At 37.7% G+C, this 72,089-nt stretch overlaps 1 protein-coding gene and 1 long non-coding RNA gene across 2 annotated transcripts; both read right to left on the bottom strand.

Annotated features, from left to right (window-relative positions):
• Positions 1 to 21,526: 21,526 nt before the first annotated feature.
• LOC307249702 (sodium- and chloride-dependent GABA transporter 2-like) lies at positions 21,527 to 55,562 on the bottom strand (the record flags this gene model as incomplete). The annotated part of the gene is made up of 14 exons (XM_080026552.1): positions 21,527 to 22,328; positions 46,082 to 46,252; positions 50,763 to 50,863; positions 50,963 to 51,065; positions 51,305 to 51,442; positions 51,549 to 51,661; positions 51,754 to 51,878; positions 51,992 to 52,095; positions 53,511 to 53,645; positions 53,765 to 53,897; positions 53,968 to 54,052; positions 54,150 to 54,290; positions 54,934 to 55,068; positions 55,406 to 55,562. 14 exons carry the CDS (start codon positions 55,560 to 55,562, stop codon positions 22,164 to 22,166), a joined length of 1,806 nt encoding a protein of 601 aa, XP_079882678.1. The 3' UTR covers positions 21,527 to 22,163.
• LOC307249929 lies at positions 36,597 to 39,366 on the bottom strand. The gene is made up of 3 exons (XR_013844855.1): positions 39,226 to 39,366; positions 38,312 to 38,440; positions 36,597 to 37,191 (listed from the first exon to the last, which is right to left on the bottom strand). It is a non-coding gene; the product is annotated as an uncharacterized lncRNA (long non-coding RNA).
• Positions 55,563 to 72,089: the final 16,527 nt, after the last annotated feature.

A 72,089-nucleotide genomic window follows, 5' to 3' on the forward strand; every position in this document is an offset into this window, starting at 1 on the left:
TTTCTACATGGAGAGGGTAGGTCTTATGGAGGAATCCTTGTTTTTGGAATGTCATCAGGTGCATTGTTTAGAATTTAGAATTGTTATTGTACTTGAAGGCCATTGTAGCTTCTGTTATTATTCAAAAGGGGAGGGTTTACCCAGGGAGCATTGCATTCTAGAACTTTCTTGATGATGTTATATTACACAGTGCCCCTTTAAGCAGTGAATAGTATCAATTACTGTAGATGTAATCAATAATGATATGTTAATACTAAAATAGTTTTTCAATTAAAATACTAGTAATAATGGCTATCAAAAATATTTAAAAAATAATAATATATATATATATAGTGTATATATATATACAATATACTGTTCTTTTTTAGCGGCTCCGGTTCCAGAATTTTCCATACATTTCCCCATTCAAAACCTCCATTGACATTTTAACAATTCATTGTATCAATTGTTTTAACCACAGAACCAAGACAACCAGCTTAACTCTTAATTATAACAGTTTATTCGGCGCTAAAAACATTGAAAAACATAGAAAAAGGCAAAGGTACACGACGATGTACATCTTTTTTGCTGGGAGTGAAGGAATTACACATCCCACAATCTGTAGCAATTCCCTAACTTTTCCCCCAAAACTATAGTTTAGCACGCTTATTTCCAAACATACACTGCCCTTCTTTCTATATTTATAATTTATGATCTGTTGTTTCTTTCATAAAAATAATATGACCACTAACTACACTTTTAGCAGCGGACAGCCGAGTGAGTGGTGATAGAATAAACGTGGAACGTGGAAGATATAGACGAAATAAAAAAAACTAACAGATGTACTGGAATGCACACAGGTCGGAACTCAGTACTGTATCTGAAGCTCCCATGTCCAGAATACAATTGAACGCACCACTGCAGCGCAGGAAATACGACATAGCTACTCTGATAGTATTACTGGGCAAAGCAGCAAATACAAGATTTTACATCAGTGGGTCATATGCTCAATCACCATTGTTTTAACTCACTATTTGAGAGATAGGAATTTAACAGACAATAAACTGGATGGTAATCTTACAGAGCATAACTTTAAATTCAATTTCAAGTGAATGGAAGTGAGCCTCAATTTACTCTCATTAACGATATGATCTAAAAGAAAGACATAATTCATAAAATGATATCCAGGTTATTATAATTGAAATTACTTATCTGTTGCTCATCATTGATAGAGCAATATCGGCCTTTTTTAAACAAGCTTTGTATTCATAGACACTAGCACTGGTACTTTAACTGTACCAAGCCTGGTTTGTCAGAAGCATTGCCAGGTAAGGGAAATTGGATAATTTATTTAGAAGTTCCACACCAACTCTACTAAAGCGTATTTCGACACGAATCAGATATACCATTTAAAAAATATTACAACAATATATTGCTATATTGGTGTGTACACACAGAAGAAGGAATCTCCATTATTACATGTTCAATGCTTTATTTATAGTGCAGAGAGACAGAGATTGAATTGGGCAGAGAGGAATGACATGCAGAGAACATACCACGGGTCGGATTCTAAACGGGTCTGCTGCCAGGAGGACTGAGCCTCGTGGAGAGACGCTCTAACCAGTACACCACGAGCTCCCCACATGGTTCAGTCTAATGTAGAGGCAGATTGCTCCGATAATTTGGAATTCCCCGCTTTCCTATGCAGGGCTTCCTTTGTCGCAGCGTACTCCTCTGTTGACAATGAGAAAGACATAGTCAGTCATGAGCTATCTCTGACACATGTAGTCACCGGGTCTTACTTTTCAATTGTCAGCGAGGAACTTCATTGGAAAGAAATAACACGGGTTGGATTACCACTTTCCATCCCCACACATCCAACATCTTCTAAGTATCCTTTCAAATGAATTTTTCTTAAATTTGAAAAAATTAGCACATGATTTCAGACAGATAAGCAGTGCTCTTATGTACTAAACTTTGTTGGAACAAGGTTTAACACCTGTAATGTTGGTTCAGATTAAACGGAAAGTCTAAAAGTCCAGACCAGATTTAATGGAGAAAAAGCTAACCTGACTATCCTACTAATGTTATGTTGGATGGGCAATTGTTGTTGTGTTTTTGTCATAAACATAACCCTCACCATTTGTGAAAAAATATAAATTATGTATCAGTTATTTAGACCTCTCATTAAAAGAAAATCAACACAGAGGACACAGGACAGTAGTCATTTGAATGGTCAAGTCAAGTGAACCAGTCAGAAGGTCGATTTTGTGTAGGCTATGGAACCCAAGTCTATTCCAGAGGATGCAGATGGAAGGCTAGCGAACCCCACCTGTGGATTTCCTTCCCAACACCCACACAAATGATTTATTGTACGTAGTTTGAGTTCAAATATTCGCCATTTTTGTCCTCGGTATTAAAAAATCCTGGCTACGGCATTGATCTCAATATGTCAAGTCAATTTAAACAGATTGGCAGGCTCTGTCAATTTCACTAAGTGCATCCTGTTATGTCTAATAATTACTTGGACATGATACTATTACCACTTGAATAACCACTCTGAGGATTCCAACTGTGGTAATCCCTTTACAGGAGCAGCCAGTCTTTGACAAGAAAAGCCTGGTCATTTAATGAGGAAGTCAAAATTCAATTACTTTCTTAAGCCTATACTGATTGAGCCACTTTGATTTACCTTAAGTATATTACCTTCGGTTGTGACCTTTTCCCAATACAATACAATACAATACAATACAATCATTTTGTAATTTCACCAGTAGCAAAAATGTACATGCCATGTACATAACATACATTGTTTGGTGGACTTTCAATCTTTTAATCAAACAATAATTGTGCAAACACTGGCAAACACTGGTGGCGACAAAAATATTTACTTTAAAGGTCCCATGTTATGCAAAATGCACTTTTTTAATGTTTATTAACATAAATATGGGTCCACGGTGTGTCTAGAGACTGACAAAGTATCAACAAAAAAAACTCTCTCCTTTCTCACCCTCCCCCTTTCTGAAAACCTCCCCAATATACGTTCAGAATTTATCTCGCTGTGACGTCATAGCGAGAGAAGCCACATTAATAACCAGGAACTTCCACCTGCAATAGTCTATAATAAGCACACCCCTATTTCTTATTGGTCGACGGCCGCCATATTGATTTTCTCTCTAAGCGACAGGATGTCCATAGAACAGCATGGCATTCTGAGTGTTGCATAAACCAACAGTGTTGGGAATAACGGCATTTAAAATAACGGCGTTAGGTAACGCCGTTCTTTTTTCAGTAACGGGGTAATCTAACTAATTACTTTTTCCGTCGTTAAATGCGGTGCGTTACTATGAATTGATTGAATAAACTGTGTAATCCGAAAGCACCCCTGGCTCCATACTACCAGGCCCGGATTAAGAAGAAAGATTACACTAGGCATACCGCATTTTTTCGGGCCCCCTCCAAACGGATACTTCACGATTTGGTGAAAAACTATGTACATTTGAACTACCACAAGAGTATTATGCTCATTCATTTGTTTAAGAGTTGCGCGTTTGTAATCGGGAGTAAAGAGAAACGTAACCGAGTGTCCGAGCTCACTGCAGGAGCATTTCTGTAAGGTGCGTGCATAGTCCAGTGTGGGAGCAATTTTTCCAACTGAAAAACAGTGCAGTGCAATGCTTTATTCAGCATAAAGTTAAAACGCTCGTGCAAGACTGATCTAACACAAAAGCCTTGCGTGAGCGAAGCAGCGATTCACCTGGTGAAACCTGGCGTGGAACTCTGTGGTGGGTAACGGCGAAATTCACAGTGAGACATCGCCGGTCTGAGACGCAGCACAGAAAAACTCTGGTTTGACGACTAAAATTATAACCGGGGAGCAGAGCCGGCCCAAGCCTTCATGTGGCCCTAAGCCGAATTTGATTAGGGCCCCCCTCTCCAATGTTATCGTGGCCAAATGATTGACTATTGTTAAATGTCATTCACACACCCAGTTCATCCCTAGCAGGGTTTTTCCTGCATTCAAAAAATTTTGGCGCCCGCCAAAGGAATTTTAGCGCCCCCCAAAGGAAAATCCTCAACGCCAAAGTGTTTTTTTTTTTTTATAGGCCTACATATATAGATAAATAAATAAAAATCTACTTAAAACGGCTCCTAATGTGTTTCCATTTCCGCGCCATTCCAGTCATATTACTTGCAATCTCAGTTGTAAAAAAATAAATCAGGTCGGGGATAATCGTTATTAAACTATCATTGTTCCGCTCGCCGGGGCATGCAGGCTTATAAATGCAGCAAACCCTTTCAGCCGTGAGCTCCGCTCGGCCCCTCCCTCACCTGATAGTTTCGCTAACGGCTAGTCCAGAGAGTACGAGGGAGATGTTGCGCATTGCCGGGTGTTTTGAAAAACTTCTAGATGACGAGAATAAAGGTAAAACTAATTGTGTTGTCTGAAAACACTTCAGACTCACAACAAACTAAAATAATGTGCAAGATTTGTCACGCGCGGACACGTGAGTAAAGGCTCAGTTATGCTCCAATTCCGTGCGTAAATAGAGACGTACGTTTACAACGTTATATCCGTCACTGCCCTCATACTTCCATGCGTCCTTTATGTTGGAATCGACATTTAACAAATCAACCATTAGTGGGCAGCATCGCCGCTCAGAGTAAAAAGTTACTCAAATAGGAAGAAGAAGAGTCAAACAGTGAATTGACTGGAATACATGTTTTATAATAGGTCCATGGAAGAAACAGCTTTAGCGATATACTACCGTAGCAATGGAAGAGGCTAAACTAGAGGCTGTATTATAGACAGCGGGGTCTGAGGACATCAATCACGACATGTCAAACAAACTAGTCTCGCACGGACCTCCGGTACTTCTCTATTGCTGCCGTCAGCCTGCCGTCTAGCTGACATTCTTCCCCGTGCGATCCCCGCTCATGCTGCTCTGTTGTAGTTGTCTGTCCCTGTTCCCCGGCCGTGTAACTTCATAGATATATACATGTGTATGTAATTTCGTACCAACTCACACAAACCTCTCCTCAAAAGTTAAGACCTTTTCTAAAGTATTATGTCTTTCGTTTGTGTTTGTAAACAAATGTACAGTAAGTGAAAGTGAACTGTTGGCTGTGCGCCCCTTATATTAAACTATATACTATCTATGTGCGCCCCCCGTGATATTCGGTAGTAATGCTCCGTTCTGTCCGTTTGGTACGCATCCGCAAGCTTGCAGGATACGTGCAGAAATACGCACGTAATGTACGCAGAGTACGGACAGAAGGCTCCGTCCGTATCCGTATGCGTATCTAGCGTAGAGCATAAATGAGCCTTTACATGACATACGCGACCGAGAGACAGAGAGAGAGAAAGAAAAGTGATATACGACCTGATCTGCACCTTTAAACATCCCGACCAATTTGTTTATTCACTTTAAGTCGAGTCATAGTGGTCTATGACCAAGCAGTCAATGAATAAAAACACAGGAAGTTTAAAGCTCCTTAACTCCTGCCACCACAACTGTCAACACTACAATGCAACTGCCTATCCAGCCAGCTCCATGACATAAATAAATCATGCCCTTACATTCAATGCTAGCAAAAGACGTGCCCTATCAACACCATTTACAACTGGTTATTTTTATTTTGACATATTTTTATTAAATTATTAAAAATATGTTTCACTTATTTAGCCTATTTCTATTCTCCCTGTTTTCAGTTCAATTAGGCCTTTGTTTAAAGTCCAAAGTCATGCTGTTTTTAGAAAAAAACCTTGTTAAAAGTAAAATAAATGCATAATGTTCTTAAATCAATGATTAACTGTCTTTAATAATCGTGATAACACAATGTGATTACTCAAAATAATCATGATTATGATTTTTTCATAATCGAGCAGCCCTACCTTCTTCCATGGTTTAGATCAATTAGAAACAATTAAAGTATTAAACAGGTAGGCCTAGTCATTATTAGTATTTTGACTTCATATCTACAGGTTGTTTATTGTGATTTCATAAGCGTCAGTGAGCTCCATGGTAACGCAGTGATTGACAGGCTGACTGAAATGCTCTTGAGCTGGACAGAAACTCCCCTCTCCCAACCCCACACCCCTCTTAAAATACACAAACCGTTTGCCTTTACTGTCGCGACCCCAAAAAAAGTTGGTCGCGTACTGACCCCCCAAAGGCCCATTCTGAGCCAGGAAAAACCCTGCCCTAGTGCCTCCAATGTCCAGCTTAGTGAAAATAGTAGCCAGCCGAGATCCTCTCCTAGGGGGGTCCGGGGGTATGCCCCCCCGGGAGATTTTTTTTACCTTTTTAAAGTAAAATGCATGAATTTGGTGCACTTTGAGAGGGAAATTAAGAGGCTAAATCTGAGGAATTTTGTGTGAACAAATAATTTGGAGATACTGGCTCGAATGAAGTAGAAATAAAAGCTATCGAAGAAAGACATGGATTTTCCATAAAAATATTAATATAGAAAAAATATAATATATAAATAAAATAAAAAATATAATTCAGTGTCCTCTGGGATGGTGCTTTTTTTTCTTTTACGGAACATATTTCTCTTTAATATTATGAATGCATTTAAATGCAGTGAGAGGAACGAAGCAGAAGAACTCTGTTGTCCAGCTATCTTTTTTTCCACAGATGAGGCTGAAATAGGCTATAGACTACAATATACACAGTGCATGGGCAACTGAGGGCAGCCCAATTTCCAATTTTTTAAAATAAACTCAATACCGAGTGATAAGTTAACCTCGGATGAACTGATTAAATTAATAGGCTATTAACTATCCAGACCAAAAAATTGTATTCCTTTTTTTGTATGATAACTTACATTTGCATAATATGATGTTAATATCAAACACATACCGTAAAAAAAAAACCTAAAAAAAATAAAAATAAAAATAAATATTTTTTTTCCCTTCTCACTGGGCCCCCTTGTGGAAATGGGCCCTAGGCACGTGCCTAGAATGCCTATGCCTAGATCCGGCCCTGCATACTACCCCTGCTAGTGAGGAGACCGGTGTGTTTTATTCAGTGTGGAGGACATTATAACAGTTAGCGCTGTCACAACAGTTAGCCGGAGCGCCTGTTTAGTGAAGTTTCTTTTTCTTTCTCTCTCTGTTGTGCGAGTGTGCACGTTGCCGCAGTAATCGCCTCTCCCTGAGTTTGTTTGCATCGCCCTTGTGAGTAAGTGCATGGAGTTTCCCGATCTCTATAAATTATAATTTATCCACGTTATTAAACGGCCGCGATTCGCCGGTTGCAACAGCTGTTTAGCGTGTCATCACGAGCCGAATATTGCTATTGTTCTTTTCCTGGGATCTGTATCCTACTGTGCATGTTAAAGAAGGAAATAAACATAGGATAAATCCTTACTCCTCCTCTCATCGTCTCATGCTTCATAGTCTGACGTTTTTGGCCTTAAGTGGTGTTTTAGCCGACACCCCTGAAGTGAATCCAGTGATATAGCCTAGCAGATCAGCACGGTAGGCCTACATTCAGTTTCCTCTACTACTTTTGTTGATAACAAAATACTTGAAGTGCAGGATAAACCTCTTGCTGTCTGTTGATGTGCAATAAATATTGAAGGTTATGTAGCCTACAAGTAGGCCTACCTGTATGTTCTACTCATGTCAACTGACTTGTGAAAACTGCTCAGAAAAATCAAAAAACTTTGACATAGGCCTATAGCAACTTTTTTTTTTACAGTAGGCCTACGCAAATAGTTACTTTCCCTGGTAACTAGTTACTTCTATTATAAAGTAATTCAGTTACTAACTCAGTTACTTTTTGGAACAAGTAGTGAGTAACTATAACTAATTACTTTTTTAAAGTAACGTTCCCAACACTGTAAACCAACACATAAGCTTTTTGCTCATAAGCCACTAACTTATGTTACCTACTGCAGTCTAATAATGCCGTGTTAATAACTAGACAAAGGATTCGAAGCTACTCGTGTGGAAATCAAACTAAAAGGAATGTTTTCAATGGTATTATTAATTTGCCTCGGAGTGCTTGTTAGCATGTTTAGCATTTAGCCGCTAGCTTCGCAATAGCCTCCAGCTTTTGCTGCATATGGATTATGAACATGTCATTTCGATTAGCTTGTGGCTGTCACTGCATCGGTATGAAGATAGTCTTTCATGTAGACAAGGATCGTTTATGTCAAACTGTTCAAAGTATGGCTGAGCTCCTGTGTTACTAGACATTTTAGTTATTCTCATGAAGTAAACAACCATGGTAACACAGGCACTGCATTGACTGCGGGGACGGCCACGACCAGAGGGCGGGGTTGCTTCCTGAAGCAACTCATTCCCTGCGTTCTGAATTCTACATATTATATCTGACGATAAAAAGGTTGCAGTAGGCATACAATTTGGACATACTTTTACTCATTTATTTCATCATAACATTGCACCTTGATCTTGCCTCTTGCTTTTATATCCGTCGCATCCCCATTTGTTTTCATATGGAGGCTCCGTTGATGTGACGTCACTTCAGGTGCGCACTGGATTATGGGTCAGAATTGCCCAAATAGATAGTATTGGTATTAGAATGCAGGGATTCTTTTTGAAGAGACACACACAAAAATAGGCCATCCTTTGTTTGTTTTTCAGAAAACAAACAAAAAAGCTTGAGGGACTTCTTAGACCATGTAAAATTGACATAAAAGTGTATAATATGGGACCATTGAGATTTGAATGGCATTATTACTAAATTATTTAAATTAGTCTTAAATTCAAATTCAAGTACATGGAAGTGAGCCTCATTTTACTGTCATGAATGATATGATAATTAATAATTACATACTCGATTAATTATATTTGGAAAAGTTTAAAAAATTATTATTCAATGTTGACCATGTTTTTATTTGAATTATGTTTTTAAAACTAATTTGAGATTTGGAACTGTATTACAAATACTTTTGACTAGTTGTCTTAAGTAACATTCTCTAAATGTCCTCATTATAAGTGGAAATTGTAATGAATGTAGGTAAATGGAACATAATGATAATAATAATTCTAATAATAACTGTATCTATGTAAGAACCTTTAGTTTACAAAGTGTTTTGACAGACAAAGCAAATGCAGGATAATCAGAGAAAGGCAGAGACTCAGCAGAACGGCCAGGGACAGGCAAGGTTTAATCAATACAGTTCAAGCAGAGAGAAGACAAGACAGAGTAAATACATCAATTTAAATAAAATCATAGAGCAATACTAAAAATAAAAATAGCTAATTAAATAGGTTAACCCTTATGCCCCATTGGTGGAGATTTGTGTATCTGGGGTTGCATTTTTGAGATATTTTTGGCTGTGATTGTCCCCTAGCCATAACATTTGTGTTTTACAATGAAGTTTGGATATTCTGAGTTTCATCCATATCTACTTCATTTTGACTGGGTGAGATGTTTTTGTTACACTGGGACCGTTAACTACACGATTTGTACCATTGACTTCCATCATAACGACATGTTTTGACCCCCCCCCCCCCCCCCCACCCCCCTAAAATTAAAGTGAAAAATAATTGACTGTAATTTCCCATTTCTCTGTAGTAAACTTGATAAACTAACGTCTATGGTGACCCTTTACAACAAATTGGCATCCTTGTATAATTCATGGCTGCAAACCAATAAAAAAAATTAAAAAATACAATACAATCCTTCCTTGAGTTCACTTCCGGCTTGCTGAGGGTGAAGAGCTATTTTTTGAGAGCAGCGGAGAACTCAGATTCACAGCATTAAAAATCTCTGAAAATCTCTGGAGATGTCCAAAAAAGGAAAAACCACTGATAAGGCAATGGAGGAAGACAAAGTTTTTGCGGAAGAAATGAAAAAACAGTTGTCAGACTTGAAGAAAGGAATGTTGGCAGATTTGAAGAGAGAAATAAAAAGTGAGAGGGAGACGGAGCGAGCACTGCGGAAGGCTGAACTGGCTGGGATTGTTGACGAATTGATTGGGCGTTTTGATGTAAAAATCAAAGAGAAAGTTGCTGCTGGTCTGAAGCCACTGATGATCGAATTGAAGGAACTTCAAGCCGTCAATGTGAAGAAAGATCAGCTCTTGAAAGAGCTTGGAGATAAAATTGATGATCAAGAACAACAAGCAAAAAACAGAGATGTGATAATAACTGGAATGGATATTAAACCAAGGTCGTATGCAGGTGCCGGGAATGGAGAAGAAGAGGGCGATACAGGGAATGTAACGGTGGAAAAACAAGTGGCAATGTTTCTGAGAAGCAAAGCCATTAATCTGGATCTAGAGAACGTGGAGTCCTGTTTTCTTCTCCCGAAGGGAAAATTCGCCAAAAAGCGTGCTGTCATTCTGAAATTTGTGAGTAGAAAGCATAAGATAAATCTGCTCAGTCAAGGCAAGAAGCTTAAAGGTGAACAAATTGGAATGAGTGAAAATTTAACCAAGAGAAAGGCTTATCTGGCCTACCAAGCGAGAGGGTTAAAAAAATGTGGACAGGTCCAACAAACTTGGACGAGAGATGGAAGAATCTTCATCAAAATGAATGGAGCTACACCCGAAGAAGCCAAAATTGTGCAAATCAAAACGGAGGAGGATTTGGATCAATTCCGGAGGGACGAGGATTAAAGAAGGCAAAAAGCATGGACTTTGAACTAAAGGGATTTAAACTGGTTTGTGTCAAAATATAAGGTTTGAAATCGTAAATAAAATGTGCTCTGCTATTGATAACCTAATGGAATGTGTGACGATTGAAATTCAAATGAAAGATAAATGTTAATTATCAGCTGTGTGTTCAGAACAACCGATTCAAAATTGGAAGAGTTTCTCTGACTGAAGAATTTGTAAATACACTGCATGTTATGGGACTGTAGTCGAGGTCAGCAGACACACTGACTGTTTTGAATACTGTTGCAGATGTGTTTAGACTACTAGAGAAGAAATGGACAAGGCCATATCTGCATTGTCACAGGCAGAGAGGAAAATAGAGACCTAAAATTATCTGTGTATTAGAATGAATCTTCTTAAAAAAAAAGAAAAAAAAATTTTCTTACTGTAGTAGCTGTGTATCTGTGTATCTGAATCTTATGGCAGTGGGGGCGGGACCCGATAAGCCTTTGGCTTCTCCTGCTTCCCTTCGGACGATAACACAAAGTAATATGTATGAATATGCAATGAGAAAATGATGTATTATGTGTAATTGTCCGGAAGAATAATAATAAAAAAAAATAAAAAAAATAAAAAAATAAATAAAAAAAAAAACAATGGTTTTGATGTGTTGTAGTTAGTGAACACATCTTTTAGTCAGAATGGTTGAAGTGAAAAAATATTTTCCAGGAGTCAGTCTGTGTGAACTCAAATCACATAAACTGAAATCCTTGTGTCAAAAGATGCCATTTCGTAAACTCATAAAAAGCCATAAAACCAGTATTTTTGATTCCTTGGCAACGGCAAGATAAAATCAGAATTTATGTAATTTTTTCCATTCATTTTGAAGGTATGGCATCACATTTTAGGTTTTAACTAATTTCTAGTTGATTTATTCATTTCATATGGTCTCAAACCGAGGAACAAACATGCCAAATGACACAAACGAGAACATTTTTTAAATTTTCATATTTTCTGTCAAACTTCAGGATTACTAGCCACTGTGACAAAAAATCTAAAGAAAAATTTCAAAGGTGTTCTGATATGGATAGTATGGACTATTGTCTGCATGTCCATGACAAAATAAGATTGTGTGTGTATTAGGTATTAGGTGTATACGATACGTATCACGATACACTGGTCACGATACGATATATCACGATATATTGCGTATCTTGATATATCACGATATATTGCGATATTCCATAAACAAGTTGCCTTGTCAAACATAACAGCACAATATATTGATAATTGCACAGACAAATTAAGTCAAAACTATTTCATTCACAACTTCCTTTACTCTTTTTCTTCCTTTTTTTGGTTATGGCAAATTATCAAACACTGCTGCAGCTGCCATAACATCAAAATAACAAATCCAATTCACTCTTGTACTAACTGTACAGGACACAATGAAAATGAAAACACATCAGTGTGCTTTTGTGACACAGTGAATCTTAATTAAGAATTTTTATAAACAAAACTGATCTAACTTCAATAGTCAGTATCCTAGAGGCTCAGTTCCTGACAGCAGACATGGGTTTGAATCTGACCCGTGGTTGTTTCATTCCCTCTCTGCCCCATTTCATATATGTATATCTGCACTGTCAATAAAGCCTTGAAAAAAAAAAAAAATTATAAAAAAAAAAAAAATCATAAAAAAATTAATTAAAAAAAAATCGATATTTTGATATAAAAATCGATACTGATATCGGGAAACTAAGTATCGCGATATATCGATATTTCGATTTTTTGACAGCCCTAGTGTGTATGTGTGTGGGGGGGTGTGTGTGTTTGCATGTGTCATACGATATTAGGGCTGCAAATATGTACCCCTTGTAATTTCTCTCCTCTCATACACACACACAAGCACACTTTCACACACACACATGCACTTACACATGCACACACACACAGACACATACACACACACTCACACACTAAAAAAAAGCTGTTATTTTGTAGTTTTAGTGAGTGGTTTTCATCATAAAAATTCATATTTTGATGATAAAAGAGGTGATAAAATGGGTAAATTTTACTATTCTCTTTCATTTTACCCAATTGCATTGTGTTCTCTGCAGTAATATGGGAAATCAGAGGCAAAAAAAAATTTCACTTTAATTTAAAGGCGGGTTGCCAAAAAGTTTTCTTATAATGTAAGTCAATGGTAGAAATCTAACTTTTTTTATTCAATTTGACATTATTCAAAAAGTAATAATGCCCCAAATTCCATTTTCTCACCTATTGTTCAGATGGGTGAGCCGGTGATACTAATAATAATCAAAATTAAAAAAAAAAATTGAATATTGAATTTTAGTGTATCTTTCAAAAAAGCGGTTGGTGGTATATGATCGAAATTGGCATCTAAAGGGTTAATTTTTAATTGCGATTAATTAAATCATGACATAGATTGAACAACAACCCCTTGATGAAAAATATGGAAAAAGAAATTGTGAAAAAATATTGATCTTTCATAATTTTAATGCAATTTAAAGGTCAAAATACACAAAATGTACTTAACGGTCCCAGTGTAACTTTTTTATTCAATCTGACATTAAACAAAAAGTAATAATGCACCAAATGTAATTTTCTCACCTATCATTCAGATGGGTGAGCCGGTGATACTAATAATAATAAAAGTTTAATAAAAAAGTTGAATATTGAATTTATGTGTATTTTTCAAAAAAGCGGTTAGTGGTATATGATCAAAAATGGCATCTAAAGGGAAGAAGATACTGATTCTAGCAAGTCTTAAAACTGTGCATGTTATCATCATAGGTTTATTTGTACATACTGAGCACTATGGAGATCATATACGATGAGCTTCAAAAATGTTTATAACAGTTGAATTGTGCAATTGTGAAAAACAAATGGTGTTCTGATCACAGTGGCTGAGAAACACAATGTCTATGGACTGTTCAAATCCTGCACACAGACAGCTAGGCCTGCAGCAGGTGAGGTGCATACTGGTATAGTTGGTTGCTCTTGTTGCTTTCTGTTGCTAATCCATCATTCTCCATTCCGAGAAGATGGTAAAATGATTTGTCAAAAGAATGTAATAAAAGCAGTTCTACACTTATTAACTTCCATTGAGAGAGTATCCATTGCAGTTGGTTTGTCTTTGTGGGGAATATAAGGAAATGTGATTATATTTAAATATGTTCTAACTCACTAGCATTTACAAGTTTTGATTATTTTAAACCTTCAAGCTGTTGGCAATTGATGAGAAATTGATGTGATGTACAAAATCTGATCATACAGGCATTTATGGTAAGTAAAAACAGGAAACCATCTGTCACCCAGCTTTAATAAGTATGCCAACTCCCACAAGTGGGATTTTCAGACCAAGCAGCTTGTGTTCATCTGCTTAGCATCCAAAAATTGTCACTAGCAAGCTGTTAAAGCGGAAGGGTTTGGCCCATTCTAATCTTCAATCCTCACAAATTGGATTCACACCTTGTGCGCAATTCACAGGTGTTGACCAGGCTGTCTGCTAGTCAGGGCGCATGTTAGAGGTGACACCTGTCTTTGTCAATTCACGTCGAGGTAAAGTGATTACACATAGCAGTCACACATTGGCTTGAGAGGTCAAACAACTCAAGCTGTCTCTCTTGCCAGAGACTGGAGGTGAAGAATATTTTATCTTGTTTTTTCTTCTCTAGTTTTTTTTATAATTAGACTTTTTATGTTTAGGGGAGAGTATAAAAGGACAATATTACCACTTTTAAATCACAAATCAATACAATTTAATGTCAACTGATTCCTCTGTGAGCTAAAGCATGTCATTTTTGAAAAAAAATATAGATGGGATGGTACATACAAAGAGAAACCTGAATTGTGTGTGTCATTGTGTTACATAATTAGATTTTTTTGAATTGTGTCTAGTTGACTATCTATATGGGAGTAAAATGAAATAAAAGAAAGGTTTAAGTTAGTGTCCAGTCCTTCTAGACCTCAATTTGTCTCAGAATAACTCTCCAATTACAACATACTAAACTTTGAGAATTTCGTCAGGTACTCGAATATCCGTATGGTTCAAACAGTGCTCCCCCTCCCTTGAACATGTTTGCCCAGCTCTGCTCTGAAACTACCTGTACAACTACAAGGTCCACCACTAGGGGGGAGTGTAGAGCCCCTCAAAAAAAATCAACATTTGGTCAGTCCTCTTTCTCCTACAGAGCAATAAAAGAATGGAACATCATTCCAAATGAGCTGAAAGTGTTGGCAGACTTTCACTTGTTTTCAGGCCAATTTAAGAAATGCATTGTCAATAACCAAACCTGCACGCATTAGTTTAGTCTTTAAAGTCCTCGTTTTAATGATAGTTTTATCTCAGTGTAATTTTGAAACGGTGATTTCATTTGTGCCATATAGTGATGTGATATGTGTATACTGTATATTGTTATTGTATTCTGTGTTGACCTGCACAGGGACTGCAGATGGAAATGAGCAAACTGCTATAATCTGGTACAATGCATGAGATTAATGTTATTTTGTACATGGTCCCTGACAAATAAACTAAACTAATACAGTTTTTCTCAGTTGCTTTGGTGCTTTTCTCAGATCAGAATTAAAATTCTGATAACTATTAGTTCAACCTCCGCAACATTTAGTCATTTGAGCACATCATAGTAGCAATTTCTCCTTCCTCTGAACAAATTGCAAATGCTTTTGGACATGTATCAGTTGCTTTCATACAATTCTCTGCTGTTTTATAACATTGTCATTTGCTTATGTCATGTCAGTCAAAATGAACTATACTTGGATGGATGCTGAATAGTTGTTCCCAATAAAACTAATAGTCTTCATTTCATTGCTTGAGTCATTACATACAAAATTGTTGGACTAGTTATCAAATTCTGTCAAGCAAATTTTATACCTTTTCTTTATCATAGATACTTTCCTCGCTGCATTGCAAGGGATAATATCCGTTGTGATGTAGATGAAAATATGTGGCTAGACAGACAGGAATGTCTGGATGTGCCAGAATGATTTACCTATATATGTTCAGTTACAATATGTCCTGTTATATTGTTCACATTTGTGCACAGCTCTACCAAAAGGGTGTTTTTTTATGTTTGTTCTAAATAAGTGACTGAAGTGTATTTTTCTTTTGCACAATGCTGTAGAATTGCAAAGAGCATATACAGTAAAAATGTGAAACGTACGTATTCAGTGTCTTGTACTCACTTACTCCCCTAACTACAGCAATGTGTAACTTTACTGTAGTTTTCAAATGGCTGTACAAGTAGTGTACAGTGCTGTCTTGAGCATTTTCAGGTAGTGTCACCGAGTTCTGACCTTTTTTTGCATTGGAAAAAACTGAGAAAATAAACCGTCATAATGAAAACATGACAAAGCCATTTTACTATCTTGTTCATAAACGATGGTGTCAAGACTTCTCATTTTGATGACACTGGCAGTTTCATTGACATGAATACTTGCTTTTGAGGAATAGACTATCCATTTTAAGCAAGTGACGTTCTTTTGCAGGTTATCCACTAGGTTTTGCAGTTTGCACTAATTGTTTTGAGAATTGCACTAACTGCTGAGCAAATGTTAATAGTGATGTGAGAAAAGCACCAAAGCGACTAAGAAAAACTGTAAATCAAGCAGTGTCTTCATTCCACCAGAAGATGTCAACTGACCACTAAACATTGACACATCATATTTGATCTATTTTGCGTCATAATTAAAATAATTCTGGCATGCACAAAAACTGTCTGTAAAAAAGCTGACAAGTTTTTTGTTGTTGTTGCAGATATACCGAATAATAATATTAGATAGATAGATAGATAGATAGATAGATAGATAGATAGATAGATAGATAGATAGATAGATAGATAGATAGATAGATAGATAGATAGATAGATAGATAGATAGATAGATAGATAATACATATTTACATGTGTATATATATTCACATATACGTTTATATTTATAAACACACATACATTTTACTAAACATTATTAGTGTGGCCTTAACTTTCTCATAATCTCATTTTCTACATTGTCTTTGTGTGTTATATCTCAATTTACTTAACTCTAGTTTTCTTTCTTTCCTGTGAGTAGTATCAATCAGAAGCAACTGAAGAATGAACGTATGAATGAATAAAATACCGCAAATAAGTTTGTATTATTGTATTACAATCATTCTTATAACCAGGCATTACATCCTGTTATTAGTTAGTTGAAAGGTCATTTGCATATGTGGGGCATCTGGTGCAACAAGGATGTGAGAGCTGAGCTCTAAATGAGATTGATACAGAAGCTTGGAGATACTCATAAGCCTGAGGCCGTTGAGAAGTCTAAAAAAAGCTTAGATCAAAGGGTGCCTGCCTGGTGCCTAAAGTCACATGTAAATAAAGGTTAATTGGAATAAGCTTCCTGCTTCACAGCTATGCAGAAGCTTAACACACTCCTGTTGAGGTTAGGCGTGTTGAAAGTGTAACAGGAAGTGCTGTACCTGTGTTAGTAGATCAGGAAGACCAATTTTAATGACTGATCTAGGACATATTATATCAAATGTATGTCAACCAATGAAAACAAAATAAATATTAACTCACCGACTGTATAATTGTATACGACGTGGAACAACATTTTTAACTATTAATGACTAAGTGGAAAATTCTTAATTTTACTCACTTTTCTTGTTTATACTTATTTAGCTACTTTCTTTGAAAGTAGACACCCTGAAAACAAACTAAGGATAGCAATATAGACCAAAAATAAAGCTTAAAATTATAATTCATTCATACATTGTGTTAGAGACCAGTGCATTTCTTATATCTGGCCCATGTAGAGCTTAAACATTAATCAACAGGGAAATATTTTAGTACACCATTGGTTAGTTGCTTGGTTGCAAAATGATCCTGACAAATGTTCCATCATTATGAGACAGAGATGTACTATGGATTTACGGGAATAGGTCAATCTGTTGCCATTGGATTAACATTGAATAAGGGAATTAATGGTTTATTTCAGATTTACATAATAAGGAGTAAACTGAACAATTGTGTGGAAAATCAACAATATGTTTTACACCAATCCATTCCACACAATTAAATTTGCACAAATAGTGACAGAAAATGAATCTGCTGAACACTTTCTTTCAGGCTGTGCTGTCGCTAACTCCCTAGAGCAGTGGTGTCAAACATACGGCCCGCGGGCCGGATGCGGCCCGCGAGATGATTTAATCCGGCCCGCGACTTGTAGAGCACACATTTATGAGCATTTCAAAAAAAAAAGTAAGTCTCTAGCCCATTCCTGTGAGGAGATATGAATTTTTAAAGAAATAACCAAAATGCTCACTCCAGCCGCTAGGGGGCAGCCTAAATAAAAAAAAAGCACATTTTAGCAACGTGGGAAATGGTAAATGGCAATCTTGCTTCACCGCTATTAATGTTTCCTCCAGTGCTTTATGGCAAAGTAAAAACCAAAAAAATAAAAAATAAATAAAACAATTTTTATTTTTAGTGCTGAACAATTAATGTACTAGCAAGCGCGATGTGTCCGCGGCTCTGCACGTGCGAAACGAGCAGGAGCATGCTAGTGTAGGCCTACAAGATTTATTTCCTAATTTTCCATGCTGCTTTATTTTTATGTTTTAAATTGGGAAAAACGAATTCCAAAACAACCAATAACCTCTGTATTTAAAAATAAATCAAAACAGTAGAAGTTGCACTTTTATTAAATTTTATTTTGTACTGTCTGCATGTTTGCACAAAATGTGTCCCTGTACATATAGTAAACAAAATTGGACAACTGTAACGTCAGTGCCTGTTGTATTTGTGTATTCAAATAAACAGTTGTTTATTTCATTAGTGCGTATTGGCATCTTTGAGCAAAATACCCCCCAAATTTTTGCTGCGGCGCTGCGCGCCGCACCTCCTATTCCCATGGCCAGCAGCAACCTTTACTAAGACATTTCCTGGGGGGTACAGAGATCCCTTGTGATCCGTGATAATGTAGGTTACAAATGTAGACTGAGTGATAAAGCATATTACTGAAAAACAAAGCTAGAGATTTGGAGTTGATGTACGTTATTTTGCCATTATTGTACTGGTCCGGCCCACTTGAGATCAGAGAGGCTGTATGTGGCCCTCGAACCAAAATGAGTTTGACACCCCTGCCCTAGAGTGTCGTCTAATCTCTGCTTTCAGTGTGGCCCAGACACCAAGATATTTGCGTACACTAAAAGATTAACATCTAATCTCTTCTCTCCTTTCCTCTGATTCAAAATTATTTAAGAATAATGATAACTGTCCCACTCAAAAATTGTCATAATTTTCTATAGCGATATACCTCTTTTTGTAACAACTCTATTAAGCTAAATGTTTGACCATGACTAAAAATTAATCAAATAAATAAATATTAATACAATACTATACTTAATAGTTATGTTTAATTTAGTTTATTCACACGTCATCATCATATCATTGATCAGTTATTTCATGATACACTTTATGGCAATACAGAACACGTGAAATAGGGAACCATACGAAAAACTTTGGGGGGGCCCAATAACTTTGAAAGTGTAAGAGAATAAGCAAGACATTAAGCGCAATTCATAGTAGACACAATACTAACAAATACCACAAATAAAGACAATCCCAGTCCAAGTATATTACATAATGAATAATCATTAATTGCATGTTAACAGCAGGATCTCCTAAAAAAAATATGAAAGATGGAGATAAAATGCAAAAGTTTCAAGCTTTGGTCAACCTCGTTCCAGATCTATGGTCCCCTGCACACTTTTTTTGCCACCGGATGTTCTTCCCTAGTGTCATAGGTGTGATGGGTACGACAGATTGGATCAAGCTCACACAATCTGTCATTTTTCCTGTGAACAAACTGAAACATCTAGCAGGCATTATGATAAATATGGCCGAGTTGGTTGGATATTACAATAGTTTAAATGAGGCCCAAATAAGGAATTGTATAAGATAGACCTGCTGAGATAGGGATAAGGTGTCTTTATTTATTTTTGAAAGAGTCCAGCATATTTAGATCATTTGATTGTTTGGTGATCGATATAGCATTTGAAATTTAAACATTCATTTATATGGAACCCCAGGAATGTTGTGGTATTTTCTCTATCAATTCTTTTTTCTTTTTTTTCAATTATTTTTAGACAAAAAATGTAATTTACCATTTGATAGTTATTGGAATGAAACACAATGAAGTTGGTTAAACATTGGGTGAACCCCTGATTACCATCAGACTGTGTTCTGAACTATATGATCCGGGCATTTTGAAATGTTCACTATGTCTGAGTGTTTGCATTTGCAGAGTGTATTGCTGCAGCCTGAAGCACCCTCAGGTGGTCCACGGAATATATGAGTGTGGTTGTTCAATGCTGATGTATCTTGGGATACAGCATTACTGTGAAAAAATATACTTTTTTCTATTTATTTATGCTAACTAAACTTAAGTTTGAAGATGCACATATGATTTTTTTTATCGAAACTTAATTATACAGGAAATTTAACTGAGTTATGGGGTCTCATTTTCCATAGAGTCCTGCTTTTAATGGTTTTAAATAATTTTTGTATATTTTCTTTAATTCTGTTATGTCTCGCATCATTTTAAAGGTTTGATTTACCGTAATATCTTTAGTCTGTTATGCAGGTCTGGTTTTTATATGATTCACTATGATTAGCATTGTATTAATTGACCACTTGTTGTAGTTCTATGATCTATCCCTTTGTTTTTTAACATTGTGGTGGGGCAAAAATAATGTCCTCTTGGAATATGTGTTAATTTGTCTGCCAGTGTTAATCTTGTAGTGGTATCATGTGGTCTGAGGTTTCAAAATATTTGATTTAACCAGAGAACTGCAGCGCCTCCCAGTGGCCAAACCTTGAAATAGGTGATGACCAGTACAGAAGGGATCCAACACTCCATGGTTGCATTCCGAATCGCATACTTTCTACTATATAGTATGTAGAAAAAAGATTTAGGATGTCCCGATTCTTGTGGCCAGATTTAGGATGGTTAGAAGTACCCGGATGTCCTACTTCATGCGGCCAAGATTGTTAGTGTTGAAAAGTGCATCCTATTTGGGCGATTCTGACCCACAATCCAGTGCGCACGTGAAGTGACGTAACATCGACGAAGCCTCCATATGAAAACAAACAGGGATGCGACGGATATAAAAGCAAGAGGCAAGATCAAGGCGCCATGTTATGATGAAATAAGAGAGTAAAGTATGTCCCAATAGTATGCCTACTGCATCCTAACTAGATTCTTTTTATCGTCGGATGTAGTATGTAGAATAGAAAAAAGAAAGAGTATGCGATTCGGAACGCAACCCACGTGTTTCTTTTATTACTTTAGGAGGTACAGCTGCTGTTACAGAGTTAAAAAACAGCAGATGATTTGAATATGTCCAGTCATAATAAACATTTCATAAACGATAAAGAAGCCAAACTACATGTGGTACTTTCACTCCATGAAATAAAAAGTTAATTCAGTGTTTTACAAAAAAACAAACATAAAATGAAGGGAATAATCTGTAAACATATACATACACAAATGTACATGAGGAAAAAAATATACAATTATGAGGATTTCTTAAAACAGAGTGTTTTCAGGAGCTTGGAAGTTATTTATCTCTTATACAAAGGGAAGTTGTTGTTCTATATTATTAGTTTTTATTAAAGGCCTACTTCACCGGTTTGAATATGAATGTGTATTGAATTCTGAGATCCTATGTAGTATAAATGTGCAAAAAAAATTAAAATCGGTTCATCCTAGCCTGAGAAAAGGCAGAAAGAGTGTTTTTTTTAACCCTATATTTCTCTTTCTCGTGACATCACAGAAAGAGAAATATAGGGTTAAAAAAAACTTACTTTGTAAATATTACTGTGATGTCACAGTAAAAGACATCACAGTAATATTTACAAAGTAAGTTTTTTGAAGTAGGCCTTTAAGAGTCTAGCTTCTGCATTCAACAAAGTCTTTTAAAATTGTCTTGACAATATCGGACATTGGACTTTCCCTATGCTAAAACCTGATACTGGTGCAAAGTTGAAGGTGATGCATCTTTATACAATAAGAGCCGCTCCAGAAATGAGCTGTAATTAATTGGTGGTAATACAGGCATAATTACCATTTAGTTACAAGGGATTTTCAATTCTGGGAAAGTCATTAACAGTGAAGCTAGACTACCACTTTTCTCTGAAGTTGTAAAATAATTTTCATTTCTGGGGCACAGTGTGTTTGAAAGTGCTTTGAGTTTAATTTAAGCAAAAGGCAGGTGAAATTACTCAATAGCAATGCACTTAATTACTTATTCTTTGTTAATTGAAATATGCACGTAGCAGCTTTTTTGTGTTATAACGTACCTTAAATGACAACTGTAATCAAAAAGGACCCACAATACAATTATTGTATGTATTGTGGTTTTTGTAAGTGTTTCACTTTTTTTCACAGTATTGCTAACAGGTGCTTAAACACTTTAAAGTACAGTATTTGGAAGAGTATATGTCAGTGTTTGCCATGTATGTTTTTTTCTGGGAGGGGTAGTTTTGACTGACAAGTGAAGCTGCTGTAGATCTTGTAGTTTAAATAATTGATGATCTCTGAGCTCTGTGTCCTTTTTCTTCAGGACTTCCAATTATGCGCAGTGTGTACAAGCCCTTGAAAGTCTGAAACGCTTCTTTATTTCCTGTTTTCTTTAATGTTGAAGAAGGTAGGTCCTTTGCTGGAGTGCACAACACTTTCAGTCTCTGTGTGGAGAAAAAGGAGGACAGTATGCCATTAATGTCGCTAGTAAACTTGTAAAGTCTAGTAAAGTCACTAACTGCTGTTTAACAGGCCACTGAAGAGCACGAAAAACCAAATGCCCAAAGACTTACGTTGCTGCTGTAAGTAAGTGAGTCGTGACAGAGCCATCTAGCAGCTATACGAACTGTTGGAGCCAATATGCTACTTCTTTGTTTGTTTGTATTTGGTGATATGTAGTTTTGTGTGTGACCACTGGGTGGAGCTTTGGGCTCAACTGAAAGCATATAGGTAATCACCGGGCACGGCCAGGTGTGTGTATTTTGGGTAAAGCAAACCGTTTTGTACCGTGTCAGCGTGTCACTATAACCTATTTGTTTGATCTGTACCAATTGATGGTATTAATGAGCTATACCTTACATGAATGGAAATGGAATAGTTTCTACGGTGAGAATGCACTTGTTGAAATAAATGGGTCACAAACAGCACTCAAACGAGAAGGAGGTATCAGACATTTATTATTGGCACCACAGAGCATGCGTACGACTGAGTTCTCCCACACCGCACCAAACAAGGCTAATGTAGAGCCGGTTATGACACACTAACACTAGCAAAAATCTGATCTGTATATACCCTGGGGTGGGGTTGGGGTTGGAGGGTTATCTGATGTACAGCAACAGCCCGAGAATGCTTTTGGACAATTCTGTGACAAAACTCTGTCATAGTTTTCGCACGAGATAACCAAAATATAACAACAGTGCCAAATAGTCAACAGTAACAGGGGGCCTCGAAACCAAATGCATGCTTTATGATCGATACCGTATCCTAGTCAGTGGCGAACTTAGCCATTTTGGGGCTCCAGGCGAACAGTCATTTGGGGTCCTTGCATCTAATGTACCTTATATCGCACACACTGAGATACTCCATACAAGGGATGAACAGAAGTCACTAGCTTTTTTTAATTTTGGATGAGACTACTCAGGTACGTGTCAGAGGCTTTCTTAGCTTGGATTGGTCTAAGAGGATCCCACATCACAGGGTCAAACTGAGCCATTAACTGACCCTGACCCATGACATGTCCATTGCCTAGTCCTAGTTCATTAAGTGTGTCAGAGGGGCCATGCAGAGGAAGCTTTCTCTCTGACAGGAAGTTGATGATTGCCACTAACCTGGATAAAATTCTAGAGACCAATATGACTTTGCTTTCAATTAAATGTGTTGTTTTATTTTTTAAATACACAGTGAATTACAAAATAGCCTGTGTCCACCGAGTCTAGGCCTATTTGAAATAAAATCTTCAAATATTAAAAAAATAAAAATTAGGTTATAACCCTGCCTTCTTTAAGCATGGATAGTAGTGACTAAGTGTGCAGGGGAGAGAGAAATATACACGGTAACGCTTTATATTAAGGTTCTTGTTATAAGCCTTAGTAAATAGGTAATAAGGACCTTATTAGATGCTTATTAACATTAATTTGTGTTAATAAGACTATATATAAGTGTTAATATTAACATAATAAACATGTTGACAGTGTGATTATAAGACTTTTATAAGCACTTATAAGACACTTCTTAACTATTAATTGATCGCTTAATATCATTAATAAAAGTCTAATGAGTTTCTGATAGCTGTTAATAAAAGCGTTACAAACCTATTTATTGAGTCTTACTAACTTGCCTATTATGTCATTGTTAAACCTTTACTAAGCATTGTTTGTTGCTTTATGAAGGTAAACACATCTTTATTAATCAATTAATAACAGTTAACTATGCTCTATGAACAATGCTTATTAAGGTTAATAAGTCCTTTATTAAACACTTAATAACAGTTAATAAGTACTATATCTTGTTAAGGAGGATACAGTGAGGATTAAAACTGCAAGCAGTGATGAACGGGCCCTCGCCCACACATGCTGCACGCCGGAAGCGCGGAATTGTCCGCGACGCGCTCGATACGGACGCCATGACGACCTCAGGCCTGGGCTCTCAGCAGGCGGGCGAAGTTTGGAGCGCATGGGACGGCGCAGAGCGAAATTACAGCGACTTCCTGTTTCGTGGCAACGATGTCGAGAAACTGCGAAGGCCACGGATCCGATAGAACCGGCTTCCCGTGTTATCACTGTCTCCAGACCTCCCTGAGCTGCTCTGAGGTTGATTTGATCGAGTGTGTAGGACGTGGAGTTAAATATCCAATATGCAATATTTACTTGACCCAGCAGTTGGCGCTCTCACTTTATATGAATATTAGCGTGCGGGCTTCCTCAGGCCTTGGGTCTCATTGGCCATAAGAAATTTGGAGAAGATGAGACAGAGCATGGTGGAGTTAGGGCAACTTCCTGTTTTTTGGGCGAATATTGCTAAAAAGAACACTTCCTGTTGATTTTGGGGCGGGGCGTCAAGAGGCTTTTTTGTTCGTACTGGGATTGTACATTGCTGTATTAAATTGTGTGGTTCTAAGTACAACATAGCCTGAGTTATGATCAATCAAAGGGTTCATGACGTGCGTTTGTGATATTTTTTGGCGAATCAGGCGCCAGTGCTGCAAGACGGTTATTCCGGAAAAATCGAGCTTTCGGGTATATCATCTTCCATGTCGGAGGACATACCCTATCATGTTTTTTTTGCACAAAAAGTTGTTTTGAGTTCACTTTGCTCTGCAATCCTGCAGAGTAATGTGGAGTTCTGACTTTTGGCGCCGTGTTGGCGAATATCGGCTGCCATCTCGTCATCGTTATTCGGAATCAAACAAAACAATGGTAACGCTTTATATTAAGGTTCTTGTTATAAGCCTTAGTAAATAGGTAATAAGGACCTTATTAGATGCTTATTAACATTAATTTGTGTTAATAAGACTATATATAAGTGTTAATAATAACATAATAAACATGTTGACAGTGTGATTATAAGACTTTTATAAGCACTTATAAGACACTTCTTAACTATTAATTGATCGCTTAATATCATTAATAAAAGTCTTATGAGTTTCTGATAGCTGTTAATAAAAGCGTTACAAACCTATTTATTGTCTTACTAACTTGCCTATTATGTCATTGTTAAACCTTTACTAAGCATTGTTTGTTGCTTTATGAAGGTAAACACATCTTTATTAATCAATTAATAGCAGTTAACTATGCTCTATGAACAATGCTTATTAAGGTTAATAAGTCCTTTATGAAACACTTTTTAACAGTTAATAAGTACTATATCTTGTCAAGGAGGATACAATGAGAATTAGAAAAACGACATGCAAATACAATGTTAGAGCGGTGAAGGTATTTGATTTGCTTTAATGTTTTTCTTGTTGAAGTACCTTCAAAAATAAGTTTTCTGAGTTTGGTTTGCAGCGCCATATCTTAGTAGGCTAAAGTCACTGATTTTCATCCCTCTTTCCAAAATGTTGTCTTTTGGCATGTAGCATAATGAGTGCATAATATATTTGTTTTTGCTCTGAAGTGATTATTTCACCTCTATGTGTGCGCACACATGTTGAGTGAGTGTTAAAATTAGATGCCCAGAGAACGTAGTATATTTTTCACAATCTATGATGAATATGACTCGTATGATCGGTTTGCTCAAATCAGATCCTTAAAGGACTTTTATTTTGAAGGTAGTTGTAAAACCGGAAGTTCCGTGTATGCAAGTCGCTGATGGCTTGACGCCAGCTTGACGGCCATGCTTGACAAAGTGTTACACGAAAGTAAGGAGAACATGTCGGAGTCGTCAGCACGGTCAGCACCCCAAACCAGGTCTCTGAAAAATAAGAGGGTGAGGTCCGAACTGGAGGATGACTCTTCTGGTAAGTTTAAGAATGTAATGTTATAGTAACGTTAGCTGGTTCTAGCTTGCTAGTTGTTTGCCTAGCTTACATTACTTTCTTTCAGAAGCTTTGGTGAGCTTCCTTTTTGAGCTAACGTTTAGCTTACACTATCATAAAAACTGCAACCAAACTATCTATTAACAGTTGTGTCATGCTAGCTTGTCAGGAAGGGGCTAAGTAATGCTAAATGGTTATTTCTGTGCTGACCCAGATGCTGCCCAAATTGTCCCAACTGCCAAACTGGGTCTACAGAAATATAAACATGAGCTGGCCAGGTTTAAATTAGAATGCCAGGATGTAAAAATAAAAGACCTGACAACGGAGAGAGATTTATTTCTTGAAGGGACAACTATCTGAATGAAAGAAAATATTTACTTTTTTCGAACAATTTTCACCATTACAGACTATATTTACTTTGATACTGCACCCCTTTTTGCAGATTCCATGTCCAAATGACTTAAATGCTTAGTGTAACCTGTCTGCTATCTGTCTAATTGTGATCAATGTTTCTTTGTGTTGTCTTTATACAGTAACAAGAAAGACCAGCCTGACTCAACCTTCCCCTGAGGCTAAGGAAAAGCCCGACTCAGAGTCAAGTCCGTTGTCTTCCGACTCCTCTGACCCCTCCTCAGACGATGGGAAGAGGAAGAGGAAGTATAGCAGAAGTCAGCATTGTACTGTGCCAGAGGGGGCCAGCAGAAGAAGGGTTTTTTTTTTTTTTTACCACATACTGTATATAAAATGATCTATTTTTGAATTGTATTACTTGATTTTATTTCAATACATTTTAAACATTTAAACCTGACCAATTTTCTTACTATTTTGTTGACACAATCGGGGAACGGTGGGACTTGAAAATATTCCCACCTTCAAAGTGGGGAATGACAAAACAAGTTTGAGAACCACTGGGTTAGCATCTATTAGTTGTATGTGGTTTTCTGCTTGTCCTATCTGCAACAGTATAATGCTGACTTCTGATACAGCAACATCTCGCCCAAATTCTTATAGTGAGGATTGCCATCTCCATAAGGTTACAGATTCAATATGCAGAAGCAACTCATACAACCCCACGTCGTTTTATATTGTTTTACCTACAACAGAGTTTTTTTTTTATTATTTATTTTATTATTATTCTTCCGGACAATTACACATAATACATAATTTTCTCATTGCATATTCATACATATTACTTTGTGTTATCGTCCGAAGGGAAGCAGGAGAAGCCAAAGGCTTATCGGGTCCCGCCCCCACTGCCATAAGATTCAGATACACAGATACACAGCTACTTTGATGAAAGTTTTTTTTTGCTCTACTCGTTTAATTGTTTTGTTGTTCTTATTCATTTAATATTTTAAATTAATAGTCTTAATCATTGGACACTTGAATTGATGTCAGGCATCATTTTTATTTTACAAAGGTATTTATTGTTTTACATTTAGTAAAATGTTGTTCATGAAAGTTCTGGGAAACAAACAAACATGTTTACAATTGCACAGGTGTTAAGTGTTTTTTTTTCTTTAAAAGTAAGTTTTTGTGCTTCACCTCTCTAACATTGTATTTACATGTAGTTTTTTTAATTCACATTGTATCCACCTTGACAAGATATAGTACTTATTAACTGTTAAAAAGTGTATATTAAAGGATTTATTAACCTTAATAAGCATTGTTCTCGCTTTAGATCAGGTACCTTCAAAATGCATTATTACCTGTTTAATAAAGGACTTATTAACCTTAATAAGCATTGTTCTCGCTTTAGATCAGGTACCTTCAAAATGCATTATTACCTGTTTAATAAAGGACTTATTAACCTTAATAAGCATTGTTCTCGCTTTAGATCAGGTACCTTCAAAATGCATTATTACCTGTTTAATAAAGGACTTATTGGACTTAATAAGCATTGTTCTTAGAGCATAGAAATGTATTATTACCTGTTTAATAAAGGACTTATTAACCTTAATAAGCATCGTTCTTAGAACATAGTTAACTGCTAATAAACAAATAATAAAGGTGTGTTCACCTTCATAAAGCAACAAACAATCCTTAGTAAAGGTTTAACTATGACATAATAGGTAAGTTAGTAAGACTCAATAGATGGATTTTAATGCTTTTATTAACAGCTATCAGAAACTCATAGGGCTTTTATTAATGCTATTAAGCAATCAATAAATAGTTAAGAAGATTCTTATAAGTGCTTATAAAAGTCTTATAATCACACAGTAAACATGTTTATTGTGTTATTATTAACACTTAAATATAGTCTTATTAACACAAACTGATGTTAATAAGCATCTTATAATGTTAATAAGCATCTCATAAGGTCCTTATTACCTATTAACTAAGGCTTATAACAAGAACCTTAATATAAAGCGTTACCAAAACAATTTTTGGTGTATATTCCATGATAGGCGAGTGTCCCTACACTGGTCGTTTTTCTGAATATGTTCCTGCTAGGAGTTATTAATTTTTGAACATTTTGATGATTTGAGAGCCAGAAATTCACATATTCCACTTTAAAAAAATTCCTGTTGATTTTGGGGCGGGGCTTCAAGAGGCTTTTTTGTGGGGCCTGCAAAGATACATTTGGGTTATTAATTTGGTGCAGCTAGGTATAACACAGCCTGAGTTATGATGAATTAAAGCTTCATGAGGTGCGTATTTACGCGAACTTTGACCCCAAAAAGATCCCTGGTTCTCTGATAAGTTCTTTATCTTTCCGCAATTTAACATCGGGCAAGGCTCTTTTGTATTTGAGAAGTGGTTTGACGTCCCTGGCGTGAAAACTCTAGGACGAGTTCGTCGAAATGCGAAATTATGGTTTTGGCGGTGTTAGGCACTAAATCCAACATGGCCGACTTCCTGTTGATTTTGGCCAATGACATACAATTGCATTTATGTGCGCCTTGGGCCATTACATGTTGTCCGAAGATTTCAGGCTTTTAGCCCAATTTTTGAGCATGCATTTCTTGAAAAACAGTTTTTGGCCATAAGGGGCGCCGTTTTTGAGATCAAATCCTGAACCACTGATACATTGAAATTTTTTGCAGGTCTGATGGGTACGCAAACTTTTTCAACTAATGCATGACGGGAAGGGGGTCAAAAGTGACAAAGTTGCGGCGGATAACCGGTTTCAATAGGGCTTTCGCACATTCTGTGCTCGGGCCCTAATTAGAAAAACGACATGTAAATACAATGTTAGAGCGGTGAAGGTATTTGATTAGCTTTAATGTTTTTCTTGTTGAAGTACCTTCAAAAATTAGTTTTCTGAGTTTGGTTTGCAGCGCCATATCTTAGTTGGCTAAAGTCACTGATTTTCATCCCTCTTTCCAAAATGTTGTCTTTTGGCATCTAGCATAATGAGTACATAATATATTTGTTTTTGCTCTGAAGTGATTCTTTCACCTCTATGTGTGCGCACACATGTTGAGTGAGTGTTAAAATGAGATGCCCCGAGAACGTAGTATATTTTTCACAATCTATGATGAATATGACTCGTATGATCGGTTTTGTGCCTCAAATCAGATCCTTAAAGGGCTTTTATTTTGAAGGTAGTTGTAAAACCGGAAGTTCCGTGTATGCAAGTCGCTGATGGCTTGACGCCAGCTTGACGGCCATGCTTGACAAAGTGTTTCACGAAAGTAAGGAGAACATGTCGGAGTCGTCAGCACGGTCAGCACCCCAAACCAGGTCTCTGAAAAATAAGAGGGTGAGGTCCGAACTGGAGGATGACTCTTCTGGTAAGTTTAAGAATGTAATGCTATAGTAACGTTAGCTGGTTCTAGCTTGCTAGTTGTTTGCCTAGCTTACATTACTTTCTTTCAGAAGCTTTGGTGAGCTTCTTTTTTGAGCTAACGTTTAGCTTACACTATCATAAAAACTGCAACCAAACGTATCTATTAACAGTTGTGTCATGCTAGCTTGTCAGGAAGGGGCAAAGTAATGCTGAATGGTTATTTCTGTGCTGACCCAGATGCTGCCCAAATTGTCCTAACTGCCAAACTGGGTCTACAGAAATATAAACATGAGCTGGCAAGGTATAAATTAGAATGCCAGGATGTAAAAATAATAGACCTGACAACGGAGAGAGATTTCTTGAAGGGACAACTATCTGAATGAAAGAAAATATTTACTTTTTTCCAACAATTGTCACCATTACAGACTAAATTTACTTTGATACTGCACCCCTTTTTGCAGATTCCATGTCCAAATCACTTAAATGCTTAGTATAACCTGTCTGCTATCTGTCTAATTGTGATCAATGTTTCTTTGTGTTGTCTTTATACAGTAACAAGAAAGACCAGCCTGACTCAACCTTCCCCTGGGGCTCAAGTCCGTTGTCGTCTGACTCCTCTGACTCCTCCTCAGACGATGGGAAGAGGAAGAGGAAGTATAGCAGAAGTCAGCATTATACTGTTGCAGAGGGGGCCAGCAGAAGAAGGCTTTTTTTTTTAATGATCTATTTTTGAATTGTATTACTTGATTTTATTTCAATACATTTTAAACTTAAGACTGACCAATTTTCTTACTATCTTGTTGACACAATCGGGGAACGGTGGGACTTGAAAATATTCCCACCTCCAAAGTGGGGAATGACAAAACAAGTTTGAGAACCACTGGGTTAGCATCTATATAGTTCTATGTGGTTTTCTGCTTGTCCTATCTGCAACAGTATAATGCTGACTTTTGATACAGCAACGTCTCGCCCAAATTCCTCTAGTGAGGATTGCCATCTCCATAAGGTTACAGATTCAATATGCAGAAGCAACTCATACAACCCCACGTCGTTTTATATTGTTTTACCTACAACAGAGTTTTTTTTTTATTATTGTTTGATGGAAGTTTTTTTTGCTCTACTCGTTTAATTGTTTTGTTGTTCTTATTCATTTAATATTTTAAATTAATAGTCTTCATCATTGGACACTTGAATTGATGTCAGGCAGCATTTTTATTTTACTAAGGTATTTATTTTTTTACATTTAGTAAAATGTTGTTCATGAAAGTTCTGGGAAACAAACATGTTTACAATTGCACAGTTGTTAAGTGTTTTTTTTTCTTTAAAAGTAAGTGCTTCTGTGCTTCACCTCTGTAACATTGTATTTACATGTAGTTTTTTTTAATTCACATTGTATCCACCTTGACAAGATATAGTACTTATTAACTGTTAAAAAGTGTATGTTAAAGGATTTATTAACCTTAATAAGCATTGTTCTCGCTTTAGATCCAGTACCTTCAAAATGCATTATTACCTGTTTAATAAAGGACTTATTAACCTTAATAAACATTGTTCTCGCTTTAGATCAGGTACCTTCAAAATGCATTATTACCTGTTTAATAAAGGACTTATTGGCCTTAATAAGCATTGTTCTCGCTTTAGATCCAGTACCTTCAAAATGCATTATTACCCGTTTAATAAAGGTCTTATTGGCCTTAATAAGCATTGTTCTCGCTTTAGATCAGGTACCTTCTTTCTTTCAAAGGTTTTTTTATTAAATGTTCGTAACACAGAAATTGTAGCACAATTAGTACAAATTTTTTCCCCCTTTTTTTTTCCCGAACATACCCCACCCACATCCCACCCTCACACCCAACAACACGAAATATACACTTCGAGAAACAGAAATAAACAATCAATATGAAAAAAAAAAAAAAACACATAAAGAAATCAAATTAAATCAAATAAAAAGGGGGGGGAGCTACTCTTCTATAGTTATTGTTTTTTTTAAATAATTTAGGAAGGGGCGCCAAATTCGGTCAAATTTATTCTCGGATCCCTGGGTAGTGTAACGTATTTTCTCTAAATTCATACATGCCATAATGTCTCGAATCCAATGTGAGTGGGAAGGAGGAGCAGGATCTTTCCACTTGAGTAGGATAGCCCTGCGAGCAAGTAGTGAGGTGAAGGCCAGTACTCTCAGCTTCACTTTAGGTAAGCCCGGATTTGGTGCAATGCCAAAAATTGCAGTGAAAGGGTTCGGCTTAATTTGATGCTGAAGTACTTCAGAAATTGTTTGAAAAACTGATGTCCAGAACTCAGTCAAGGTGGGACACAACCAGTACATGTGAAAGAGTGATGCCGGTGCGCTCTTACAGCTATCACAGGTCGGGTCTACATCGGGGAACATACGGGCTAATTTAGTTTTAGATATGTGGATACGATGTACTACTTTAAATTGCACAAGAGCATGTCGGGCGCACATGGAGGTAGAGTGTATCCGATCCAGAACTGAATCCCACATGTGATCTGTGAAGGCAGAACCTAGGTCTTGCTCCCACAGGGTTCTTATAGCTGCTAATGAGGGGCTATGCAACTTCGAAATAAGGTTGAAAAACACAGAAATTGAGCCTTTTAATGTGGGGTTTACAGAAAGAAACAAATCGACATGATTGGCTGGCGGTTTATAAGGGAATTGGGGAATTAACTTCTGCGTAAAATGCCTGATTTGCAGAAATCGGAAAAAATGTGTCTTTTCGATACCAAAGTTTTTTGTCAATTGAGAAAAACTAGCAAATAGATCATTAATAAATAAATCACCGATGCATTTTAAGCCTTTTTTATGCCAGATCTTGAATGCACCATCCACCGTCGAGGGAGTAAACAAGTGATTAGCTGCAATTGGGCTGAAAAGTGAAAAATTCTGCATTCCAAAATTCTTCCTAAATTGGGTCCAGATTCGAAGGGAGTGCTTAATCACGGGACTACTGTTGGGAATAGCCGAAGAGAGTGGAAGTGCGGCACTTAAGAGGGCAGATAGAGACAATGGGCTAACAGCGCTCGACTCCATTGTTACCCAGACTGGGGCTGAGTCGTCAAGGTGAAAATGCACCCAGTACACTAAAGAACGGATATTAGCAGCCCAGTAATAGTATTGGAAATTAGGGAGGGCCATTCCACTTGTTTGTTTGGGTCTTTGAAGAAAAGCTTTCCGTAACCGAGGGTGTTTACCATTCCAAATATAATTTATCATTAAAGAGTCAAGGGCCTGAAAAAAGGATTTGGGGAGAAAGATGGGGAGACATTGGAATAGATATAGGAACTTTGGGAGTAATGTCATTTTAATTGAGTTTATTCTACCTATGAGAGAGAAGGCCAGAGGAGACCACTTCGATAATATTTGCTTCGCCTGATCCAATAATTTGAGGAAGTTCGATTTAAATAGGTTTTTAAAATTTCTGGTAAAACATACCCCAAGGTAACTCAGATGATCTGTCACCACTTTGAGTGGGAGAGCTGTATAATCAAGTTTAAGAGCTTCTTTATTAATCGGAAAGAGTTTGCTCTTACTCAAGTTAAGTTTATAGCCAGAAAACTGACTAAAGACCTCCAACACAGAAAGTGCCTCCGGTAAAGAGGAGGCTGGCTTGGCGACAAACAAAAGTAAGTCATCGGCGTATAATGATACCTTATGTTCACTTCCTCCTCTCCATATCCCCTGAATCTGTTTGTTACCGCGAATGGCAATCGCAAGTGGTTCGATTGCAATAGCAAAAAGGAGCGGGCTCAAAGGACAACCCTGCCGGGTCCCACGGTGCAGATCAAAACTACTTGAGTAACGGCTGTTTGTTAATACTGAGGCAGAAGGGCATGCATATAATAATTTAACCCAAGAAGTGAAAACAGGACCCAAACCGAATTTTTCAAGGGTGAAAAACAAATAATTCCATTCTACTCTATCAAATGCTTTTTCAGCATCCATAGAAGCGAGGCATTCTGATTCAATATTTCTGGGGGAATATAAAATGTTCATTAGCCGGCGGATATTATAAAATGATTGGCGTCCCTTTATAAACCCAGTTTGGTCGGGGGATATGATAGAGGGGAGAGCATCCTCCAATCTGTGGGCGAGAATCTTTTTTTAAAGTATCTTCACATCCGTATTTAATAGTGAAATTGGTCGGTATGATGCACAATCTAGAGGATCTTTATCCTTTTTTAACAATAGGGAAATACAGGCCTGATAGAACGAAGGCGGGAGTTTACCTGAGTCAAATGAGTCTGAGAATACTGAACATAAAAAAGGCGACAATTCGGCTGAAAATTTCTTAAAAAAGTCAGATGGAAGTCCGTCTGGACCAGGAGATTTGCCTGATTGCATAGATGTTATTGCTGCAATAATTTCCTTCTGAGTAATAGGTGCCTCAAGGCTATGTCTCCGGTCTTGAGAGAGGGAAGGCATGTTTAGGTTACTGAAAAAGGTTTCCATCACCGTTACGTCTACTGTACAATCAGAACTATACAAATTTGAATAGAATGTTTTGAACTTTTCGTTTATCAATTTCTGATCTGATGTTGTACACCCACTGTCTGTCCGTATTCCAGGGATGAGTTGCTTCGCTCTAAATCCGCGCAGTTGATTGGCCAGGAGTTTACCAATCTTGTCACCATGCTCGTAAAAAGTACTTCTGCTCCTAAGCAACTGGTCAGCAACTTGACGAGAGGAAAGAAGGTTGAATTCTGTCTGAAGTTTTAAACGTTCTTTGTAAAGTTCAGGTGAAGGTGAATTAGCACATTGTCTGTCTATGTTCAGAATCTGATCAGCTATTTCAGTTTGTTTCTGTTTTGTACACTTATTTTTGTATGCTGCAAAAGATATAATTTCACCTCTCAAATAGGCTTTCAGGGCTTCCCAAATTGTTGCATTGGACACATCTGGTGTTTTATTTATACTCAAAAAAGTTTTAATATGTGTAGAGATGTGTGAAAGAAAACTCTCATCTGTGAGCAACAATGGATCCAGTCTCCACTGCCTTCTTGTATACTCAACGTCAGAGAAAGCCAGTTGAAGGAGCAGAGGAGCATGATCTGAGATCACAATACTTTCATAACTGCCTGACTTTAGGTCTGGCATCAATGAGTTATCGACAAAAAAATAATCAATTCGGGTGTAAGTGTGGTGGACATGTGAAAAGAATGAGTATTCTCTTCCTGTGGGGTATAAAAACCTGTATGGATCAGAGAGGCTATAATCAGCAAGAAATGATTTGATATAACCTGCAGATCTGCTAAGAGTGGCAGGTTTGGGGGAAGAGCGGTCTAAGACTGGATCTAGATAACAATTAAAATCCCCACCAAGAATAAGAGAATGGGAATTGAGATCAGGGAGTTGAGAAAAAAATCTCTTAAAGAATTCTACATCATCAACGTTAGGCGCGTAGACGTTGGCCAAGATGACTGATTTATTGTAAAGTTTGCCTGAAACAATAATAAAACGTACATTTTTATCTGATATAATGTTTGAGGACTCAAAAGGAATATTACTATCAATAAGGATAGCTGTGCCCCTGGCCTTAGCCCTGAAATTAGAATGAAAAAATTGTCCACGCCAGCATTTACTTAGTCGCCCATGGTCAGAGTCATGTAAATGGGTTTCTTGAAGGAAAACTATTCCAGCCCTGAGCCGTTTTAGGTGGGTTAAGACCTTACCCCTTTTCACTTGGTGATTTAGCCCCTTGACATTCCAACTAATTAAATTAACCCTCTGAGCCCTGAGGGCATTTTCTCGATTTTACATGCTTTTATAAATTACCATTTTAGAGGGCAAGTAGATAACATAATACCCAGCTGATTCATATTAAAATGTTCAGAACACTCTCAGCTCTCAGTTAGGAAGGTTCAATTTTGCCCTAGTCCAATGTAAAAAAAAAATATTTTGACATAAATGTTGAAATTTGAAGTCCGATTTTTGAAAAATTTCGAAATTTGTGTGAAATAATACCTTTATTCATCTGATTGAGTTATTTTGGCTCTTGAAATTGCTTCTCCAAAACATTAGCTTCTAAAATGTACAAGAATGTTTCCATAAAAAGGTTGGGAAGAGCAAAAAACATGACTAAAATGATCTTTTTGTCCAAACGTTTTTTGGTTTTTTGGTTCTCGATTTTACATGCTTTTATAAATTACCATTTTAGAGGGCAAGTAGATAACGTAATACCCAGGTGATTCATATCAAAATGTTCAGAACACTCTCAGCTCTCAGTGAGGAAGGTTCAATTTTGCCCTAGTCCAATGAAAAAAAAAAATATTTTGACATAAATGTTGAAATTTGAAGTCCGATTTTTGAAAAATTTCGAAATTTGTGTGAAATAATACCTTTATTCATCTGATTAAATTATTTTGGCTCTTGAAATTGCTTCTCCAGAACATTAGCTTCTAAAATGTACTGGAATTTTTCCATAAAAAGGTTGGGAAGAGCAAAAAACATGACTAAAATGATCTTTTTGTCCAAACGTTTTTTTGGTTGAGATCTAAGGGCATTTTCTCGATTTTACATGCTTTTATAAATTACCATTTTAGAGGGCAAGTAGATAACATAATACCCAGCTGATTCATATTAAAATGTTCAGAACACTCTCAGCTCTCAGTTAGGAAGGTTCAATTTTGCCCTAGTCCAATGTAAAAAAAAAAATATTTTGACATAAATGTTGAAATTTGAAGTCCGATTTTTGAAAAATTTCGAAATTTGTGTGAAATAATACCTTTATTCATCTGATTGAGTTATTTTGGCTCTTGAAATTGCTTCTCCAAAACATTAGCTTCTAAAATGTACAAGAATGTTTCCATAAAAAGGTTGGGAAGAGCAAAAAACATGACTAAAATGATCTTTTTGTCCAAACGTTTTTTTGGTTGAGATCTAAGGGCATTTTCTCGATTTTACATGCTTTTATAAATTACCATTTTAGAGGGCAAGTAGATAACATAATACCCAGCTGATTCATATTAAAATGTTCAGAACACTCTCAGCTCTCAGTTAGGAAGGTTCAATTTTGCCCTAGTCCAATGTGAACAAAAATATTTTGACACAAATGCTGCAATTTGAAGTCAGATTTTTGAAAAATGTGGAAACTTATGTGAAATAATACCTTTATTCACCAGGACAAATTGTTTTGGCTCTTGAAATTGCTTCTCCAAAACATTAGCTTAGCGAAGGAATACAATAATTGACTAATGTTAACATGCTAATACTAAAATAAAATATGAATAGTGTGGATGCAGGAGAACTTCAGATGCTGCCAGAGGAAGGACCTGATCCACACCGTCTCGTCTCCACCAGGGAAAACTGGAAGAGAACAGACAGACAACAAATGAGCCAAGAAAAGTGAACAGGCATGAAAACAAAAAGACTATCCTGCTGAGCGAAAGCATTATCCCCATTTACAAAGCATTAGCTTCTATAATGCACTGTCATTTTCCCAAAAAAAGTTGGGAAGTGCAAAAAACATGACTAAAATCAAATTTCCCAAAATACAAATAGTCTCTTACTCTACTTTGACCACATATGAGGAATTAAGCAAAATGAGACTGAATAATGACTTGATACTAGTGTTGTTTTTGTCAACGAAATGTATGACAAAATATCGTCGTCAACGAACATTTATCACGTGACAGAAACGAGACGAGACGCAACGTAAATGGTGGTCATGTGACGAAGACTATAATCAAATATATAATGCTTTATTGTTGACTAATAAAAACGGGACTAAATGTGGTTTACAAAAACAAAAACTGACATTACAGCATCGTAAGAGAGGCCGTGTCCGGAGGGGATGTCACTTTTCCCTGTGTAAATGTTAAAATCTATGGTGTAGCCATTGCTTGAGTCCGCCAAAACGAACAATTTGAAACCCCACTTAGTAGGTTTGGCCTTCATGTATTGAGTAATTCCAGTTTTAGCCTTTGAGGCAACCATCCTTTCATCCACAGCTAGGTTTTTGTATGGATGAAAATAGGTCTTTGCTGCGGTTTTGATCAAATTGAGGAGAGGTTTGACCCTGAAGAGTTTGTCGAATTGTGGCGTTCCCTTCTTCCTATCATTGTTTACATCTTCATCTGGATCACTTATGTGTAAGTTCCAGGAGATGACACCAAATCTGTCCCTACTCATGACTGTTGCGGCAAATGGACAGGTTAAACTGTGGTTCTGCCTCCAGTAATCAGCAATGTGGTGTAGTCTAACCAGGGCCATGTAAAAGAGGAGTCCAATGTACTTGTAAAACTCCTCAACTGTCAAATCAGTCCATTTAAACTTTTTACCCATGGCAATTTTTTTGGCAGCCTGTTTATTTGTGTTGCTACAGAGTGTGTGTACAGTGTGTGCAGTGAAAAACAATTTGAAGAGCTCAATTGGTGTGTAGAAGTGCGTGCCTAGCTGTGGGCCAGGGGTGCGTGCAGGTTGAAACCTGGAGACAGGAGGAGCGGTGTCCTGGTCTTCCTCAGTCTTCCAAGCCCGCTGCTGCGTAGGGGGTGCTGGTGGAGTTAGGACACGGGACCTCTTTGCGGGTGGTTCTCCTCTTCTCCTGGACCTGGTGCTGCCACAGATTCACAGAAATCAGTCTCATTATCTCATAACAAAAATATTTAAACTTCACAACTTGTATTTGCAAACAACAGTGTAATAAAAGTCGATGCAAAAACATTTCCATTCTGTACTATTTGTAAATTGTAAAGGGAAATACTTTTACACAGAATACACATCTATTACTATTATTTTCAAACAAAAGTAAACAAAAGTAGTGCTATCAATAGAGAAATCAGTCCCTGTAATGTCAAGAATGCAAAATTCAAGCTATCTTACATTTACACACAGAGCTTCATTTGCAATTTCTAAAATAAATTATTATACCCGTTTATAAACAGCTGTATAGCCTACTACAGTTTGTTTGTTTCTCTCTCTCTCTCGTAACTTCTGTCTCCTCCCCTCAGCCAGACTAAATGATGGCTTCCCATCTCCCACAACAGACAGCGCTGTGTGTGTGTGTCAAAATATTGACACACACACACACACACACACACACACACACACACACACACACACACACACACACACACACACACACACCCCGGGTGTCCATTTATGCGAGACAGCTAGCAAACAAAATTGAGACACACGGGGAAGATTGCTTACTTTTACTTGTTTTCAAACTATTACTTGTTTTCAAACAACAGAAGGCTGGCGACAAGAGTATACAGCTCTGTCACGTCAGTTCCAAAAAAAAAATCGGTCACGTCACGGACGCAACATTCAAGCTAGTTTACATGTTCACACTTAGCTTCCATTACAAAAACAGACGTTTTGTCAAATAAATGCTCTTACCCGTCTTCAAATGGATCCATGTCACCTTCATATTCCTCTTCGTCAAAGCCCTCAATGTCAGAATTGGCGTCTTCCTCTGAATCTCTCAGCTGTCGAACATCCGCGCCATGGTGAAATCGAAATTAGGAGCATGATAGGAGTCCTTTGTTCAGTGATTGTGTATGTTTGACCTTAGTGGGAGGTCCTTAGTGATTACACTAAGTTGATTGGATGGTTTTTCACAAAATATGACAGCAAGCAGCTCTACCAATCACGCAAGGGAAAGGGCCGATGACGTTTTCGCAAAATGTTGATTGACAAGCGGCTCAGCCAGTAGCGCAAGGGAAAGGGTTGATACATTTTCGCGCCTCTCAGCAACATATCTCTGGCTGTGAGTCACGTAGAATCACGCGAGAATATGTCCCGGAAAGGGGAGAATCTCAGCTTTCCGGTGATATTTAAACCACATTGCTGCGATTTAATAATGTTAAATAATGTATTAAAACATAACGAAATCACCGACAGAACGCCATAGAACGCAGTACTGCGGGCTCCGATTGCCCTTCATCTAGCTCAGTTGTAGTGAGAATAAAAAGAGTTGCTCCGATAAGAAAAAGAGTAGCAAAATATACAGAGGAGAAGAAAACACACAAAAAACAGCTAAACCCCCAGTTAACACCAACCCATCCCTCCCAGAACCCACCCCATGTATTGCTCTGAACAGCAAACCCCAAAAGACCCTTACTAGTCTCACAACGTACAATTAACTTCTAATATCAATTAGGTAACCCTGCAGCTTAAACATACTCATGAACTGAACAGAACACACAATGAGCAATGTACAGGTTCAGCTTGCCACACTTGTTATGGCTCCAAGGACTTTTTCCATTTAGGAGCAGTAATCATTCAAAACTTATCCTCTTAAGATTCCAACAACACAGGATCAGAAAGATAAATAAAAATAAGCCTGGCATGAGACAGAAACCCCTCAGCACGAGTCACAACAAGGCCCTTGAGGTTAAATGTAGGCTATGTGAATTTAACAGGCATAGGCCTCATGACAGTTAGGCTGTATTTCAGTCAAACGTGTTTGTGCAATATGAGGCATTGAGTCAAATGATCAAACACAGTCAGTGAGCCAGGCATTATGATACTTATCCCCTATCCCCTGTCGGCTGAGGCTATTCTCTGAGCATATCGGTGTGCTTCATTTGGGTCGGTGAAGACGGTGTCAGTGCCATCGTATGTGACACGGAGCTTGGCCGGGTATAGGAGCCCAAAACGAACTCCTTGTACATCTCTTAGGATCGCCCTCGTCTTGGAGAAAAGAGCTCTCTGTTTGACGACCTCGGCGGGGAAATCCTGGAAGATCCTTATCTGCTGTCCCTGGTATGATAGGTTCCTATCCTTCGCCACTTTACGCAGTATTTCCTCCAGTACATGGCAGTGGTGCACCCGCAGGATCAGGTGGCGTGGTGGTCCGTGGTCGTCCGGTCGGGTCCTAAGCGCCCTGTGCGCTCGGTCAAGTGTGGGCTTTTCGTCCAGAGCGAGAGTATCTTTGAGTAGCTGCGCAGTGAAATCACGCACACTTTGTCCATGTTCCGCTCCCTCCTTTACCCCGGCTATTCTCAAATTTTGACGTTTTGAGCGTCCCTCTAAGTCCAGACACTTTTCCGACAGTTTTGACACCAAGCTAGAAAGGCGTTCCACTTCGGCGTTTAAGCTGTCTGTAGCGTCGGAGCTAGTAGTAGCCGCTAGCTCTAGCTCTTGTATCGTCTTGCTGTTAGAGAGGGAGGTAGCTTGAATGGCTCCTAGCTTACCGTTGAAATCCGACTCCAGTCGTAATATTTCCCCTCTCAGGGTCGTGGTTACGTCTTCAATGCGAGAGTCTATTTTAGCACATATATCCTGCTTCATTGTGGAGAGTTCTCGGCGGAAGGTTTTAATAGCTTGCAGAACCGGCGTTTGGTCCGTTTGTTCCTCGTCTGCCGGGCTCTCCGGCTCAGGGGAGCTTGGGGCTTCTGCGCGGCCTTCATCTCCGTCTTTCTTTGATTTCTTTTTGTTTGGCATAGTGAACTCTTTCCCGTTAACGATTGTATCGTTAATTTTTCGGTCTCTCGGGTATATTACTGTAGTAGTTATAAGCGAATTCTGTTCAGTTTTTGGTATTATTTGTTCGGAAGAGTGCAGAGCAACCTAAAAGTGCGTCCTATCCCTCCATAGCGCTACCGGAAGTCTAGATCAGGTACCTTCAAAATGCATTATTACCTGTTTAATAAAGGACATATTAACCTTAATAAGAATTGTTCTTAGAGCATAGAAATGCATTATTACCTGTTTAATAAAGGACTTATTAACCTTAATAAGCATCGTTCTTAGAACATAGTTAACTGCTAATAAACAAATAATAAAGGTGTGTTCACCTTCATAAAGCAACAAACAATCCTTAGTAAAGGTTTAACTATGACATAATAGGTAAGTTAGTAAGACTCAATACATGGGTTTGTAACGCTTTTATTAACAGCTATCAGAAACTCATGAGACTTTCATTAATGCTATTAAGCAATCAATAAATAGTTAAGAAGTTTCTCATAAGTGCTTATAAAAGTCTTATAATCACACAGTAAACATGTTTATTGTGTTATTATTAACACTTAAATATAGTCTTATTAACACAAACTGATGTTAATAAGCATCTTATAAGGTCCTTATTACCTATTAACTAAGGCTTATAACAAGAACCTTAATATAAAGCGTTACCATATACACAGATAGAGGGAGGAAGAGATAGCTTTATTTTGCTTTTTTACTTAAATTGATCATTGATGGCTTTAGACTGACTCCTGCTGTCGCAAGCCTATCAGCTGTTGTTCTGAACAGCTGTTACACACGGAGGTGAAAACGAAATTGAAACTTAACTATCGCCTGGCTGGGCTGACATAAAGTGGAGCAGCCAAATATAGCCTAAACTAATAGGCCTAAATATTGTTACAAAAATACAGGCAATGTGTTGTGTGATTTTTGTCAGTAGCCTACAGTAGACCTAGAGGCTGGCCCCGATCGCCACTATCTGTTCTGTAATACACGATCGCCGATCACGTGAACACACAGGCGTCTTTTTTTTTTAGCATATATGTACGGTGGCCCTGAGAGGTCACAGCACGCAACATCAGAAAACACATGCAAGAACACAAAACACCAGGGGCCTATCCGAAAACTTTTTTTTGCATAGGAAATTTCCTTTCCTATCGAGATGACCCGGAAGTGCTCGGCAGATAGGTGATCCGAATAACCAAAATGCTTAGGAAAGGCATAGGAAAGGAGCCTCGATTCATCCTTTAACCCTCCTTTAGCATAGGTTACTCCTGGCTAACCTATGCTAAAGGAAAGGAGATAGTGGTATCCCATAATCCTTTACGGCGGCAAGATTTAAAGCAACAGGCCACCGCCGGAGTTTACCGACTCTACACGAATACGAACGAGAGGTAAAACAGAAGAGAGGAGAGGAGAAGAGAGGAAGATTTAACTCGGCTAAAACAAAATACTCCCCCCCCCCCCCACACACACACACACACAGGCTAAAGATAATAAAGAACTCATAAAAGACCAACATCATAATAGTTATTTTCGTAGCACATAATTTACACCATAAGAAAATAAAATACCAACTTCACATTTAATGAAGTTACTGGGGGCAGTTCATTTCAACATCAACACAAGTGTAGCCTCTTTTTATTCCACATGTGAATTGGGATATATGGGAGTGATTCTCACTCTGTTGGCGACAACCTGATTAAAATCAATATGAAAAGAACGCATGGATCAAACGAGCGCTTGTTGTAGTCCATTTTCGGAGAATAGTGAAGTTTCACGCTAGTGACTCACGTCAGCAATACTCGCCGTCGCGCAATGACGTCGGTTAGGAAAAGTGGAGTCGAATTAATTTGAAACAGGACTGTCCTTTCCTATGTTCGATAGGAAGCACCTTTCATCTCTCCTTAACCCCGATGACGTTTAGGGGTTAAGGTATAGGAAAGGAGGCTTATAGGTTAGGAGATTGGACTTTTCGGATAGGCCCCAGCAAATTAGGCCACAACACAACGGAAATAGGCCACAACACGACGGAAGTGTTTCCAGAGGACACTTAAAAGTGATGCACACGTCCTGGCAGGCTTGTTGTTTACGCATATTTTGACTATGATTTTGACTCACAGTGCTATTAAGGTTATCTTTCCGTCTACACTAGCCTACTCTGTGTAGACGGAAAGATAACCGGCAATCTAAAAGTGTGATTAAAGCCGTTTACTGGACTGTGGAGGAGAAGACTGAGACACCATCTGTCCGAAATGTAAGTAGCCATATTTTTTAAATAATCATGGCCCATTGTTAGTTGAATGTCTGTGATGTCCTTTATCATATCCCTCCTATAATAACCAACACTGACTGAAATTAGATAATGCTGTGGGGTTTAGTAGTTAGCGTTAGCGTCCGCTAGCTTAACCGTTAGCTTTAGGCTAACCGTTTGAGCTGTGGAGTCTTTGGCAATGACTGTTGTCGCCTGCGGCTCGTTTTTGTAAACTCACATTAGACCTGCAATGAAGGTCCCTGTGTTAAAAACAAATGGTGAAACTGACTGGTGTGTTGGAAACTGTAAAGAGTATTTGTTTTAATAGCTTCAGGCTGCTACCTGCTAGCAGTCTGACTAAGCAGTCTGACTGTATCTCCAGTGTAATGTGTATACAGACAAGAATACTCTAAGTTGCCTCTGCTGGTGTTTGTTTCCTGTCCAAACATCACATTATCACTCAGAACTAGTTTCTTATTGAGCCAGGGCTATACTGAATTTATTAGTAGCCTATCTTATTTTATAATGGAAGAAAAAACTAATCTCTGTCTGTAGCTTTGCCATAACTACAGATGTATGATGTACACGATGTTACATTGGATGTGCCATGTTTTACAGATGTGAGTGACCTGAGGGAGCCTGTGTTTGATGAAGTGTCCGTTGACCCACCCGGACCTTCACACAGCTATCTGTTCCATCAAACACAGGCTCCCTCAGGTCACTCACATCTGTAAAACATGGCACATCCAATGTAACATCGTGTACATCATACATCTGTAGTTATGGCAAAGCTACAGACAGAGATTAGTTTTTTCTTCCATTATAAAATAAGATAGGCTACTAATAAATTCAGTATAGCCCTGGCTCAATAAGAAACTAGTTCTGAGTGATAATGTGATGTTTGGACAGGAAACAAACACCAGCAGAGGCAACTTAGAGTATTCTTGTCTGTATACACATTACACTGGAGATACAGTCAGACTGCTTAGTCAGACTGCTAGCAGGTAGCAGCCTGAAGCTATTAAAACAAATACTCTTTACAGTTTCCAACACACCAGTCAGTTTCACCATTTGTTTTTAACACAGGGACCTTCATTGCAGGTCTAATGTGAGTTTACAAAAACGAGCCGCAGGCGACAACAGTCATTGCCAAAGACTCCACAGCTCAAACGGTTAGCCTAAAGCTAACGGTTAAGCTAGCGGACGCTAACGCTAACTACTAAACCCCACAGCATTATCTAATTTCAGTCAGTGTTGGTTATTATAGGAGGGATATGATAAAGGACATCACAGACATTCAACTAACAATGGGCCATGATTATTTAAAAAATATGGCTACTTACATTTCGGACAGATGGTGTCTCAGTCTTCTCCTCCACAGTCCAGTAAACGGCTTTAATCACACTTTTAGATTGCCGGTTATCTTTCCGTCTACACAGAGTAGGCTAGTGTAGACGGAAAGATAACCTTAATAGCACTGTGAGTCAAAATCATAGTCAAAATATGCGTAAACAACAAGCCTGCCAGGACGTGTGCATCACTTTTAAGTGTCCTCTGGAAACACTTCCGTCGTGTTGTGGCCTATTTCCGTTGTGTTGTGGCCTAATTTGCTGGTGTTTTGTGTTCTTGCATGTGTTTTCTGATGTTGCGTGCTGTGACCTCTCAGGGCCACCGTATATATGCATCTAATCCGCGGTTCACGTGGGTCCCAAACCGTGAGGGTTGGTCCGAATGGACCACGGATCAACCGTGATCCGTTGCACCATTAATTATCTCCATCAGTTTGTTGACACACATTCACGTCATTAGCATAGCTGCTGGCTGAGCCAGAGACACTTGTTGGATTGACAGTAGGAGCTGGAACGTTACCGGTTAATGATGTAGACAGCTGTTCTTCCGTCTAAGGTCCCGCTGCCACCGCGCTGGGTGCTGTAAAAAAGCTTAATAGCTTCGGCAGCTTTGATATTAAGTCCTGACTTTGGTCCTTCTTCTGTTTGTTTTGTGACCCGCTCTCGTATGTTCGCTTCATTTTGGTATAGGTAGGTTAGGTTTATCTCGTCTCTCTCTTCTCCCGCTATTTACTTTTTTGGATTTACGCGTGAACGTGCAGCGTCATGAGCGTAATGTGTAATGGAATAGTCCATGTAGTGCAGACTGAAGGGGGGTGCACGGTTGGCAGAAAGGCCGTCAAAACGCGAGTAATTAGACATCCCGATGACACTATTGTGAAGAGATTTTTTATAAAATACAATAGATATGGGGCAAAATATAAAGAGGGCATTTTGGGGGCCCCAAAGGGGCTTATGGGGCTCCAGGCAATTGCCTGGTTTGCCTCAATGGACGGCCCGCCCCTGATCCTAGTTAGTCTTTATAAAATCCAGTGTTTCCCCTGTCAGCTCCATCCCCGTGTAACAGATACCCTGAATTAATTCCTGAATAAATTTATACATTCATGGTTATTATTTTGATCATTGATCATTCTCAATCTATTGTCTGTCTACTTTTTGTAGCAGTAACAACATGTGACTGTACCTGTCTCAATGTTCCCGGAGTGACAGTCACAGTATACACCATCCACAGAGGAACCATGAGTGTTGAAGAGAGAGTAAAGAATCCTCCAATGGTGTAGCCCCACCAGGGGTATTCGTAAGTGTTGTTGAATTTGAGCGGGCTATATTTGACAATGGAGAAGATAAGTGTGCACTAAAGTATAAGAGAAGCAAAAAAACAGAACAAAACAAAACAGATCATTAATTTGTACAACAAACTCACAATTGCCTACTTTGTATTACTTTCATTTCCAGGAGAAAAAGAACACAATAGAAATTGAGACTCAGCACTCTGTTCAAGCGGAATACTAGAGTAAAACCTTAGTTGTACTTCAACTATCCAGTCATATTCAATCAAGTCTGCACAACACCCTCCTGTTGTCAGTCTTTCTGATATCGTAAAGCCAACACTGTTTGCTACTGCAGCTCCATTATCTGCCCCAACCTTTTCTATTTTCAGTGTTGAAGATTTTGGTATTGTTGACTTTGCTAACATCTGGGGCCTATTGCATAAAACTAAGATAAGGGATTAACCTAGGATAGTTCAGTTATCCTGGCTTGCGTTAGCCATGATCCGGTTGCATAAAAGCGGAGGGACATAAGTTACCATGGAGATTTATCCTTTACGTTTAGCCTGAGGGGTATACTACAAAGCGAGATTAAGGTCTGAGCGAGGTCTGTTGAGTCTAAAGCCAGAGTTTTCAGTGTCACGAAAGGTGTCTCTCTTTTTACCTGGCTAGATCACCGTGGTAACAGAGGCTGCACGGCTAACCTGCTCAGACCAGTTTTTGTTCCAGAGTTTGAGCTTAAATTCGGCTCTTAGAGTGCTGCCCTTTAAGGAAACTACACCTTTTGAAATCCCAGACCTGACTATATTGTCTGAGCGATACCTCTCACTAAGTAAACTAGTTAAATCAGTAAACTTATTGATCAGTAAGTTAATAGTCTCGCAAAGCCAGACCAAACTACAGCAAGTAGTATGGTCTGGAAGCACTCCGTTTAGAGCCGTCTATTCGGGGGGAAACTGGGCTGGCCTGTTTTTATTTCTTTAAACCAATCACAATCATCTACGGCGGGGCTAACCCCGGGAAGCAGCCAATGGAGGCGTAGCGTTGTTTGCCGACGCCAGCGCTTAATAGACGCTGGCTGAAGTGGTCAAGCCAGACTAGTAAGTTAATGAACGAAACGAAGCCGTGACATAAGGCTTACAGCAGAGTGAAATGTAACATCGCGCTGCGGCTTTTTGACACATACATAGTTATTGATGCAGAAAATGTAAAATAGCTTAGACCTACTGTATGCAGCGCCACTATGCTCTCACCTCAAATGATTTTACCTGGTGATCTACACACACTGGCTCTTAATAAAGCGTTCTATAAAATCACAGGTTGCAACATTATTTCACTGAGGGCTTCTTTCTTTATCAGTAGCGATTACAGTTGGGACGTGACAGCTGTCACAGTTCGGACATCGCTGCAGACTCGCAGGTTAAGCTTCTCACAGTAGATTCATAAAGACTACAGGTTTTGTATCCAGGCTATTTATTTTAATGGTATTTATAAGATGCAAATAAAGGGCTATTAGCCTAAATCAAAATTGTATAAATTTTGATGTGGCCCAAAACTAAAGTGATTTTCCACATAGGATATGCTATTCATTAGGGGACAGTGTCAGACTTAAATCAGATTCTTAAGTGTAGGATTATCAACTAGGCTAAATGGTGTACTGTTTAAATCCGAGTTCAACCTTTAATTGCTTTATAATGTCACGTTACGCACTGCGAGAACGATCTGTAAAATAAATTAATCAATTCAGTAATCAATTTTCTGAGAACATTCCACTCTCTCCTTATTTGCAGTAAGAGTTTTTTCGGCTCTCTATTTTCTGCTGTTCTGTGATCATTCAGACTGACACTCTTCCTCTTGAGTGAAGTCAGCGACGCACTTTTTTCTTTTTCTTTTTTATACTGAGCTGCTCGCAATCAGTCCGTTTGTGTAAAGTTAGCGGCACAAGATCAGTCCAGTCTGTGCGGAAGCAGAGTCAAATGACGGGTCAAACGCCCCCTTTCATGGGGACGCGCACAGAGCCTGAAGCTGAAACCCTCGTTCAACATAAGAGGTTGATAACTTCCTTCGTGATACCAGTTAGCTCTGAGCGAGGGTATGTGTCATGTTGAACCACATCTAAAAAAGAGGGCCGGGTGTTGTGCCGAATTCCCACTCCCCCGCAGGATCCCACTCCCCTCTAGGAGGCTTAAACGCACCAGGCTTCTCATGGTGCGTTTAAGGACAGCTCAGAAAAATGTGTTACGATATAACAAATGGGTCTCTCTTGTAAATGAGACCCTGGGTCTCAATGAGATTTTACCTGTATAAATAAAGGTTAATAAAAAATAAATAAATAAAAAAATTAATTAAGTGGTTGTAGAAAGTGCGGGGGACAGAGGGCACAAATCGTATAGACTCTCAAGTGCAGCACAACATAACTTATATTTTGATGAAACATGAATTAAATAGCCTACGAACAGTTTCCTCAAAGCCTAAGACGAAGGAACTTGGCTTGTAAAAATCGCCTCGGTTCGTCAAACTACAACTAGCAATACGCTAGGAAGGCAGTGGGGAGTGGGATCCTGCGGGGGAGTGAGAATTCGGCACAACACCGGGCTCTGGTGAGTTTGCCTCTCTGGTCGGGACCAGGCTAAACGTAAAGGATAAACTTATTCTGTTGCCTGATTGGCTCAGTCAGCTGTCACTCCAATCTGAAATCAAGGTGTTTAACAGTTATTCCATGATCTTCTGTGTACTGCTTTATTTTCATTAACCTGTTTTAAGGTACCACATAAAAGACTGCATTGTCATTTAGTTAAATAGTTCTTCTTTTTTATTTATTTATCCTGAACCATTTATAATTAACTTAATTATAATTAGATTAAGATGCAATGATATAAATTATAATAATTTATGTGTTAGTCTGTTCATATTGCAGGCTATATTTATACAATTGATTATCGATGGCAGATGACGTTGCATATGTGGGTCAAATAAATTCACTTTGTACTTATAACTATATCGAGGTGCATCTAAAACAAAATTCAATTAAAAATTCCTTTTTTCTGTATTGAATTCAAAAAGTGAAACTTAAATATATTCTATAAATTCATTACACATTAAGTGAAATTAATATAGAATAAACATAATTTTCAGAAGGTCGACATTTCTGTATTATAAATCCTTTTTCTGATTGGTTGTATGTAATATTCTAATATTTTGAGATACTGGATTTTTCATACCATGATCAATCAATCATCCAAAAAAAGGCCTGACATTTCACTTTATGTAATGAATCTATTAAAGTTTCACTTTTTGAATGGACTTTCCATGATATTTAATGTTTTAGAAACTGTCAACTAGTTTATCATAAAACAATGCAGGGACATCAAGATCAGTCGGCAGAGAATACATCTGCTGTATGAAATGAACTGCCCCCTGATTTACGGTTTAATCTAGCAAGGCATTGTGGGAAAATGGGCCGTCTTTTCCATTTTTACATCAGTAAATCTGTCTTCGATCTCTGGGTCTACTTCTGAAAGCTGTGGGCTGGCACTTAACAGAATTACTTACACCTGGCTTGATAAAGCGGGCCCTTTTGATCCTGGATTGGCGTTTATGCAACTGACTGATCCAAAGTGCCCAGGCTAGACTTTGTCAAGGCTGGCTTTATCAATCATCCTGGATATCTTTATTCCACTTTTATGCAATAGGCCCCTGATGTCCATGTATGTCAACATTGTATGTTGACATCGCTCTTTGAGCTTTATGTGATGTATTTTATTTGTTTTTTAGATTAATCCAACAGTACATCAGTTTGCATTACAGTAGTGGTAAAAAAAAATCACTACACTGGTTACCTGTTGTTTCTGGAATTTATTTAAAATGTGTATTTATATTGTATTGTAATTATGTTTGTATTTATAGTTATTTGTTCTGAAGATTTATTATTGCCCCACTCACGCTCTGAAATTTTCAGGAGAATCTTTTCTGGTGATCCCAAGGGTGACAGAGCCTTTGTGGTCAGAGCTCCTGGAAATTGGAATGGCCTTCCTGAGATTGGGGCTGTACATTATTTTGAACTTTTTAAATCATTCATAAAAAACTAATTTTTTAAAAAACTGCTTTTCAGTAAATTTCATGTATTTATTTTATTCTTACTCTATTTGTATGTGCATGTACTGTGTGCCACTTGTGTTTTTTAATTGCTTTAAAAAGCACTTTGTAACTGTTTTTGAAAGGTGCTCTATAAATAAAGTTTATTATCATTATTATATTACATTTAGAACTTTTGTTTTAAAGTAAATGTGCTGATGACCACTACTGATTAAAAATATCCCAAAATGTTAGTTCTTTGGATCTTTGTATAATGAAATTATTCTGTAGGAGAAACAAAACTGGTGATGAACTCATAACTTCACAGATTCCTCGAACAATTCATACAAAATGGTATTGAATAGCCTTGAGCTGCAAAACAGCACCCCATCAATGCTACTGGTTTCCATCTGGTTGAGACATGGACAGAAGTCTCTGGCAGCTGTCAGATACACTTGCTTGTGAGTCCAACATGAACACATTTACAATGCAGGCAGTCAGGCCTACATTTCCAATACTTACAGTACAGATAGCTGGTGTGAAGTACTTCCAACAGTATTTCATAAAAGGCCAAGGTTGATATCCGATCATGTCCTTTATGTTATCATATTGACGATCTGCACCTACAGAACATACACAGTTTAAGTTACATCACATCCAACACAGCTGTCCTTTAAATTAATGCTGTAAGACAGTATAAGGCATTTAAAAGTTTTCCTTACCATATACCCATCCAATACACACAGACTGAATAACAGCAAAAAGCAGAAGTGTCATACCACTGCATGCGTAGTAGTCAAACAGCTGGAAAATATAAAGACCTCCCTGCAAAAAATAAGAAACTGGGTCAAAAAAGCTAAACCATAATGCAAAGAAGGCACATTTATTCTACAAAAATGTAACTGTTCGTGTAAATATGACCTTTATTGCTTCTGCTTAAAAGAAGATACATTTGACTTGAAATACTTTTCAAATTTTTCTTTAGGTCATTTGTACTCATGTATGCATTAGTTACAGCTGAAAAGAATCAGATATATCAGTGTAAGAAAGTTTTTACCACTCACCTCTGTGACCATCAGAAGACCAATAAGAAAACTTCCAACAGAAATGGCGAGAAGAAGGAGTTTACGATGACAATTGTTTTTAAAGAAGGCAGGATACATGTCTGAGATGTTCGTGACCAATGACTCTTGATATACAAACTACAGTATGAAAGTAATATTTGCATTAATACAAAATATGTTCATAATGATGTATGAATCTAATTATATTTCTGACATTACACATATACTTGATATATAGTCCCACCTCACTGTCTAATCCTAAAAAGATGATCATAATGAAGAAGAAAATAGCCCAGAGCTGGGGAAGTGGCATTAAAGCCACCGCACGAGGATAAGCAATGAATGCCAACCCTGGACCTGCAAAGGTACATAGAAAAATGTATCATATTCTCAAACAATTGAAACACTATCAACCTGTGTTTCTGTTGGGGATTTTTACAATGACATACCTGATTCAGCCACTATCGATACATCCACACCTTGTTCCTTTGCCATAAAACCAAGGACAGAAAAGATGGCGAAGCCAGCTACAAAGCTTGTTACACTGTTTAACAGGCACAGGTAAATGCAGTCTCTGTTGGTAGAATATAGGCAGAATTATTAAACCTGTGATGCAATCCAAACTACACTAAATAGTTTGAACAAAACTGAATAGTGCAGTGAGAGTAGATTAAAATAATAACACACCTGTAACAGTTGTTGCTGTACTTGTTGTAACTTCCTAAAGATGTAAGAACACCTGTACAAACTCCATATGAGTAGAAGATTTGGCTGCCAGCATCCATCCATACCTGAGTGATATGGATAAGTGTATGTTAAGTTTATAAGTTTGCAAAAGTTCCAGTGTACCTAAGAGTTATGTGAATATACCACTAAATGCTACAAAAGAGGACACACTTTTAATTAAGTTATATGGCAAGTCACAAAATGGTTATTGCCAAAGTATTTAATTTGTTTGCACAAATTTCAACAACTCAAGTGGCATTGACAATTTTAACCATGTTTGTCAGGGCTATGAATTCTCCAAGGATGGCAATCATTTTTCATTGGTTCATCATAAGTTACATCACTACCCATTCGCCCATATGGAACATATGATACCACCTTGATTTTACTAAGCAAATACGTAGGAGACCTCCATCGGTGAAAAACTGCAGGGATTTATATGTTTCAGTTGTCAAAAAGTAATTTAACCCTTACTGATGCAGTGACTAACTTATTTCTTAAACAACCATGTCAGAACACATACAGTATGCTGTAGTTTTGGGAAATATGTTACTCTGTTTCAGAAGGGTGAAATTATTGGCCTGCATCAATAAAACTACTTAATAGTAACTACTCCCGGCTATGTTTAATAGTGAATGAACGAGCATTTCCACCTGTACAATGCAAAGAGAACATAAGAGATATGGACAATACAGCTGTGCAGCCTTAAGATAACCACTTATCAGTTAGACAAATCAGAACAAAAGGCTTCAATTTGCCAGGGAGCATAAAGACTGGACTCTGGAGCAATGGAAAAAGGTTGTGTAATCTGTTGAGTCCAGATTGACCCTGTTCCAGAGGGATGGGTGCATCAGGGTAAGAGAGGTGGATGAAGTGAGGCTCCCATCATGCCTAGTGCCTACTGTACAAGCCTGTGGGTGCTCTGTACAGTATGATCTAGGGTTGCTTCAGTAGGTCAGGTCTAGGTTCCGCAACCTTATCATGTGCCTAACAAAGCTAATACAATTGTGCCACAGCGAATGGGTACCGTAATCAAAGCTAAAGATGGTCCAACGAAAAATTTGAGTTAGTGACGTTTTGGGGGGCGGGGCAGTGTAATGGAATGTAAATTGTTTTATAAATGTTATCTAGTCATAGTAGACGTGTAACTTTTCATATTGCGCAATCATCCACAAGACAACATTTGAGTTGTTAATCCAATATGGTGTACAACGAAATACCTGGAAAAATAATGACTTACCATCAGCCTTAGCTGTAATTTTTTGTTTAGTGGTAATTAGAAAGTGTTAGCATGTTAACATGCTGAACTAAGATAATGAACATTGCAAACATTATCCCTGCTAAAGATCAACATTTTTGCATTGACACTGGGAGCCTGTTAGTATAGGATGGAGCCTAGCTGTGGGCTAGATTGAGTATTGTTTGTGATTATATATTCAAGCACTCGAAGCACTTGGTTGAGTTTAAGGAAAAATCATGCCTCTGGATCAGTGAGGCGAGATAGGTCTGGGTAGAGGTAGAACATTATTCCTTCTTTGGCCCCCGGTAATGTAAGACCACGAACCAGCAACACCACCAGCATTAGATACGGAAATGTGGCAGTGAAATAGACCACCTAAGAAAGAACCAACAAAACATGTTTGCCAAATTTAAAAAAATAACATCCAGTATATTAGGAACAGGATATACATGAACTAAGTCATTAAATAAATGTACATTATGATTGAACTGTACCTTTCCTGTGGACTTTACTCCATTCCAGACACAGAAGTAACACAATATCCATGCCAAAATTAAACAAAGGGCCAGGTCCCAACGAATATTGCCAATTTCGTCAATTCCAGTGGAAAGGCCCAAGACTCTCCTCCTGTAACAAAGTCTATTAGGGCACAGAACAAAAAGTGCTGCCCTTATATAATGCTTTAATTCATACTTACTCCCAAAATTCTATAACTGAAGACGAGGTATTTCCATACAGATGCTGAGAGGAAATTTGATTGTTGCCATGTTCAAAACATCCATCTCCCATGAAAGAATAAAAGAGGTTGTGAAATTTGATAAACAAAGCTAACACATTGCACCGTTTCATGTGTTATCGCTGGAAAAAAAGTATTGGTACCTGTGTTCCAGCTGTTGTTACAGCTTGCCCAGGGAAGCTCAGACCTGAAAGAGGAAAACAGGTAGAGAAACGCCCAAGCCAGTATGATGATGTAATACACCCCAGTGTACAAAACAACCACTTGGCTCCCGTAACCTAAGCCTGTAACAAGATAGAGATGTCACATTGTATTAGCATGAAACAACACCATTAATGTTAGGATACCAAAGCAGATTTTCAAAATCACACTTATTCGAGAAATGTTTATTTCATGTTTATACATTAATTACATTGAAGCAGCGCTTAGACATATTTTTGGCCATTTAGATGCAAATCTTCTCAACACACACACACACACACACACACACACACACACACACACTTGACAAATGATGGTGAGTAGTTGAAAGTAATTTTGTACATTTCTTCAGGTAAAGTAGTTCTGGGGCTCTTGTACCTTATTTAGTTTTTTCCAGGGAAATATTGCACATTTTGTTCAGTTGGTCGCCAACTCTTTTGGTTCGTGAACTTTTACAAATAAATACATTTGTAGTTGTGACTTCTTTTCATGTTTCAGATGTGTATGCCTTGTTGGCAGTTTCACCAAAGAGGCATTTTAAATAACTATTCAAGACCCAAATAGGTTAAAAAATTCAAATATACACACAACTATTTAGCACTATAAGTGACAACAGATCTTTTATTGCCTGCTAGACAAGCGTCATATATGGCTACTGCAAACACTCTTACAATCTAGATAACCCTTTTTGTAGCTGATAAATAAAAACAGGCAATAAACACTTACCTTCAAAAAGAGGACAGATTTTTTTCCAACATGTTATTCCACCCTGGCTGGTGTACTGGCCCAAAGATATCTCCAGGAAGAACAGTGGGATGCCACAGGTAAACAAAAACAATACATAAGGTATGAAGAAGACCCCTAAAAAAAGAAAAGGAAATATCTACTTACCCTAATAAATTGATAAAATTGCATTAAATGTTCCCTCACAATTATTAATGATTTGTAAAGCTGAATGCAGCAAGACAGAAATAAGAGCTACATTTAAATTCTGCTTGTCTTTTAAAGTTTGTAATTATTTTCACATCAATAAATCATAGTTACTTTCTAATAATACTGACAGAGTTCACAGGTGTTTGTCATTATTGGCATTAGCCCAATGTTGCCCTTAAGACGAGTTGAATTATAAGCCGTGGCCAGGCAGACTGCAACTACAACTTTTTCACATGATATATACCTGGCCACGACAAAGATTTACCTCCTCCATTTTTGTAGCAAAGGTATGGAAACCTCCAGACGTTTCCCAGGCCAACGATGTGTCCGGCCACAGCCAGGATGAACTCAATCTTACTGCCCCATTGATCCCTCTCCTGCGGTTTGGGCTGGGTCTTTCCTGCTCTGGTCCCAAGGTCCATGATCACCTGTGATCCTTGTTTTGAAGTATTGTGTCATATATAGTACTGTCTGCTGGGATATGTGTTGGATTCCATTCAGTATTCTCAGAAAGTCAAATAAAAGGTTTCTCTCCAATATTATCAGGTTTCACTTAATATGTATTATTTCCTGGATGGTATACCCTATGCTCCATAATAGATACTTGCCCTAAACAGGGCCAAACTAACCTTCAAAATAAGATATCTTCAGCATACGATATTATAGCATTAAGAAACAAGACTATAGTTTGCAGTCATGCTAGTGATATAATACTAGAATTCTATTGAAAAATGTGGTAAAGGAAAAACTCTGGTTGTAACTGCAAAAATAACTGAATTAAAGATTTACATTACCTTATTTGGAACAATTGAAGTGCTTACTCCTCCGCAAATAGTTTTCTGAAGGAAAATAGCAGACCCTCTCCAAGATTCAGTTCGGTGAAAAGGGTATCAGAGGAGTGGCCACTCAGACTAACATAACCAGTCTTTTCTTTAGAAACCGTAGAAACCACTAAAACAGGGAACACACACACATTGTGCTCATTCATTCAGATACAAAACATAAGGTATTAAGAAAACAATTTAAAAGGAAATATTGTTTTTGAAGTTCCTATGATTTGTTTACTCAAACAATGATTTGTAAAAACAATGTATTTTAGACGACAAAAATATCCATTTATTTCAACACCCTCTCTTCACTTTCGTATCACATTGCATTACAAAAGAACAAAGGTATCTAAAGAGTGGATATGATTTCTCACCTTTTGTCCATTTCAGTGTTCTCCTAGACAATTAATGCCAGAAAGGAGCCATGCATTGTATTTGGTTTATAGTGGACCTTTGGTGTATTTGGATAATATTACATAGGTATGTCTAAATACTGCTAAATAAAAGACTGTTACAGATTGATTTGTTTGTTGAAAGAACTTAATGGAAATTTTAAATTTTTTGAACATGTAAAACATTTTAACATTTGTCCTCTGGGAAGGCCTGAGGCTGCCCACACAAATGTCTGGGCCCCTGAAAACCTTCAGTTAACGGCCCCCCCTTACTCATGCTTTACTTGTATCAATGCATGTGCATGCGCTCATCCCTAAATAAACACATAATGTATATTTATTTGTAGAGAGACTAACTATCTTATCAATCAGGTACATGCAGCGACAGTTTGGGGAGCAGGGGCTCATTATTATTATTATTATTATTATTGTTGTTGTTGTTGTTGTTGTTGTTGGTGGTGGTGGTGGTGTTGTTGTTGTTGTTGTTGTTGTTGTTGTTAATAATAATAATAATAATAATAATAATAATAATAATAATAATAATAATAATAATAAATAGTAGCACATTTCTGACTAAGCCTAGCCTACCTACCAATGTTATACATTTTGGGGGACAGAGGGAATAGTTTTGATGAGAATGTAGAACTGGGTCTGTCTTTTTGTTTTCAAATCTTATCTACACCGTGATCAATTTAAATATCTCCTTTTTTGTGTCCTATTTGATAGAAGAAATGTGTCAACACCTGCAACAGAATTCTGGGAGTAAGTGTTACTCCCACCTACTTTTCTTCATAGATGATTTCACATTTTTATAGAATGCTAAATACTAAAGTTTCCGTGGCAACGTGTTTTTTTGTCAACAACAACAAAAAAACTATTTCAATTTCAATAGCTTCATTAGCATGCATGTCACGTGTTCAATATTGTCAAAGCATAGAGGATAATAATATAATTCAACAATAAAATAAAATAAAAATGTTGTCTTTCTCTGTCTATAATTATTGCACCCCGTAGATACAATTTGACACATATTAGGAACATTGGTTCATTAGTCCAAGTAATTCAAGAACATGGGTCAACTGTGAGCTGCATATCCATGTTGCTTGGTTCATAACGGTTCTGAGGAGTTTCCTATGTCGGCCACTTGTTTGCATTTTACTGTAATAGCAATACCTCTAGTTCCACAGTCAATCAAAATATCAGCACACATATTGAAACTGTAACATTTAGGCTTTTAACCTGCTAGCAAGTTAGCTCTAGCTATGCTAGCATGAAGGTCTATTGGTTGTTTCATAGATTTTGTCCAAACTGGATCTTTTCTCCGTTTAGTCCTACCTGATGGATTTGTTCACATACATTCATGCTTAGCAGACACTGAATCCTAACGACTTTGGTGATCCTGTGACTTTTCATTTAGCACAACACTGAGGTTCAAATTTGTAATAAAATTACTTCGGTACTTGGATGGATAAAATTTGGTACAGACAACAGCTTAAATCCCTTTTGTCTTATGACTAAAGACTTGCAAAATGGATGATAATATCATCAACAAAGTCCTTACTTGGGTTAATTGTTAGCATGCTTTGGCACCAAAGGCATAAAACTGGGCGTAGAAGTGTTTCCATCCGGCTTTTGCAAAGTCATGGTCAATATTTCTTAATAGATAACATGCAGCACATTTAGTACAAGATGTAGTTTAGGCAATGAAAACAACTGTCATTTCGATGCCATTGGAACAACTAGTTGTGTCTCTACGGGAGGATTTTCTTTCCCCCAGACCATTTCATGAAGTTTTCTTTAGTTCATTGATACTGTTTGAGAAACTGACTCTTTTTGAGACTACACTTTCTTGCCAGCTACATCTGCCAAAAAATTACTGATCACATCTTTCGTCCATGGCATATGCTGATTAATTTGGTTGCACACTGCACAGGGCTGATTTGTCGGTTTGGAATCACTCATGTTAAGTAGCATGATTGTAGCTAAGTTTTGAAGTTGTATTGCTGTATTAAACCAATAAAATGTATTTCAACAGGGCCAAACTAATTTGCTTGTTTTCAACATGAATACAGTGCAATATGGTAACAAAGCCATGTGATGATAATCAGTGAGTCTTCACTATCATAATAACCTTCTTTATGAGAAATCCTGAATAAAAGTTCCCACTTTGGGAATGTGATGTGTTTCGTTACAGGAGACGAGTGCTTGGTGTATTTAAAGGGATTGATGAGATTGGTAGCCTAAGGTGGGAGCTGGACTTGTGTCTGTTACTGGTGTGGATCTGTTGGTTCATGGACTCACTTTACCAGGAGCTATGTAAGGCATAGCTTTCTATCTGTATCCTGACCCAACAAGGTTGGTGGACCCTCAAGTAAGAGATTAAGTTATTCAACATAATTACCAAAACAAGCTGTCAGCTTAATCCCCTGCCTCAAGAGGTCCAAATACTGTAAAACACTTCAGTTCCACAATATACAGTATACTAATGTAAGAGTTGAGCTCAAAGTTAACTGATATTTTGGCTTCTGCTTAGGTTTGGATGGATGCAGTGGCACAAGTAATTTTTTCTTTTGGGATTTGTCAAGGGAGTTTGACAGCTCTTGGCAGTTACAATCAGTACAACAATAATTGTTACAAGTAATTATATCTCCCTTTTGTTTAAATGCATCACTAAAACATACCATATGCAGATTAGCTAAAATAGATAAGTTTTGTCAATTATTTGTGGTCTTGTGTTCTCAAACACACTATTATTTCTTGTTTTTTTCATTATTGATTAATATGATGATTCTTTTTTGAGACTTTTTCCCCAAAAGAAAAACAAAAAAATAACAAATAAGAAATTGTGAAATATGGCCATAATTATTTCTCTAGGCAATATTTTTTCAATTGTTTGACTTGACTTGTGACTTGAGAACCCCAAATGTATTATCTCAAGTGATAAAAAGGGCTCTTTTGTGATTTGTATATATATATATATATATATATATATATATATATATATATATATATATATATATATATATATATATATATATATATTTAAATAGTAGCACATTTCTGACTTACTTACCAATTTATTGTAATACCCTAACATACCACAATTTAAAATGTGCTTAATTTACATCTTATTTTTGATTATTCTTATTTCAATGATGTTTCTCGGATTGTAGACTTTTTTGATTATGACACATGGAATGATTTCACTGAGTAGGCTCATGTGTAGTAGACTGCCACTAGTTGTGGCCGCAGCACAGTTGGTGTTAACATCAACTGTGGCTGCACAAACAAAGAAATGTGAGTATCAAAAGTATTTTTGAAATGTATTAATCCATTAAGGGAACTGAAAATCTTGCATTTTACATTATATATTACATGCTCATAAAACACTTATTTTTGATACATTTTATAACAATGAGGAACAGGTGTTTTAAGCACCACTGCATATTATAGTAAACAGTTAACAATGTGAACATCTGTATGAAACGATAATTTTCATATTGTGTGAAGCATAATAAGTAATGTGATAATGTATAGGCTGTACTAGAATACTGATCATAGCCTTCGTACTACAGTAGTTGTATAACCAAACATAAGTCAAGTGCAGCACAAATCTTTACACACTAGAGGGAGCCAACCATATGAAAAAGAAACTTCTTTGAAATTGAAGCTCATAAACAGATATGTAGGTTATTTTATTATTCTCATCTATATATGTTTTGGTTAATTGATACAATGTTTCAGTAAAATGATAGATGACTACACACACATCTGACATCACATCCACACAAATATTTAAATTTGACAGGTAAAGTTTAATTGAGAAAGTATTAAGTAGTGCATTATAGGCTAATTAAAAAGCCATTCAGTTTTTTAATTTCAGTTTGAGAAATATAACTCAAACTATCATGGAACATTTTAAAACACAACTTTTCTGACAGCTTGCTGGTGCAACAAGTTGATATGCCTACACAGCATTAGCTTTCAGAACAACCCATGGTTGCAGGAACGTGTTAACGGTTAAACGAGGAGAAGGGATTTGAATCACAGTTTCAGCTGTTGAAACACACTGAAAAAAACGATTCTGAGATTAAGTCAATGTTACACAATTTTCACCTGTAATATTAACAATGAAAATATATGTTTGTATCTCTACAAAAACAAATCTAGTCCTGGACTTAATCTGCATTTGTTAGTATTATAAGACATCGTGCATTTCCTCCACAACAAGATAAATGTACGTAATCCCAACCAATGTTTTTATGTAAACCCATACAACGAGCATTTATCTTGTTGTGTTTACACCATTTACACTCTTTGAACTGTGAAGTGGTCAAGAGCTCTTGTTCGGACATTTTGTCAGTTGGCTGAAAGTGGACTCCACTGAAGTTTAAGGTAAGAATAAAGTTTGCAGAGAAATGTTAATATGTATATCATATGTATTTCTAGTATTGTTTTGGCTGGTCAGATTAATTTTTTTAAAGTGGGATAAATGACAACTATTTGGGTAAAAAGTCCATTATTGCCTGCATTTTAAGCCAGTTTAGCCTTTGCCACTATTGTTTAGCCTTTAGCTTTATTTTAGTAATGTTATCTGAAGGTATGGAGTTGGTTTAGCCTGCTGTGATATCCTTTATAGGTCAATGGTGATATTTTAGTGGTGCAAATTTAGCCCGTGGCTCAATATTTTTTCTGCCTCGTTAGTTTAGCTCCGCTAGCTTTACACCGTTATCTTAGATGCGCTTTACATTTTATGATTGCAGTTTGCATTTCTGCTTGAATTGGCTCATCGTTTTTTTGGTTGCTTATGCGTTTACAATACACCAAACCCACATACACACGATGAATGGTGTTTTATGTGAATGCTAACATTATCTGGTTATGTGTTATGTAGCTAACGTTAGCTAGCTGCTGATGGCCCATCCCTTTTGTTTCGAGTAGTGGCTTTGCATTTCATTACCAATGTAAACTGTCATAAATAATTTACACTACTACGCTGGGTCATGATTTCTAAAAAAAAAATGAAATTCCATAAGAGCTCTTTCTCAATGAACCTGAATATTGGCATCTCCTTCACAGAAAAAAAATACATTTCCACTAAATTGATTCTAGAAAAGGCACAGGTCGGTGGATTTTTCTTCACCAGAATGCAGGAAATTAAGTGTTAAGTTCCAAATTTTCTGGTGGGTGCCCCCATACTCCCCACCTATAATTTGTACACCCACATGTTGAAACAAAACGTAGACTATATGCCCTGTACGCAGGTTGTTTTACAATATATTCATTGGTATGTTGTTTTTACTTTTTGGATTAAAAAGAAGACATGTCGGTAAACTACCCCTGTGTTCCGAATCGCATACTTTCTACTATATAGTATGTAGAAAAAAGATTTAGGATGTCCCAATTCTTGTGGACAGATTTAGGATGGTTAGAAGTATACGGATGTCCTACTTCATCCGGCCAAGACTGTTAGTGTTGAAAACAGCATCCTATTTGGGCGATTCTGACCCACAATCCGGTGCGCACGTGAAGTGACGTCACATCGACGAAGCCTCCATATGAAAACAAACAGGGATGCGACGGATATAAAAACAAGAGGCCAGATCAGGACGCAATGTTATGATGAAATAAAAGAGTAAAAGTATGTCCCAATAGTATGCCTACTGCAACATAACTAGTCTTATTTTTATCGTTGGATGTAGTATGTAGAATAGAAAAAAAAAAGAGTATGAGATTCGGAACGCAGGGTACATGTCTGGCCCTTAGTGTGATTATCATATCGTAGAGTGGCCCTTTGTGAAAATGAGTTTGACACCCTTGGTCTAATTGATATTTCGGTAACACTTTACAACAAGGGTACATTAATTAATGGTTAGTTAATGCTTAATAAGGGTTAACTAACCATTAGTTAACTGTTAACTAATGTGTGTAGTAAGCATTTACTAATGGTGTTCATGTTAAATAAGGTATTAATAAATACATTATTTAATATTTATAAATATCCTATATTAACCTTAGTTAATACATTACTTAAGCATGAACCAAAAGTTGATTAATATAATAATAAGCATTAATTAATTGTTAACAAAAGTCATCTTTGTAACATTACTTAAGCATAATTAACCATTTATTAATGCTCTTTGTGACCCTTATTGTAAAGTGGGAACAATTTATCCATTAAGTGACACCTAATAAATGCACACCAGTGCTGAATAAGCATTACAGAAGTATAATTAACCTTAATAGGCATTACTTAAGTGTAATTAACCATTTATTAATGGACTTTGTGATCCTTATTGTAAAGTGGGAACCATTTATCACTTGTTACACTTAATAAATGCAAAATAGTGCTGAATAAGGATTACCTAAGTACAATCTATCAATCAACAATGCTCTTTGTGACCCGTGTACATTCTCTATAATAACAATATTAAACATAATGAAAATACTAAAATATTCCCAACTGGAAATCAATTCATGACAACAATCTGTTATCAACTCAATTCAGTCACAATTTAAAAAAGAAAGAAAATATTATTTTATTTCGAATCTTTAGATTTATTTGGAAACACGGCTCTCACATTTGACATGAATACCGTCAAAGAACTCCAAAATAGTTTCTTCAACAAATTATATCCAGTTTAATGATTTTCTCTGAAATGAACACACAGGAGGAAATGGATTACTAACAGCAATGGTGAAACAAGACACACTGATTCAGCAGTTATGTTTAACAGGTAAATGTAAAATATATTTATTTTCTACTCTCTTCCATGAAGTGTTGCAACATAGACGAAAATAAAATACATATGGACTGAAGATAAAACAAAATAATGATCACTCTATCTATGTCTATTGTGACTAAACACTAGTTTAACCTGGCCCTATCACTGTTGTTTCAATGAGCGCATATGTATTTCATTTAACCTTTATTTATACTTGAAAGATCAGTTGAGGGGTGACCCTCATTTATTATCTCTCGCTCTCTTTAGTTCCAATTCTTGGGTTTGATGGCCACTCCAGGCCTGCGGTGCTCGTCTCCAAATGAAGCAGCTGGAATCCAAGAATCTTGTCTAATCACCCAGTTGATGTATGGGAAAAAAATAAAAATAATCAGTAAACAGTTCAAATGCATTTTTGTTTCCTTTATCTAAATCATTATAGCATAGCATTACGGTTACACATTCTGTATTATTATTATCATTATTATTATTATTATTATTATTATTATTATTATTATTAGTATTATTATTATTATTACAACATAATGCCCTGCATTGCTTAGCTGAAATATCTTTGGTACCTTAATCAAATAAAATTCTCACTGAACTTTTAACAAATTGACACAATTTTTTCATTCAAAAAAACATGTGGCCCTAATCTCTATGACCTACACAACACATGCTCAGCTTTAGCCCATTTTAGCCTGGAATAGCAACGTGCACTTTGAATATAGAAAATGCTAACATGTATTCGCATATGGTTTGGTGTCTATAAACACAGACTTTATTTAGCCACCGCTACAATTAATGCTAAAACTTACCTGTGAAGCTAGCCAGCACAAGCCTCATGCTTACAGTGCTCATATAGTTAGCAAGCTAGCTGAAATGCTAATGCTAACGTTGTTATGCTAGCGGGAGGCTGCGTCGCTAATATATTTCACATTATTAATTTCTTACATACACACCACTATATCATCTCACGAAACCCTTGGTTAACTCACCAATAAATTTGTTGGGCTAATGGCAGCATACATTTAACCACCACGGGTCTTTTGTTAGAATAATGGGTCGGTCAAGCTGGCAAGTACTCTTAGCATATAGCTGCTGCTTTACTGTCCAGACCATAGATAGTATAATGAAGTCCAGACTCCAGACACATCATGTCCGTCTTTCTTGCTGGCCTGGCTGATCGCTGGGCGAGTTCAAGTGCTTGAAAAACGTGGGTAATCATAATGGCCGCGTTTCCCAGATTCGTTAAGAGCCTCTTTGGGCTAAGTACTTCTTTGGAGCGCTCTTAAGAACGCTGTGAAAGAAGAATGCGTTTCCCAGATTCGTTCTTAGCGAAAGTAGCTCTTTCACTAAGACGAAACTGTAAGACGGAGCTGACCCACTCTTTCGAAATAATAAAACAATGCTCAATGCGGACCACTGGCGCAATAAACATAGACTAATAGTAGAGAATTTTTTTTTTTAATGAATTAGACGTTTACGTTTTCCACACACATGTGAGTTTATAGTACTACTACACATACAAAAAAAACATCAACAACCCTGTGGCATTTCACAGATATCAAAGAAACATAATTAATTGAACTCAGCTGAACCTCATTCAGAGCGGCTCCACCTGCTAAAGGTGTTGCCAAAGTCCGCGCGTGTGAGAAACCATGGCTGCAATACAACACCTTCTCGCTGCGAACCAACAGCCTCGCCGTGCGCGAAGCCAGACGGTTTACATAAATGCATACGTGCGTCGGCACTTCTCCCCACTGGACGTGCTCTCAGACCGGGCCGTCCAGGCAAAGTACGGAGATCCAACGGCTGATCACTCTGGTGTCTCCACACATCCAGAGCAACCCATTGCAATTTTGCCTTCAGCCCGGTCCAACAACCCGCAGCCCCTACCTCTTCACCACCAGTCACCAAGCACTAAACCATAAACCCACAACCACCACACATCACCCATATCAACTCTCAGGCCTGAAGGCTGAAATAAATAAACAGAACCAGCAGATGTAGGCTACATGTAACGTCCTGCACACTATGATTATTGCTGCAGTGTCCGGGTGCTTTACCTGAAAGTCTGGCATTGGAATGCTGTTGAAAGGGCGCACAATACGCACACGTCATTAACCTACGCTTAGATACATTACAAATTGCCTGGGACTTTTTGTTGCTAGGTTTGACACCCTCATTTCAATGCAAAATGATCCACACAATACATGGTTGAAAAGAAACCAAAATTGTTTATTGAAACCATATGGGGGAGGGGTTACTCCGCGCTGTCTTTACTGGGCGTCTCCATCACCTGCAACAAAGGGAGATTGATTAGTGAAACCTTCTCTTCCTTTTTGTTTGGTTCTGGAATTCCTGCCACTTCTTCCTCACAGCACGCCAGTCACGCAGGCCACATGGGCTGGAGGGGGACATCTTTTCGGCTATGGCCTGCCTGTTCTTTTTGCTCCTTGTTCCCCCGAATAAAACTCCCCGGTGCTGCCAGACCTCGTCCACTAAGACGCCCATCTCCTCCGCGGTAAACGACGGTGCCCGCTTGTTTCTTTTGCTGCCGCTTTCTTCCATTCTCACATCACATGTGTGTGCCTATATCCACGGGGTATATATGCGCTAATGGGCTTGATTACTACTTTGATACACTTGTTGCCACACACACCCGCAAAGAACGATCGAATCTGGGAAACGCGGCCATTAACTGTAAGGACTAGCTGTGGAGATCGCTATACAGGTAAAGCACAGACTGTAAACCGAGGCATTTTAAATTTAATCTGTGTTCTTTGTCTTTGGCTAGACAGGACTCAAAACGCTAAACGTTGAACCTGTTTCATAACACTTTCATATGATATGACTATGTCGTAGGCCACATAATTAATAAAACAATAAAACTCTATAGTTTTGCGTCCAAAGACGCAGTTTTTCCGTTGTATAGCCAATACACGGGGCTTCTCTATGAGAGGAGTTATTGTCGGCCCGTTTGAACACCTCGATAATAGCCTACATTGTCAACTGAAATAATGTATGGATCTGGCCATACAGAACTTAATGTGATTTGTTTTTACAGAGTAAAATATTTATTTAAAATCTAAACCTGTTTTCATTCTGACAAAACATTAAGCTTAACTTAAGACGAGAAGATCTTCAAATTAAAGAATGTAACATAATACAGCTTCACATTTTTTTATTATTTTCCACATTGTCAGAGTTGTACTGTAATAAGGAAGGTTTTTGTCAGGTAAAAAGGTTAGCACAATATAATGAAAATAGGTGTCTATGTAAACTTGGTTAAGGACACTAAATCAAAATAGGAAGCATCATTTGCTCTGTGAAAAATGTATGAAGTTTGGAATTAGCTTTCCAGGCCCCTCACTGTAAAGAAAGTAAAGCCAATAACATTTTAACAAATAGTTATTGGAAAAATGTTGAAGGTTAAACTTTCATTTTAGATTGCAAGTACATTTAAGTCAGTTTGATGAGTTAGTAACACTTGTTGTGCTTAACTCAGGAGACACCCGTGAACACTTTGTGCCCCTGCGATGCCTAAATTCGAGAAAGGTTGCCAAAAGTAATTCATTAACTACCAGTATAATAATTTTTCCAGCAATAGTACCTTGTACAGTACCTATCTCTTACACACTTGTAGCAAGCCTCTCTGGAAGACAAACACAGGCATTAGCTCTGAACTGAAGACTGAAAGTTCTTTGTAATGGAAACAGCAGAAAGAAAGTCAGAAGAACAACCACAAGGATATCAGACTGCTTCAATTGATGACAAATGGTGAGCTATGCATAAGATCTGATCCCCTCTTTTTATCTGCAAAAGAAATTGTGTGTAGCAGCACTTGGAAACTGCAAAGTATGAACATAATTAAATACAGGATTGCTCATGCAGGTTGTTTTATTAAGCACGACAGTTGACAATGATAGTTTTGACGGTAAGGAATTGTTTGACATTCCTAAAAAGCCAGTATCATAAGTGGACATTGAGTTGAGATCACTTTGTGAAACAGACACCAAATGATTCACACATTACCACAAACATTACACAACACTATATGTAGCATTGTATTGCTTTGCCGCGAACAACATCAAATAAGTGCATTCTTACTCATGCAGCCCTGTCGTCCTTGAGGCCAGTCCTCCTAGATTATGAAATATTATCAAAGTTTTGTAATAAACCATTTATTTGAAGAGTAACTTAATTGATTGTCCCAGATCCCAAATAAGCATAGTGACTGCCATATAGGTTGAAACCCGGCTACTGCATTGGCTGATCTAATTCATGCTTACGTATTTGGTTCAAGCATGTCACCAACGGACATGAATACATCACCAACGGACATGAACCCCCCCCCCCCCTCCTCCTCCTCCCTGCCCAGCCCCCTGCTATGAAGCCTCATCTTCATGAACGTCTTCGATTACGGTAAACAAATTGTTTACATTTGCCAAATTGCGCCAGAAGAGCTATCTACTATAGGCAACAAGTTTCACCGCCAACCACTGGCCTGGAATGCGTATTACAGCGGTTTCTGCCCTTTTTGCGGAACCGTATGCTGTGCATGAACAAAGTTTTCAAAACAAATGCGTCTAAACGCGGAAGTTTTCAAAATGGAAAAACTTTTCCGTCTTCAGTGAGACGGTTGACGTTTAAACATGGCCTTAGATAGATACATGCCGAGATCATCAAGTGTCTTTTTCTGAAAATGTGTGTCATCTAAGGTCACCAGCTGTGCTCTAAGACCTTGCAGTATTGTTTTTTGTATAGTAATGTGAAAGTTTTGCCAAACAGGAAAGACGCAAAATATGACATGACAATGTTTAATGGTCGTTCCAGTGATGAACCTAAAGAGAGTTATCAACCCATAAGGTTTACAGAGCTTTATACAAGTTTCCGCACATTATATTATATGTCCAGGCTGCAGCTTAAGTATTTCATTTACTCTCACTACTGTCTTACATTGTAGTGGAACCTAGGTTTGCCTGTGTAGGCCAGAGAGTGCCTAATCTTGGTTCACTAGCTATACTCTGATCCCTTGTTGTTTTAGACATGTTTCTCAGTCATTTAGGTTTTTTAGGTTTATTATTAGGTTTATCTTTGTTTATTCACTTAATTGATGGTACTGCAGTTTTGTAATACTCAAGACTCCACATTGTGTACATTGGCCACACATTGATCATCTTAATGATACAAAAACCTATGTGCATGTGGTCTACAGGTGTATATACATACATCATTAAACTAATGAGATAAAATGTATTAAGGAAGTGTTATAGTAGTTGGGTTTTTGTTTTTTGGCTTTTGAGATATCAAGGCTAGCTTTTCGTCCTACTTCCTGCTTTTATGCTAAGCTATACAAAACACGTCGTCCTAGCCTCACTTCTGTTCTTGTTAAATGCAATTTAAAGGTAAACATTAAACCAAAATCCTCCAAACTTCTCAAAATTCAGTTCATTCAGAGTCAACGCTCACACTCTCTGCGTAGATGGCTCTGGCATGCGTGACATAAAATCATCATCCACCTACACCAGTCGACACCTCTGCAGTCGAGTATGTCCAGCCCAAAATGTGAGGAAAGTGCGCAGATTGTGCAAAGCTCTAGAGCAGGGGTGTCCAAACTATGGCCTGCGGGCTGAACCATTTTTGATTGGCCTGCAGCACATTCTAAAAATATATTGGAATATAGCCCTTCTCTCCGGAAAAAAAGAAGAAGAAGCTGTGGACAGGGTATTTACTTAGAAAAAATTCGGATTTATATCATGCCTGGATAGCGTAGTGGTTAATGCCATTGACTTCTTTTTTTCTCACAGTTGAAATACGCTGTGATATTAATAAGCACAACGAACTAATTGACTGAATAATTTTAGTCAATTAAAGTTAATAACATTTTCTAAGAAACAATAGTTGATGTGTCAACAAGCCCATTAACTTATTGCATAACAAGCTTGAAATATAGGGGAGAACGGGGTAATCTGAGCCACTTTTTACATTTGCTCCCCTCTAAGCGAGCTAAAATGATTTATCACTCAAATGTACACATTTCCCATTAATTCAGGATGTTTCCTAGAAATGGGCATTAGCAGAATTGTTTCAAGACAAAGGGCAGCGAAAATATGATTGTTTAAAAAAAAGTTGTGATGTGGCTCACTTTACCCCAGCTGTGGGGTAAACTGAAATCCACTCTGAAACTACCATAACAACACATATTGTAACAGTAAGAATCCTGAAAGCTAGCCACACATTCCAGAACTAATGTCGGACTAGTAAAAGAATGATGGGGTTTGGTCAATTAAGCAAAGCAAATTTTCTAAACACTTGAAAGTAACTCTGAACAAAATACAAAATCAAATACAACATATTATAATTCAAAAGGTTTTAATAAGATTCAAATGAAAGATAGAACCAGTTAGATTAGAACACAGTCTGGGGGTCAGAACACAGGACCCTTAGAGCCAGCTAGTGTCTGGGGGTCAAAGCATAGGAAAATCAGAACCAGCGAGAACAGCCTGGGACTCCGAACACAGGAGAATACCCAACTGGATTATAACATCAGCCTGTCATACTCTACAACTAGGCCTATTCTACATTCCAGCCCTGAAGGTTACAGGGAAAGATGAGAAGGTGCTCTTTCTGTGTGGTTGCCCCAAGTCGTCTTCCTGGTGTATTTCCTTGGCATGATGGTTTTTCTACAATGTGTATGACATTAAAATAAAACATATGTCATGTAATATTACATTAAAATATGTTTAAGACTAAACTTAACTTGTGCCTTATGGTGGGGGAAAGTGAGACAGTGGCTCACTTTCCCCCACAGCATTTGGCTCACTTTCCCCCACCACCACAATTTGAGAAAAAACTACCTCTCTTAGCATTTCAGGCTAATCTTCAGTTATCAGCATCACATGGTTTCATATGTTGGTAGTTCATCAACACGTATGATAGAAGTTTTTCTACGTGAATACATTTGCTTTGGCACAACAGTTGATTAAGTTGACAGCAAGAAAATTTACTTTTACCTGCAAAATACCTATTTTGGTGAAAAAAACATGCTTACCACAGCACCATGAGGTCCTCTCTTTCAGGGCCATGGGGAAATGAGAGGGGCTTGAAAACATATATCTCACATGACCACAAATGTTTTCCGTTGCCTAGATACAGGGGGTGGCTCACATTACCCGATGCCTCAGATTCCCCCGTTCTCCCCTACATCCTATCCGTGCCAACCCTTTTTTTAACAAAATTAATGAAAGGCATTTAATGGAAAGCTGTGATGTAGACAGTTTTTTTTTCTTTAAGCATATTAAATTATAAAGCATAATTTATTAACATGTAATTGATTCGCTAACTTTAATACACAAAAAGTGAGGCGAAATATTTCACCTCTATTGAATCCGGCCCTTGGTAGATTTTTCAGTATTTGGCCCTCAGTGAAAAACGTCTGGACACCCCTGATTTATAGTCTAGTTAGTATATAAATTGCTCCACACTCCTGTCCAGTTGCTGGCGTTTGGCGAAAAACTTCAAGAAGAAAACTGTACAATAAAGCAATATTGTTGGCTAATGAGACTTGGATCAATTGGCTGCAGTCTGCAGGGTGACTTTTTGCACTTTCTGCCCGTACTAGAGAGCTTTTGTGTTAATTTTGCCCCAGAAGGACTTGAAACCCTCTACAAGGAACTTTTAAAAGTTTATAAAACAGTCAAATTGTTTCTCTGATGATTATTAATGACCTGTTACAACAAAAGAGACTATCATCATAAACTATGCTATTTTTATCGAATTATTATTAATGCATTTTCTCTGGTCCAATTTCCCGGGAACTTGGACAAAATGATTTACAGCAGGCAGACCGACACATCCTGTGTTTCCAAACGGTAGGCTACTAAATCAAAGTTTACTTTGCTTCACCATGTCATATTACCAATATTCATCTGACAGTCACATAGTACATTACCTCATTGTCAAGCTTATGTCGTCTCTCTTTCATTTCGCTTCCTAAACAAATGCAGACGCTGACGCATAAAAACACTACAGCCTTTGTCCAAGGGTGCTGCTATTATCAACAAAAACGAAAGTTCCTCGTAGCTACTTTAAATCCCTTTCAACTTTCTACCCCCTCATGTTTTTACTTTGCCGGTTACTAATCACCTGGAATGATACATTGATACTTTGTTTAGGCTCTGTGAGGCTGTTTCTATGCTCAGCAGAGCTTTGAGACCAATACAAAGTTAAGGTATCACTGAAGCTATGAGAATTCCCTATCTGGAAATCATGAATATTCGTTCATGTCATTTGGAGAAATTCTACAAATACCTGACAATATCATCCTCCTGGTGGCGCTAGCTTAAAATAATGCCACATCATCCGTGGATCATCTGGCTTCAGGTGGTGGCCATCGTGACCTATATTGCCGCCAACAGAGCCAAAATGCTGGCATTGCTACTGTGAAAATCCCCTCTTCTTTGCTGAGACCATGTGGCCTTGTCAGATAGTCTCCGCCTTAAGTTGCTCATTCAGAAATACATGTCATCCCCGCCCCCTCCTCCACTCATGCTCTTTCTCTCCCTCATTGTAACACAAACACGGGTCTCTCAAACCTCCGCTCATGGGCTCACTCATGGTAAGAGCTGCGACGAACACTTGTCGTTGGGAGACTGGGGGATTTAGACCTGCATTTTCACCAAAACGCACCGAATTCCACTCTGGGCTAAACACAGAACCACAGACTGCCGTGAAGCCTTCTTTCTCAGGTACTCTTTAACAGTCCCTTTCCCTTGAGCGCTAAGCAGTGTTTATACATTTTAATTTGTGTCTGTAAACATTTTAGAGTGTACAATACTGTAGTTAACTTTGTTGAATTGGAAAGAGCCATTATTGTTGCAGTTCAGTGACAGCTGGGCTTTTGTGCTTGCACTTGTGCCTGGCGCTTGTAGCTGTATTATGTAGGCCAAAGGTTACTGGCTTCACTGCAGTTAGAGCAGCTCTTTCCCTTGTTTAGTGTA

Source organism: Ammodytes marinus, assembly GCF_949987685.1.
Source record: "Ammodytes marinus genome assembly, chromosome: 4".
Taxonomy (NCBI): domain Eukaryota; kingdom Metazoa; phylum Chordata; class Actinopteri; order Uranoscopiformes; family Ammodytidae; genus Ammodytes; species Ammodytes marinus.